The sequence below is a fragment of the Macaca nemestrina genome, chromosome 3 (genome assembly GCF_043159975.1).
Source record: "Macaca nemestrina isolate mMacNem1 chromosome 3, mMacNem.hap1, whole genome shotgun sequence".
Taxonomy (NCBI): domain Eukaryota; kingdom Metazoa; phylum Chordata; class Mammalia; order Primates; family Cercopithecidae; genus Macaca; species Macaca nemestrina.
Genome location: NC_092127.1, coordinates 136,483,725 through 136,555,813, shown reverse-complemented (window position 1 = coordinate 136,555,813; position 72,089 = coordinate 136,483,725). Strand labels below are relative to the sequence as shown.

Here is a 72,089-nt window from a genome sequence, read left to right as displayed (position 1 = left end):
CAAAAATACTACACTGACATCTTTGTGTTCAAAGCCTTTTAGGCAATTATTTAAGATTATCTGTTAGGATTATTTATAGAACTATAATTCCTATGCTATGAACATGATTTTATTTTAAAGCTTCAGCTTTTTTAAAATAAAAATTTATTTAGAATGTCCCATGGGACTTTATGTCTATTCTTTCTTCCTGTTGACACCTTATTTCCGCTTTTGTAGTTACTTTTACTCCCAAAAGGATCCCACATTTCTAATCCTTTAGAGGACTATTTAATTTCCAAACAGAGGCCAGCTGGAATTGGTTTAACAAGCCAATGTAGTGCTTCCAATTTCCACACTGTGTTTTCTCCCAAGTCAACCATTATATTCCTTAAGTGCAGGATTTGGATTCTTTAGTGCTTTCTGTATGCAGTTTAGACTGAGCTGCCACTTACCTTAGCCAGAAAGTCTGGCCTTTTGTGCATTCTTTCTGGCCTGCCTGTCTCTTCGAAGTTCTTGCATTTTCTCTGCCACATAATATTATTCAAATCTGGCCTCCACCTCCTGATTCATTCTAGATCTTTTGGTTTTGCTTGTTTGTTCGTTTGTTTTGGCTTCTCTGGTCACTGAAAAGCTTTTTTAAATTATTTTTTATTTTTTCTCCTGGCCCAAACAGACCCTGCATTTGAGTTTAGTCGTGTGTTCTTCCACATCACTTGACTCCCCAGTCCTTGCCTTCTTGGCTCTGGGCTCTGACTCTGAGGCCAGGCTTTTACTTGGAATCATTACGTAACACTTTACACCTAGACACAAGAGAGAGGGAACATCCTGCAACCTACAATATGTCTTTACTTGGAATCATTATGTAACACTTTACACCTAGACACAAGAGAGAGGGAACATCCTGCAACCCACAATATGTCTCACAGACATGACCTGAGAAGAATCTAAGATCCTAGGGATAAATGAGATTGTGATTCTTCTCAGCTCTACTATAACTCAACACTTAATTAGCTCATTGTGAAGATATCAATTCTACTATTCAACTGCTCACTTTGTGATAAATTCACATTGCAAAGAAAGATAGCATAACACAAAGATATTAATAGAACGTTAATAGCTGGCAAATAAATCTTACTTTTTAAGCAAAGACTAGGAAGAACTCAGTGAGTTGCAAAGAAGATGGCTATAGGAGCATGCAGAAACCCACTAAATACCAACTATATTGTTCATGACAGCTGCCCATCTAGGTGAGACAGTGGTTTAGTCAGATGCAAATGCAAAATGCTAAGACATTGGGGCCTTATGGAAATATGAATCGGGGGAATAAAATCTTGTATATCAAGCTCAGGACTAGAAGACAAACAAACAAACAAAAAAAGAAAACCTGGGATCTAATGCTAATCTTGACAATGACTTTATAAATTTGGACAAGTTACTTTTTCATTTCTCAACATCAAGTGCTAACTATGAGAAAAGTATCAAATTACAAAGCAATCTATCCAGGTTGAGTTCTTCATCTGGAGAAGAGGGGAAAATAGAAGTAAGTCACTGTTCAGCTTGCAGCCCGTGTCATTTTTTAAGAGAGTGTGTATGCTTTAATATTTACATCTACAAGATTTTTTTTTTTGGAAAAAATGCAAACAGTTTTTATATTCTATCATATAACAGCTGAAAACATTCTAAAATGTTGGCCAACTGGTAAAAATGTTTGCTGAGATCAAAGTCTTGTGAAATATTAATTGGTGACATTGCATCTCCCAGATTATTCACTTCCCACAAAAAGGAAAATGCAAACTCATTCTGTCAACCACATGTTGACAGATTTTTGGACTCATTGGAAAGGGAATACAGAGTTTTTGCAAAACACTTTAAAAAACTTATCTCTAATCATTAGTGAAATTTCTTCGCAAAGAAAGAAACCTGGCTGGGGCACAAGTGGTTAGGCAACACCATGGAAATGTGATTAGAGTCTATGGCTATACCACCCCTAATGTGACTGATCTTGTTTGATCTAGGAAGCTGAGCAGGGTCGGGACTGGATAGTACTTGGATGAAAGAGGTGATGGGGTATTCTAAAGACAGCCAAGAGCTGGAAAGACTTAAGAATTAGCTGAATCAAATGTGGTTTGATTGTCTATAACCAAAAACTTGACCTTTGAAAAGAAAGACAGGAATGTAAAATGAAGTAAAGTAAGAAATATATATTTACTTTAAAGCCAAATATAATGTAGCAAAATATATTATAAGCACTATTTTGTAGTGAGATACTGCAGCAGAAAGTTCTTTGGAAATTAACACATTATACAGCTTACCAAAGAAACATGTTATTATTGATAGAATCTTTTCACTTCTAGTTTAATTGTTATTCTAATGTGAAAGAGAAAAATAGATTTTAAAAGGCCTAATTAAATCAGTGCATGAAAAAAATACACTGGAAAAGAATCCCACACATTTTTGCTTCACAAAGAAATAAGGTAATAAAAAAACATCCCACTGCAGGTCCAGATTTTGCATTTTATAACACAGGTTTCTGACTTATAAGTGGGCTATATTCTAAAATTTTATTGCCAAGTTGGCATTTGGAATAATTTTCCCATAAAAATAATGTTCTAGATAATGGGATTACTTTATAAAATAAGACCTGTCCACACACACACACACACACACACACACACACACACACACACACACATATATACACAGACATAAAACAATCAAACAAAAAAAACCACACTCTTTCTAATTCCAAATGTGAGGCAACATGGTAGTACAGGCTTTGGTGATAGAATATGGTAATAACCAATCAGAAATGGTTAGGGGCTAAATTAGTAGCCTTAAGAAATTTGCTTAATTTCTTTTAACTTCATTTTACTCATTTGAAAATGGAAATAATAATAATTCCCTCATAGGGTGGTTATGAACATTAGGACAATGTAAGGAAAAGTTATCTTTATACTGCAACATGCTATATAAAAATGTTAGTTATTAGTGTGCTCTAGCACTCTGTGTTTCAGCTATTTTTGGATTAAATTGCCCTATGCAAACTAGGTGGGAAACTAAGTGTTACTTGTCAAGTCTCAATAGAGGAAGATGCATTGTGTAGCAAGAAGGGACTGCAGTTGATCAAGAAGAATAATGCCCCCATCTGTGGTGTTGCCAGCCAGCCATCTGGCCAACAGAAATACTTCTTTACTACCTCCCCTCCCTTTCCCAGCTGTAGTAATTGCTGTTTCCCAGAAAGCAATATGTCTAGTCTCATGCCTCTCATGGACCCACATATCATGTATACCATATTATCTTCCTTATTTTCGTAATTACCTGGGCTCTATTCTCTAGTTGTTTCATGCACGTTGCTAAAGAAAAAAATATATTTAGTGATGCCTGTTAAAGCACTGTATGGGTAACATTATTTAAGACCATCACAAAGGTTTGGTCATCATGGAGACCATGGCAATGTGATTTTTCAGAGGGGAAAGAGATTGAGCTCAACTTCAAATATAGCAGGAACAAGTGAGAATTTATAGCCAAGGTGCAAGGTGGGGGTCAGTGGATGGAAAATTACTAAGAGGAAGCATCAGGCATCAGGGGGATTCTGGCCTAGACTGACCTGATAGGATTCTTGCTGAAGACAGACCAGAGTGATCAGACATTACCTGAGGTCAGGAAAAGGATGGGGTAGTTCTTATTAACCTGATTTAGCAGGCTTCTTTGCTAATACTAGATTTTACAAGGTTATTCACAGATGGGCTTAGGAGATGGTAGAGGAGCTGACTAAAGTTTAGTCAAGCAAATAATCTTTGTTGAGATGAGATTTGTTTCTTTCATTAATTCTAACATGGGTGGAGGTGAGAGTTGTTATTTTGCCTCTGCAGTCTCAGACAACCCTGTTCATCTCTAGCCACGAAATCCAAGCTTAACAAATGCTAAACAGTGAACGAGAGAGCGCTTCCTTTAACTTAGGTAAAGAGAATGCTCTTATAGACAGAGGGTGAAACTGAGCTTTTCTTTTCCAGGGTTATTATTTGGATTAGAGTCAGAAGGGAAGGCAGTAAGATTCAAACCACATTGAGAAGAAGTAAGGGCTAGATAAAAGATCTATAAGCAATAGCCAAGCCTGAAGATACTTAAGAAGCAAGTCACTTGATAAAAGTTGTGAATAGGATAAGTTTCTCCAGAAACAGAAAAGTGTCATGTATCAGAAGCTGAGGAAAATAGAACTTTAAAAACTTGGGAAAAGACAATAAATTTAGTAGAAAAATTATTTTAAAGGAAGTAATTTTAGGTTAATTCTACACTGAATAAATCTAAGAAATGAGATCAGTCAAGCAGACTCATCTTACTTGCCTGACTCATCTTACTTGTCATCTGTACCATCTGTAATAGACAATTGCCTCGACTCTCCTTATTTTAAAGTGCGCTGACCAGTTAAAAACTTAAATCACAATTGTAATAGCTAATATCTTCAAATACTTAATATGTCCCGAGATTCTATTTCATCTACTTTGTATAGGTTATGATAATATTTAACCATTGCATTAGTGTAATGATTTGGGAACTATCAAGGAAAAGGTCGCTCAGAATTTTTTTTTTTTAGACAGAGTCTGGCTCTGTCGCCCAGGGGCTAGAGTGCAGTGGTGCAATCTCAGCTCACTGCAACCTCCAACTCCCAGGTTCCAACAATTATCCTGTCTCAGCCTCCCGAGTAGTTGGGAGTACAGGCACCTGCCATCATGCATGGCTAATTTTTGTATTTTTTGTATTTTTTAGTAGAGATGGGGTTTCACCATGTTGGCCAGGCTGATCTTGAAATCCTGACCTCAGGTGATCCACCTGCCTCAGCCTCCCAAAGTGCTGGGATTACAGGCATGAGCCACTGCGCCTAGCTGGAAATTTTAAATGACTTACCCAAGGCTATAACAGCTCACAAACGGTGGAGTCAGGGTTTGAACTCAGCAATCACTATTCTTAAACCAGCTTTCTTAACCACTATGTCATCAAGACTCCCATATATGAAGAAAGTTTGTTCACTTAGGTGGTCAAATTCTGTGTGTTTGATGTGAAAAAAGAAAATCCCTCTCTCCACATTAATGCATATCCTGTCCCCTGCCAAGCCTCCTATAATCATCCCTTGTATTTTCAACCCCCACTGCCTCTCTGTTGGATAGTCCTTCTCTCCTTAATTTTTCATGTTCTATCCAGTTGGAAACGTTGCCCAATGGCTCACACGCTCATCAGCGGTCTGTGGCTAATTTTGGTTAGCCATTAGTGGGGGTCAAACAGCAAGAGGTTTGGCAAGTGAAGGGGTTGGGTTAGTTTGGTTTTGTCCTTCTTGGCCTGAATCCACAACTCATGATTCAAAACAGTGCTTCTCTGTTTTGTAACTTTTTAATCTTTCAGAGCAGATGTGAGAGAGAGTTAGAGAAAAAAAAAAAGGAGGTGGGCATTCAACTTCTACTATGTGTTTATTGTGTGTCAGTCTAGGTACTTTATGCAAATTATTTCATGTAATCTTCACAACAACTTTTTAAGGTGGGAAGCATTGTAATTGTCTCAGGAGGAAACAAGTGCTCCTAAATTTTAGGAAAAAAATGCCCAAATTTACACTGCTTTAAAGTGACAGAATAAAAATTTATTTCAGTTTTACCTGATTATAATGTCTATGTTTTTTGTACTACATCAATTCTATGGTAAGGGACAAAACTAATTCAGAGATAAAAAATTATAGAATTTCAAGCTTTTAGAATAAATCCTTTTTTGATAATGAAAATTACCATCTTGTGAGTGATTGGTAGATGCTAGGCTCTTTGCTGAACACTTTGCATGTATTATGTAATTTAATTCCTCACAACTCTATAAAATAGGCACTGTTATTATTTCTAATTTACAGAGAAGAAAAAAGAGTTAGAACAATTAAGAAACAATTTATCTGCTATCGGACACCAGGTAATCTGTTTCCGGTTCCCTTGTTCCTGTGTCTACACTGCCCTTTTTAGCCTAGCTCAAAAGATGTTTCTGCTTTCTTAATTTGTTTCCATTTCTCTCCAAGGTATATATGTGTGTGTGCGTGTGTCTGTGTGTGCGCGCGCGCGTGCGTGTGTGTGTGTGTATGTTTATATATCCTATTAAATGTCAAGCATTATTTTAAACTCTTGACATGAATTACTTAATTTAATGCTCACAACAGTTCTATAAAGTAGCTATCATTATCATTCTTATTTAACGATGAGGAAGTTAAGGCACAGGGTGGGTAAACCAATTGCTCAACATCACACAGGCATCAGGGGCAAGGATCTACTCTGGAAACCATGCATCTATGCTTACAAGTTCAGATGCTGCTTAACTGTGTATGGTGCCTCCAGGGCTCTCTTTCTGAAACTCAGATCCAGTCACATCTATCCCCTCTTAAGGATCTGCACTAGTTTCCCATTATTTATTAAATAAATTCAAATACATGTTGCTTGACATTTGAGGCTCTTCAATATTTGTCTCTCTTTTAACATTTTATTTTCATTTCTCTTTCTATTGATTAGCTACTTCACTCACTCTTGACTATTTGCCACCCCTAAACTAGCCAATCACACTGAGCTATTTATGACTTTTCTCATAGACTGTGTATTAGTTCATGCTCATGCTGCTAATAAAGACATATCTGACACTGGATAATTCATAAAGGAAAGAGGTTTAATGAACTTACAGTACCACATGACTGTGGAGGCCTCACAATCATGGCAGAAGGCGAAGGAAGAGTGAGGCACATTTTACATGGCAGCAGTCAAGAGAGCCTGTGCAAGGGAACTCCCACTTATAATATCATCAGATCTCATGAGACTTATTCACTATCATGAGAACAGCACAGGAAAGATCCACCCCCATGATTCAATTACCTCTCATTGGGCCCCTCCCACAACACATAGGAATTATGGGAGCTACAATTCAAGATGAGATTTGGGTGGGGACACAGCCAAACCATATCAGACTGGAAGGCTCTTGTTTGTTTATAAAATCAGTATTCAAGTTATCTCAGCTGGCTCTGTTCCCACAATATTTCCCCATTCTCTCTGCACAGAACAGTCCCCACCTTCTTCTGCACTTATTTATATGTAGATAATATCCCATCTTTCTCTCTGTTTCACATTAAACTGTGATGTTTGCTCCCCTCCCATCCACAGCAGACTGTGAATCTCTTGAGATCAAAGGTTGTGTTTCATGAACATCCCCAAAGTGCCTGGAATTTAGTGCAGGTTGTGTATATTCGGTGAACATTGCTGAATGAATGAGAATACGAGTAAGTGAGTGGAAGTATTAACCATATTTTTATCTCTAAGGGGGAAAAAATTACAAGTTCTAAGTGTTTATTGAACTAAACTAACTTTTAGGATATATAAAATTTATATATATGAACATAATTTCAGTATTACCTACATGTTTCAGACAAGAATGCAGCAATACAAAATTCAGATCCTAGTGAATGATGACAACACCAAGGCAGGCTAGTTCAACAATGGCATGACTAAACACCCAGCTGACTTTCCTGGGTAAGTGTAACTTTCAAGTCTTCTGTTTAAATAAGTTCTTCCTAGTTGTCCATCTTCCTTTCCTTCCTGCTGGTTGGACATGGTGGTGATGGAGCAACTGTAGAAGCCACAGTGAAGAATGGCAGAGCCACCCTTGTAACCTGAGACTCTGGATTACTTTACCAAGCAAATTCTGACTACCTGCTCTGCACTGTTAAGGGAAAGATAAATAGACTTATGTCTTGTTTAGTCACTAAACTTTAGAGTCTATTTATTTACCATTACCCCAACTAATATACCCTGAAACACATTTCTACCAGTAGTAAATCTTGCTAGTACTGTATTTCAGGACTCAACTTAAACATTCCATCCTCATTGAGGTCTTTCCTAGCCTCTAGATCAGAACAATCTTCCTTAATACATCCTATCTTAGGACCCAGCTCTTTTCTCTTTTAAAGTTTAATCCTCACAACACTCTCTAGGGAGTGTCTCTCTCCCTCTCTAGATTGGAAGCTCCATGCACACATGGAGTGCGGCCACTTATCCACTAGCACTAACACATTGCCTGGTACATAGCTGACTCACCAAAAAAATTCCAGTGAGCACAGTTAATAATATTTTTAATTGTTTATTATAAATTATATTATTATACTATTAAGTATATTAATCATAACAATCATAATTGATATGATAATTATATTATTAATTGTGCCTACAGATTAGAAATATAATTGATATAATATTAAGTATATTAATTATAAATAATATAGTATATGTAGTATAGATATTATATTAATTATAAATAATTAATGTAATTAAAAACAGTTATTAGGGTAATAACTACCACCCCTAAATATATACAATGTTTCAGGAGTTATACTAATTGTTTCATGTGCATTATATCATTTAGTCCTCTCAATATGTAGAGAAGCCCCGAATAATATTGTTATCCTATTTCATGAGAAAAAAATAGGTTTAGAGAGGTTCTGTAATTCACACAGCATCACACAATTCAAAGTTTATATTTTCAAGTTGAAAGTTTCCTCCATGCTCTGTGCTTGGTTAGCAAGGGTAAGGTGCACAATAGCCAGATAGTTCTACAAAATGAAATCCAGGAATTTCAGCTAAGATTCAGATTCTAGTGAATGATGTCAACACCAAGTCAGGCCCGTACCGTGTTTGGACACTCAATCAATCTTTTTTTTTTTTTTTTTTTTTTTGTAACTGGAACACTTTTATTTTTCTCTGCGACAGAAACAAAGCCTAAAACATTGTTTATAATTTTAAAACAATTGCCTATAGTCTGTGTAGTTAATTCAAGATGAGGCATGAAGAAACACTCTCTTGAACTCTGTGTAATTCCCAGTGGGGCAACTACAATGGATTTTTCTTTTCTTGAGTCAAAGATTTTATCTGGAATTCATTCATATTTCAGAACTATGCATGATAATTCTCTTATTATGTATTTTGTGGTTAAACACCTCCCTTACACCCCATACAAACCAAGCCAAGAGCTTAATGTTTAGCAGAAGAAAAATGAGCTAACTATTAGCTTGTGTGCAATATTGGAAAAAATATTATATCAGGGGCCAGCATACTGAAGGTCTATGACCACACTGCCCAATATGCTAGCTACAACCCACAGTTGCTATTTAAATTTAAATTTCATAAAAGTAAAAGACTCAGATCTTCAGTCGCACTAGCCACTGCTCAACAGCTAAATGTATCTAGTGGTTTTGTATCAGACAGTGCAGATTTATAGGACATTTTCAACACTGTGACAAATTCTATTGGAAAGCATTGCTCTATACAGTGATTTTCAAACTTTTTGGTCTCAAGATACTTTGAAACTCTTAAAAAGTATTCAGGACCCAAAAATAGCTTTTTTAAAAAATAGAAATATGGATTATAACCATTGATATTTACTCTATTAGAAATTAAAACTAGCCAGGTGTGGTGGCCCATACCTGTAATCCCAACACTTTAGGAGGCCAAGGCAGGAGACTTGAGCCAGGAGTTTGAGACCAGCCTGGGCAATATTATTAAACCCTGTCTCTACAAAAATTACAAAAATTAGCCTGGCATAGTGTCATGAGCCTGTAGTACTAGCCACTAGGGAGGCTGAGGTGGGAGAATCGCTTGAGGCCAAGGCTGCAGTGAGCCATGATTGTCCCACTGTACTTTAGCCAGGGCGACAGAGCCAGACCCTGAATCAAACAATAATAATAATAATAATAATAATAAAGAATTCTTCCTATAATCTTTGTGTTCACCATGGTGTCAGCATATTACAAAGGACCTCTTAAAAGGTCATTTTACAGCACAAAAAATAAGTTTCCAAAATACTAAAGTAAGTCCTGAATCTAACGTAAACACCATCAAAATTATTTCAGAATGTTGGGTTTTGGACTAAGTAGAACAAGTCCTTCCAATTCACCCTAAAAATATGAACTATTTCACAGTGTTAAACCACATGTAAGACTCTCAGAGCAAATACTACTTGCTCTATTCCTAAAAAATAGCAATAATTGAATAAAATTGAGTTACCGAGAAAGTACATTGTAGTAGTTTAACCATAATAGACTTTGCTAAGATATGTTCAGTAAAAATGGCTTTTTTCCTGAGAATTTTACAATGTCCATTATGGTAATGATCTGGATTTGAATGAATGCAATGATAACTAAAGAAAGATTCCACAGATTTTATTAATATCCGTGATTCATATTACCTTTTTCTACAGTGCTTTTTAAGGTAGGCACATGCTGTTTGAGATACATAAGTGAATGAGCTAAGAAAGGCAGCATTTCTGCTGCACTGGTAAAGGTAGACCTCATTTGGTAAAGCACACAACCAAGGGAAGTTTTTGCCTCTTTTTTGAAGTTTCTCTGCTAGTCATTGGCAAGAGAAGTCACTCTCAAATAATCTCTTCACACTGTATGTGACCAAGCCCTGTTTTCTCCTCTTCTTTCTGGATGATATCAGTTCACCCTTCACACCTTTCAAATATTTTTTTTCCTACATGTGCCAAGGTGTATCAAGAAAAAAAAAGTGACCTTTGAGACCACCAAACAAGTTTCCTAAGTGGGGCTGTTTGCCTGGTTAGGAGACTGATCTGGATCCATTTTCAACTCTATCTCCTCTTAGTGCTTGAGCCAGGGCAATGACTTAAGCCAGTGGTCTTCCTCACTTGCGACCTTAGGAGAAATAAGTAACCTCTGGAGGTTCGTAACAGCCTGATTTCTTTTTAATTGTCCAGCCTCAGAAAGAACAAACAATGGTCAAAATTATTCTATTATTGATCTATATCTATGTAGTTTCTTCTCCAGCTTTGCTCTGGAAATGTGTTACTCATAAAACCTCACAAATGTATAATCTGTTATTGTGCTGGGAACACATTGTGGTTGACATCATCTGGTAGTTTTGTTACCGGCAGCAAATCCTTACCTGTATGAGTCTGCAGCCATCTCAATTCTTGCCTCCTCAGCAGAAAGAATTTGACTGAGGGGCATAAGGCAGAAGGAGAGACTGAGGCAAGTATTTGAGCAGGGGTGAAAGCTTATTTAAAAGCTTTAGGACAAGAGTGAAAGAAAGTAAAGTACACTTGGAAGAGGGCCAAGTGGGTGACTTGAGAGATTCAGCGTGAGGCTTGACCTTCTGACTAACGGTTTTATACACTGGCATACTTCCAGGGTCTTGCCTTACTTCTCCCAATTCTTCCCTTGGGTTGGGCTGTCTGCATGCACAGTGGCCTGCCAGCACTTGGGAGGTGAGCACGCTCAGTGTGTTCACTGGAGTTGTACACATGCTTACTTGAGGAGTTCTTCTTTTCCTGTCAAATATTCCTGGAAGGTCATTTGCTGGTTAAATTCCGCCATTTTAATGTGCATGCTTGAGCCTACTCGCCCAACTCCTGAGATCTTGTTGGGAAGCTGCTGATCACTAGTTTCAGGTGTTTTCTATCTATGGGGAGATTTCCCTTCGCTGGTGCTGGCTGTGACCAATTAACAACTGCCTGACCATCATCTGCTGGCCGCCTGATGTTCCTGCTGTGTATGTGTGAGGGGAGCCTTCTCTTGCCCTGCTCATGTTTAACTAGCTACCTACTATAACAGTTTAACCATCTTGATTTGAAAAGAAAGAGGAAAGCTTGGTAAAATAAGTTACCTCTATCGAACAATTGTATCACTACAAATTATCATGTCTATCTAGCACATTGTAATGGAATAAATGCCAAAAGTATTGTTAAGTCTTCTTAAGAACTCTAAAATAATATTTTTTAAATTATTGCACATAGAGTCAGCCTTGGACTAATATTAGCCTGGTATAATATAGATTCAGTGAGCACTGAGCATTGCTCTGATTCTTATCTGCATTCTCTCTTTCTAATTGGTGATTATAACATCTCTTTATGTTAGTTACATGAACATCTTTCCATTAGGACCAGTGATTTTTCTCTTGAAAAGATGTCAGAACAAGGTGTAGAACAAACTCGTTTGACCATCTCCCTCTACCTTGTTCTAAATTCAATAGCTCTAAATGTGATTCCCTCTTCTTGAGGAAGTCCATGCTTTATCATGCTGTCTCAGATCTTCTGAGATGGAACCTCTACAACTTCTTCCAGGTGCAGAGAATGATAATGCTCATTGTAGATGTGCCTCAGAATTATGTGTCCTAGGGGTAAAAGTGGGGAGAATTTATTTGACAGCTCCTATCCCATAATATCCATCAGTGGCACAAAGGAGGTCAACTGCCTGTCACTCCCGGGTGCTCCCATGTTAGAAAAGCTCCAGGGAATAAAACAAGGGTCATGGAGTATAGCCGTTGGGTTATACTCAGAGCAGTTTGTTTGCTGCAGGAATTGCTGAATAGCAGGAGGACTGAGAGGATGTGAGGCAGGGTGCAAAAAAAATAAAATAATTTTAAGTTATATTACATAAAATAAAAGTCAGTGCAGTGTATGGGAATGATTTCCCTAGGTGAAGAAAATAGAAGTAAGCATCCCAGCAGAATTTTTATGAAGAAAATGTAGTGTATGTTTTTCAATATAAAATGCATACAAGGAAATAGGATAAACATGGAACTGGGCAGAAGTCATTCTATCTTCAAACTTCACTTCTGGACATCTTTGCATAGCTGCTTTTGGTCTCAGTTTGTTGGTCTTTAAGAATGTGGCCAAGCAAAGTAGATTGTGTTTGCATTGGTAAAATTATTTATTCTAATGTGATGGCTTTCAGTGAGTCAACACATGGTCCTTATGGGATCTTTACATCATGCCACGCCTGCTCTAATAGAACATGGCTGCCTGCTCTTTGATTGGTTTGAATTAGTGCCTGGGTTGCTTCTCTGATGGCTGATGGCAGAACAAAGGCAGCCAAACCTCTCACAGGTTATACATAAAGCTTTGCACACATTTTTGTTAGGAGGAGGCTAAGAGAAGCCAAAGAAGAATGAGAAGAAAGAATAGGTCCCCCTGGTCAGATAAGAAATAACACACTCAGAAGTAGACTGGGGTTGTGATTATGACTGTGTCAGGCAGGATGAGAGAGGGATGATTACATGACAGATTGAACTTCACAATGCCACCTTTATGGATCATCTTATCATAGTTTTTCTGTTCTAGTACAGAGGACTTCCTGCTCATCAGAGCCAAGGGCATGGATGTATGCTAGTTGTTCTTCTAGGAAGCCTACAGGTAACACCATTTATCCCTTCTTAGATTATGACTTTTGATTCTATTGAGATAAAAAGAAAGTAATTTAGATAAGATACAAAAATATCCTGCTTACGAATAATGAAGCTGGTACTAGAGCCAGTGGTTTGTTTCTGTGGACAGGTGTACTTCCTAACACTGATTCCCAGAATTAGGCAGACATACCTATGTAGTCACAAGCTGGGTTGGAAAATCTTAGGTTTGCCCTATGGGATAAGCTACTTTTATTATCGGCAGAGAGCAGAACAGATCATTTACTTTACAGGAGGCTGAGTGGTTCTGTGAGAAAGGTAAGCAGGAGATGTTATGCTAAGTTGATTTTTTCAAACTCACCCATCTAACTAAGTCAATGTTTCCCTCAGAAGCAGAGAGACTAGATGAGTTAACTTTACAAAACACCACTTTTTCTCTGTAGGTAGATACATCATGAGGTGATAGATGCAAGATTATAGGTAAAAGACTTGCTTTTCCTCAGCAGTACAATCTACAGTTCAAGGCACAACTGCCTGAAAATAGAGTGTGGAAGATGTTAGGACACATGCTGTATTTCAGTGAGTCTAAAAGGCATATTTTATCACATTTTAACATCTCTGTAATTGTGACATGGCTTACCACTGATAGAGAATACAGATTATTTGGGCTGATTTTTCCCTTTCTTAATGTTATGTAAGGTAATGATTTGTATTATGATCCATGGTATCTTAGGTTAGATAAGTAGCAAATAATGAAATTAACATTTGTTACCTGGGTTATGACAATTTCTGAAATGATTCCAGACTATTTTCTAGCCAAAAATTTTTACCTCAACTATACAAGAAATTAAGGCAACACATACCTCATGTTCTATGCAAATGATTTCCTTCCCCACATTGTTTCATAAATTTGCCTGCAGTTTGGGATTTTGTGTCTCACTTGACCACATCTGTATAGAATTATGCTCCTTGGGAGTCACATTCCTTCTTCGCCTGTGAACTGAGGTCACTTAGGGAGTTCTGTGAAGTGACTGATGAAACATGTTTATTATCACAATTCAAACAAGTGTTGGTTGAATGTTCCATCAGCTGGACCATTTTAGAAGAAAAACAAATTGGGCCTATTCACATTATTTTATGTAAACTCAACTTAAGTGGAATGTGAGAGGAAGAGTCCTGGGAACTTTTTTATTGCTCAAGACTATTGCTTGTTGCAATTGAGAAATGTGGGAAATAGCTGAAGTGATATTTTGGTTAATAATTTCTCAACCAATATTTTTTTGAAATTTTTTTAATGCAATAAATCTTGAGTGACTGTTTTGTGCAAAGCATGAACTAGTTGCCTCAGGGAATAAATATGTTGCCTGGCATTAAGTGTCTAACATGATATATAAATGGAACCAGGCCAGGTGCCATGGCTCATGCCTGTAATCATAACACTTTGGGAGGCTGAAGCGGGCAGATCACCTGAGGTCTGGAGATTGAGACAAGCCTGGCCAACATGGTGAGACCCCATTTCTACTGAAAATACAAACATTAACCAGACATGGTAGTGTGTGCCTGTGGTCCCAATTACTTGGGAGGCTGAGGCAGGAGAATCTCTTGTACCCAGGAGGCAGAGGTTGCAGTGAGCCAAGATAGTCCCACCACACTCCAGCCTGGGCAACAGAACGAGACTCTGTCTCTAAATAGATAAATAAATAGGAAACCACTGAGTTTACTCATGACTGAAAAAATAAGTGATATGGTTTGGATGTGTTTCCACCCAAATCTTATCTTAAATTGTAGCTCCCGCAATTCCCACATGTTATGGGAGGGACCTGGTGGTAGATAATTGAATCATGGGGCAGGTCTTTTCTGTGCTGTTGTTGTGATAGTGAGTAAGTCTCAAAGGATCTGATGGTTTCATAAAGGGGAGTTCCTCTGCACACCCTCTCTTGCCTGCCACCATGAAGATGTGACTTTGCTCCTCATTTACCTTCTGCCATGTTTGTGAGGCCTTTCCAGTCATGTGGAACTGTTAGTCAACTAAACTTCTTTCCTTTATAAATTATCTAGTCTTGAGTATGTCTTTATTAGCAGTGTCTTTATTACAACAGACTAAGACAATAAGAGAAAGAGAGGTTATACGATGTCTTGAAGAAAGAAGAAATCACATATGTGTAAGGAAATCAAGAACAGAATCATGGCAGAGCTTCAAAAGATTGGGTCTAATTTTCTCAAGTGGAGATGGGATTGAGACTTCTGGTTTCCAATAATGGCAAACTAGGTTACTTGGAGTCACACTCCCATAGAATACAACTGAAGATGGTAGATAAAATATTTTCTGGAAATATTTTAAAAGTCAAAGAGCTGAATAAGTAAAAAAATTATTATACCAAGATTTGAAGAATATCAGGAACTCAGATAAATAAATGAAGTGTGGAAGTTCTCAAACTTTACTGTGCATAAGAAACATCTCAGGTCTTTGGATATAGTATAGATTATTGGCCCTTACACATACACACACACACACACACACACACACACACAATTAAGATTCTAATTAATTATATTTGGAGAGTAAGAAACCAAATTTGACATTTTGATAAATACCACAGAACACATTTTGAGAAACAGTGCACCATTCTATAAACTCTTTGAGGGCAAGTTTATGTTTCATTGACCACAAGATCTCCAATGCTAAAGTCAACGCCTGGTACATGGTTGGAACTTAATATGTATTTGCTATTGTTATCACAAAATTAGTTACATCTGAGCATGTATCTTCCTTGTAAGTGATATACCTATATCTATTTTCTATTCTTCTTGTATTACCTATAATTTTATATTTTCTTTTAAAATGTATCTTACTATCAAAATACATAATAAATTAGAGTTATCAGTTTTTTCCTACATTGTTTTGAGTAGAAGAGAGAAACAGAGGGTTCTGTCACATTCATTGGTTCTCACCTTACCATTTCCTCTTCATTTCTGAGTGTCTTTTGCTAAAAACTGTTATATATAATTTAATTAGAAATTTGCCCTAAGGAATATTGAAATGGAAAAGAAAATCACTTGAAATATGATGATTCATGACAGGGAAACCCTGAAGTAGCGTGAATGAGAGGAACCTAGTAGGAGATGAAGTCTTATTTTTAGTGGGGGTGTTATGGAATGAATGTTTGTGTCCTTCCTACTCAAAAATTTATGTGTTGAAACCCTAATTCCCAATATGACAGTATTTGGAAATAGGACCTTTGCGAAAAAACCTTAAGGTTAAATGATGTCATAAGGATAGGGCCTTGATCTGATAGGATTAATGCCATTGTAATAAGAGATACCAGAGAGCTTTTTTCTTTCTCTTTCTCTGCCATGTGAGGATATAACATGATGACAATCATTGGCAAGATATCAAGAAAACCCTCGTTAGAACCCAATCAATCTGGCACCCTGATCATGGACTTACAGCTTCCAGAGCTGTGGGAAAATAAATTTTTGTTGTTTAAATTTCTGTTTGGTATTTTGTTATGGTAGCTTGAGCAGACTAAGACAAGGAGTATGGTAGAGGAAATGGAGGAGGGAAGATAATATAAAGCCTTTTTGGCCATTGTATGAATTTTGGCTTTTCTCTGAATGAGATGGAGAATGATTTGAAAATTTTCAGTAAAAGATTAATGTTATTTGATTTATGCTTTAAAAGAACCACTATGGCTGATATGTTATAAATAGACTGTAGGGGTGAGAAATGTACATTTTGAAATAGGAGGCTACTTTGGAGACCATGGAATCTCCAGGTTAAAGATGATGCTAACTTAAGTCAGAGAGACAGTGGTTTAGGTGGTAAGAAGTAGTCAGATTCTTGGCATATTTTGAAGGTAAAGTCCACATGGTTTTCTGATGAAAAAAATATGTAATATGTAGCTAATAGAGAAGTCAAGGAAAACTGCAAGAGTTTTGGCCTGCACAATTGGAAGGATGAAGTTGCCATTAACTATGATAAAGAAGATTGCTGGTAGGTCAGATTGCTAGAAAATGATCAAGAGTTGAACTTGTTTACTTTGAGACAGCTACTAGATATTCAAGAGAATATGTTAGTAGGAAGCTGAGATATACACATTTAGAATTCAGTAGCGACTCTAAGGATGGAAATTTAAGTATAGGAACCATTGACACATAGATGACATTTAAGGTCATGATAGTGGATGAAATCACCAAGGTCTGTTTTCTTTCTCTTTCACTACTTTGAATTTCCTCTTCTCCTCTCCTTCTCATTCTGCTGTTTCTGTATTTTCTAGGGTCAAAACAAGGGTGAGGTATATAGAAGTAACTTTTTTTTTTTTTTTTTGCTTGTTTGGTATTGTTTGTAACTATTTATTGGCTAACAATGGTTGGTCATGCACTATTTCATAGCAGGCTACACATGTCAGATTTTTATGGGAATGTTGGTTAGTTTTCCAAATACTGACTTGATATGGTTTGGGTTTGTCCCCACCCAAATCTCATTTTCAAATGTAACTCCCATAATTGCCATGTGTTGTGGAGGGGATCTGGTGGGAAATAATTGAATCAGGGGGTTGGTTTTCCCATACTGTTCTCATGGTAGTGAATAAGTCTCATGAAATCTGATAGTTTTGTAAGGGGTATCCCTTTTCAATGGGCTCTTATTCTTTCTTTGTCTGCTGCCATGTGAGACGTGGCTTTGCTCTTCTTTGCCTTCCACCATGATTGTGAGGCCTCTCCAGCCATCTGGAACTGTGAGTCAAGAAAACCTCTTTCCTTTATAAATTACCCAGTCTCAGATATGTCTTTATCAGCAGTGTGAAAATGAATTAATACAGTAAATTAGTAACTGTAGCATGGGATGCTGCTGTAAAGATACCTGAAAATGTGGAAGTGGCTTTGGAACTGGGTAACAGGCAGATATTGGAACAGTTTGGAGGGTCTGGAAGACAAGAAAATGTGGGAAAGTTTGAAACTTCCTGGAGACTTGTTGAATGGCTTTGACCAAAATGCTGATAATAACATAAACCATGAAATTCAGACAGAAATTTGCATAAGTAATCATGAAGACAATGGGGATACTGTCTTCAGAGCATGTGAGAAACCTTCATGGCAGCCCCTCCCATCGCAGGCCCAGAAGCCTAGGTGGCAAAAATGGTTCGGTGGGCCAGGCCCAGGCACCCCTGCTGTGTGAAGCTTAGGGACTTGGTGTTCTGCATCCCAGCCACTCTAGCCATGGCTAAAAGTAGCCAAGGTACAGGTCAGGCCATGCCATCAGAGAGTGCAAATCCAAAGCCTTGGCAGCCTCCACATGGTGTTGAGCCTGCGGGTGCCCAGAAGTCAGGAATTGAGATTTGGAAAGCTCCACTTAGATTTCAGATGATATATAGAAATACCTGGATGTCCAGGCAGAAGTGTGCTGTAGGGGTGAGGCCCTCATGGAGAACCTCTGTTAGGGCAGTGTGGAAGGGAAATGTGGGGTTGAAGTCCCCAGACAGTGTCTCCACTGGGGCACTGCCTAGTGGAGCTGTGAGAAGATGGACACATCCTCCAGAGCCCAGAATGGTAGATCCACCAATAGCTTGCACCGCATGCCTAGAAAAGTCACAGACACTTAACCCTAGCCTATGAAAGCAGCTAGGAGGGACCTTGCAAAGCCACAGGGATGGAGCTGCCCAAGACCATGGGAACCCACCTCTTGCATGAGCATGACTTGGATGTGAGACAAAGAGTCAAAGAAGATAATTATGGGGCTTTATGATTTGACTGTACCACTGGGTTTTGGACTTGCATGGGGTCTCTAGCCCATTTGATTTGGCCAATTTCTCCAATTTGGAATGAGTGTATTTATCCAATACCTGTACCTTAACCCTATTGTATCTAGGAAGTAACTAATTTGGTTTTGATTTTACAGGCTCATGGGTGGAAGACACTTGTCCTGTCTCAGATGAGGCTTCAGACTGTGGACTTTTGAGTTAATGCTGAAATGAGTTAAGACTTTTGGGGACTATTGGGAAGGTGTGATTGACTGAAATGTGAGGACATGAGGTTTGGGAGGGGCCAGGGGCAGAATGATATGGTTTGGTTGTGTTTCCACCCAAATCTCATTTTAATTATAGCTCCCATAATTCCTACATGTTATGGGAGGGATCCAGTGGGAGATACCTGAATCATGGGGATGGTTTCCTCCATACTGTTCACATGGTAGTGAATAAGTCTCACAAGATTTGATGGTTTTATAAGGGATTCCCCTTTTCACTGGGCTCTCATTTTCTTTTTGCCTACTGCCATGTGAGACATGACTTTACTCCTTCTTGTTTTCTGCCATGATTGTGAGGTGTCATCAGCCATGTGGAACTGTGAGTCAATTAAATCTCTTTCCTTTATAAATTACCCAGTCTCAGGTATGTCTGTATTAGCAGCATGAAAACAGACTAATAAATCCCTACACAAAATACTCTACCTTGTTCCATTTTTGTTGAGGAAAAGGAGATGCTGCTCTGTGGACCCAGTTGCAGCCACTGACTCAGCTCCAGCCCCACTCAACTGTGATGCCAGAGTCAATCCCATCAGCCTGGGGACTCAATAAGTAAAGGTTGTTACCTGCCAATATCAGTTTGTAAATACTGAATGGGCATTTTTTCCCTTTAAATTCACTGACACCGATGCAAGACTACACAGATAAAGAATCCAGCAAACATAACACCAATAAAGGTAACTAATAAATCTCTAGTTACCAATGCAAATAAATGGAGATCTAGAAATTGCTTGACAAATGATTCAAAATAATCATCTTGTAGAAGCTCAATGAAAAACAAGAGAACACAGACAACTAAATGAAATCAGGGAAACATTTCAAGAACAAAACAAGAAGTTTAATGAAGAAATAGAAACCATAAAAAAGAACCAAACAGAATTCTGGAACTGAAGAATATAAGGACAAACTGAAAATGACAGTAGAGAGCTTCAACAGCTGACTTGATCATACAGAAGAACAAATAAATGAATTGAGGACAGGTCATTTGAAATTATCTAGTCAGAGAAATAAAAATAAAAAGGAATAAAAAAGAGTGAAGAAAGAAATATCTATTCAATAAATGATGTTGTAAAAATTGATATCCACATGCAAAAGAATAAAATTGGATCCTTATGCCATACACAGAACTAACACAAAAAAGATTAAAGACTTACATATAAGACCTGAAATCATGAAACACTTAAGAGAAAACATAGAGAAAAAACTCCTTGACATTGGTTTGGGCAATAATTTTTTTTATGTATAACATCAAAAGCATAGACAACAAAAGCAAAATAAAAAATGGGACCACATTAAATTAAAATGTTTCAGCCCAGTAAGGGAAACAGTCAACAAAATGAAAATTAAACCTGCAGAATGGAAGAAAATGTTTGCAAACCACATATCTGATGAGGAGTTAATACTGAATATATATAAGGAACTCATACAACTCCATAGCAAAAAGCCCTGAGTAACCCAATTTAAAAATGAAAAAAAGGACCTGAATAGACATTTTTTCCAAGGCAGACATACAAATTGCCAACAAATATATGAAAAGGCATTCAATATCACCAATCTTCAGAGAAATATAAATCAAAACCACAAACGTATATTGCCTTAATAATAAGCTATTGTTAGAATAGCTATTACCAAAATGGCAAAAGGTAACAAGTGTTGATGAGGTTGTAAAACAAAAAGAAACCTTGTACACTGTTAGTGGGAATGTAAATTGGTATAGCTATTATGAAAATCAGCATGGAGGTTCATAAAAAAATAAAAATAGAGCTGCCATATAATCGAACAATTCTACCTCGGGGCACATATCCAAAGGAAATGAAATCAGTATCTTGAAGAGATATCTGCACTCCCATGTTTATTGTAGCATTAGTCACAATAGCCAAGATGTAGAAACAACTTAAATGTCTGTTGACAGATGAATAATTCTAAAAATATTTTATATATATATATATATATATATATATATATATATATATATATATATAACGTATATGTAGGTCTCATACATGCACATGTACACACACACACACACACACACACACACACACAGGTATTTTATTCAGCCATATAAAAAGGAATTCCTGCCACTTGCAACAACATAAATGAACCTGGAAGACATTATGCTGAGTGAAATGTCAGACATAGAAATACAAATGTGGTGTAATCTCTCTTTTATGTGGAATCTAAAAGTCAAACTTATGGAAAGAAAGAGTGGATTAATGGCTGCCAGGAGAAAGAGGTGAAGGGTGGGGAATAGGGAGATATTGGTCAAAGGATACAAAATTTCAGTTATAAGATGAATGGGTTCTGGGAATAAAATGTATGTAACAGTGACTATAGTTAATAGTAATGTATTGCTTACTTGAAATCGCACACACAAACACACACACACAAAAGGTAACTGGGTAGGGATGAACAGGTTGATTAACTTAATTGTGGTAATGTATATAAAATTGTCATGTTTTACACCTCAAATATATACAAATTTTGGTAATTATTTCTCAATAAAACTGGGAGGAAAGGTGAACTTCTTTAAAGCATTTCCATATTGAAAAAATATTTTAAACATAGGTTCATTATTCTTAGATATGACATATATGATCCACTCATATATGGATTATAGTTAAGAAGCCTGTTTTCTAGCAATCCTAATTAAGAGTATACATTTTGGAGAAGGATGAATGGTGAGAGTCAGCATCCATTGGTTTTATTTCAATAAATTCCTACTGAGAAAAATTTTAAGGAAAGAGAATCTCAGAGAAATTTTAAAATGCTAAAAAGATGACTATGAGAAAATCTTTCCAAAAACTGAGGTGCAATTGAATTATCAGGTTTAATGTGGATCTCCTGGGAAAGGAAAACTCTACTTTCCAGCACAAACTTTCCAAACAATTATAAGGTGTTAATATTTAGGTTGTAAGGGCAATAATTATTATAGAAAACACAGTTTTGAAACTTGTTTAGGAAGTATTGTACCTTAGATGTGTAGAAAAAAATAAGTGTTATGTAGGTCTTAACTGAAAGGAGTAAAATAATGATAATTAAAAATAATATAACCTTTAAACAATAATTGCATTAATTATTATCATTTATTGAAAAAATAATTATTGTCACTTACTGAAAATTTGTTATATTCCAGGTTTCTGTGTTAGCACTTTACATGCATCTCTTACAGCAAACTTGATGGTGGTAGGGTGCTTTCTATCTTTCTTTTCCTTTTACAGACAAGGAAACTGAGGCTTACAGAGGTTAAGTAGTATTTCCAAAGTCATACAGCTAATATGTTCTAAAGCTGATGTTCATATATAGATTTATCCATCTCTAGCATCTATACTTTTAAACACCTCAACTTATTTTCAGAATTGTCACATTTGTATAACTCTTTAAAGCTATGTCTTCTTGCTCCCACTTTCAGGTCATCTCCTTATGATGCTGCATTAAAAATCATTTTAAATGCATATTTAATTTTTATGTTAGTCTTTGGAACATAAATCCATAAGGTTATGTTTAGTACATAAAAACATTAGGATATTAATCTGAATCTACTCTTTCATCAAATATCAATATTTAAAATTATGTATTCATATACATTTAGTTGGTAACATCTTCACCCTCCATGATGCTCTTATACACCCTGAAAACTATAACTTATATTTTCTATACAGAGATCTATGATATATTGATTGCTTTCTCAAGACATTTTCTGATTCTATATTTGGTGGTAATGGAAAATGTTTTTAACAGCTAAAACCTAAATAGGAACCACACCCCACTGATGTTCCTCACTGATAGCTTTAATTGACATGATTTAAAAAGGACTTACTTTTAATAATCATATCTGAAAATATACAGTAAGAATAGTAAACACTACTATTGCTTTTTATGATAATTCCATTTACTAATAAACATTTAAATATTTAATAATTTAATGCAAAATGATTTGTTAAGCCCCAAATTGGTGACTATTTGTGAAAAGAGTATCAAAACAAAAAAGAGAGAGAATTAAATTATCTCTAGTCAATGTTGCAAAAGTATTTGATAAGATACAACTTTCATTAGAAATTTCACAATTCCTGCTAAAAGTATGATTGGACACATACTCTATTATCCTGAAAAAAAAATAAGAGAAAAACAAAGGAAGGGCATATCTACACCACTGGATGTTTATTGCTTTTAAGAAACACCACAGAAGATATGGCTTGGTGAGAAAGCCAAATAGACTTGTGAATTTAACATCAGAACTAGACAATCATATCCAGCAAAGGTTTAATAATGCTGGACAAGAAGGTTCTGGTCCACATCAAGTAGGAAAGCTGGAAAGACACCCAGGTAAGAGTTTTGGCAAAGAGAAGAATTCATTCTCCCAGTATCTTGATCCTAAAAGGGAAGAAAACAGAGGTGTGTTGAACATGTCTGATTTATTCTTACTAAACAAAGTAAGTCCTTTGAGTAGAATAGAGGCAAGGGTGCACCCTACTTGGAGGTAGAGAAGTATTTTTCCTTTCACATGAGTTGTGATCTTATTTTGAAAATATTACCTTCAGCCCAAGCCAGCATCATGCCTAATAGCAGAACATTTAGTCTCATTAAAGGGATGGATAAGTTAAAGAATGCTTATAGCCATTTATATTAAGACTTTGTCCTAAGTACTACCAATTTATTCAGAGAAAGAAGGAAACAAAAGGATATAAAAACATAGGAGCAAAAAAATTGGTATGAGTTGCAGATGCCATGATTACACAAACAGAAACTCAATTAATCAACTTTAACTTAATGTGATGCAATTGAAAAGTTCAGCCTCTTGATTGTTATGGAGTTAATATACAGACATCAAGAGCTTTCCCATAAAAAAGCAACAGCATGTTTAAAACGTAATGGAATGAAAAGTCTCATTTTTAATCATAGCAAACACAGTTGCAACAAAAATTGTCTAGGAATAAACTAAACAGGAAATGGACAAGATTTAATGAGGAAAAGTGTAAAATGCCTTTAAGGTGCATATGTGTCCACACACAGGTACACATACACATCCTTGAATTAAGCAAAAGATGTGTTTGATTCTTAAGTAGACAATATTTGTAAAGATACCAGTTTTTCCTAGATTAATCCACAAATAGAGAATTCCAATGAAATACCAATAGGTTCATTTTCTTTGGAATTAGGCAAGTTGATTCTAAGGTTTACATGACAAAACAAACATTAGGGAAGAGCCATAAAATCTTTGAAAATGAAGAGCTACAAGAGAAGGATTAGCAACACAGATACTAATGCACATAAAGGCACAGTCGTTCTTTAATTTGTATTATTATTATTTTTTTATTTCAATAGGATTTGGGGGAATGGGTGATGTTTGGTTATATGGATAAGTTTCTTTAGTGATGATTTTTGAGATTTTGGTGCATCCATCACCTAAGCAATGTGCCCTGTACCCAGTGTGTAGTCTTTTATGTTACCCCTCTCTCTCTCTTTTCCCCTGAGTCCCCAGAATCCATTGTATATTCTTAAGGGCCTAGTAATCTTTAAATTCTGATGGTGGCTGACAAAGAAGCAGAGATATTAGTAGAATAGAATAGAGAGTTCGGAGCCAAATTCAAATGACATTAAACACATACTAGAGGAGGTATTTAAAACCATTGAGGGAAAGGGTTAAGCAAATAAATGAAGTTGAAACATATGGTAAACCATCTGAGGATAGATGCAAGCTAAATCGTGTATCTCTCCTTATACCAAAATAAATTCCAGATGGATCAAATATCTAAATTTGAAAAGAAAAAGAAATGAGTTTTGAAAGGGGGAAGTATTATGAAAGCAAAACACAAACTCCAGATGCCATAAAGAAAAAAATTAATAAATTAACTATACTAATAATATTTTTATAAGGAAAACTGAAATGAAATAAAAATTCAAATAGAAAGAACACAATGAATATTTACAATCTATTGAGCAGAAAATGCTTATTTTCTTGTTGTGTGAATATTTCTTACAAATACATGACAAAAAGGATCTGACTAATAGTCTTTCTTACTTTGTCATCTTTTCTTCCTTGGACTCCCTGGCCCATAGAGTTGGGCATAGTTGTGAGTAAATGTGTGTTTCAGTAGGGGTTGGTGATGGTGGTAGTGGTGGTCATGGTGAGAGGTGGGAGGACAATTCTTTTTAGCAGTGACAGACAATAATTAGGCTCAAGAAAGGAGAAAAATTTCCATTGAAAATGGTGAGTTGTAGAAGGAGATTTAGCTATATTAAAGTAACGTATTTCTGTTGGCACTAAAAATAAAATTCACAAGATGCATCTGTCCAGATCAAGATTACAGCACCTGATAATCCAGTGAAAGGGTAGCAGAGCTGGCAAGGAGCAGCAGTCAGGATGTCTTAGAAGGCCTGATGAATTAATTACTGTGTCATGGGGAATAAATGCACCTCACTGAGAAATACACAGAGGGTATCTTTCTAAAAATTTTATTTTTCAGCACCCCACAGAGCTTGGGATTAACCAGGGTGGGGCTAGCCCTGCTAACTGAAGCATAAGCAGCAGAGGTAATTTAAGATAAAAATGAGGATTCCTGGCTTCATGCCTTGGCTCTGTCACTTACTAGTTTTATAATCTTTGGCAAGTCATTTACATTTGATTTGACTCAAAAGCTTCCTCAATGAAATGAAGTTAAATGTGAAACAATTGAAAGTTTGGCAGCTTATGTAGATGAAGAGGAACAGATAACCCTAACTTAAGGGGTGTGGGAAGATGTCGTTGATGACACACAAACTAAAGTCACTCTTCAGACCTTAGATCCTTTAAATGTTAGGTCATGTGAAGGGTAAGGAGGCAGAGTAAAGGGAATTGATCTGTACAGAGGGCACAGTATGAACAAAAGCTTTAAGCCAAGAAATTGAACAGTATTTTCAGAAACACTATAAATAATTTGCTATGACTCGTAGGGCATAAATCAGTAGAAGACATTTGCTTTTTTAATATTCTCAACAAACCTCAAATAAAGTGATATTAATGTTAACATTTTACAGGAGAAAACAGATTCAGAACTGTTATTTGCCTGAAAACACATAACTTGTAAATGCTAGATCTAGGGTCTGTCTTCTCCAAACCCTGTTTTAACTTTTAATTTTTAGCACTTCTCCACATTGTCACATTAAGATGGATGGGTGGAGAGCAATAAAAATTATCCAGTTTTCTCAATGTGTCCAGCAGGTTATATTTTGGAAAAAACACTTTGATCCTGAAGAAAAAAGAAATCAAAGAAAAAATGTAAAATGTATGAATCATTAGATACATAAGATTCGAACCACAAACATACGGAAGCAAAAAATTACTAAGAAAATTAGTTGATAAATAAACACATCATTAATCCTGATGTTTTTACTAGTAGTTCATTGCATCTCTTAGAAACCATATGACATTTAGTCATAACTAACATAAGCCAAAGTTAGTGTCCTTTATGCTTCATCACGGAGTTGCATTAAAAAACCACAGCAATTTCATATTGTTTTACAACTAATTCATCCAAAGCAATTCCATTTTAGAGAAACTACATTATTTCCAGAGACTTGACTCAAGTTTGATATTTTCTTTAATTGTCCTTCTAGAACATGCTTATTCATTCTCAGGTCTTTATCTTTTGGATCTTGTACTTTCAATACATTGCAGCTGACCATGAACGTTTTATTTTTCTGCTCTGCTTAAAGTCTATTTGGCTTCTTGAACACGGGGGTTTCATCTATCCTACAAAATTCTCAATCATTATCCTTTCAAATATTACTTTTTACCTATTCTCCCTCTCCTTGTGGTCTGGAATTTCTTTCAGAAATAAGTTAGATATTCTCATACTATTTTTCAAGTTTCTTAACCTCCTATTATATAATATATTCTATATTTTTATCTCTGCTGCATAGTAATTTCCTCAGATCTTCCAAAATAATTTTCTCTTTAGATGAATCAACTATACTGCTTAAGCCACCCTATGAAATTTCACATTGTATCATTGTGTTCCTATTTCTAGAAGCTCCTTTGTTTTTTTCAAATTTGCTATTCTTTTTTTTTTTCTATTATCTGTTTGAGATTTCCCCCATACGCTTCTCAAATCTGTTTGATTTCCTAGTATCTTATTTTATTCTTATATTTCAAGTCCTTCTTTGATGTCTAACAATTTGAAACATCTCTATAATGGTCTCCTTTGTTGATTTTAACGCTTTCAGTTTAGGAGTGCTGTTTATTCCAAGTTTTAACCCCTGTTTAGGGTGGATGGTTTCTCTAGAGTTTTATGAATTTGGACTATTAACCCATTTTCAGTGTGGCTTTATCTTTCAGGCTTCTGTGTGGTGCCTATTGAAAATATGTCTGATTAGTGCAGTTTTAGTTTCATTTTTGCCAGGTATTGATCTGGGCCTCCTTCTATGGTACCAAGGAGTTCCAAGCTGAAACAGGTGTTATAACAGAATCCCAAACTATTTCTCAAGAAATCGTTTTTTATTCAACCTGTTGTTCATGTTAAGGGCAAACATGCCTACTTATTGTAAATCAGTGTTTTTGGTAGATTTATTTCTATTGAGGATTCTGATTTTATACAAAGACCTTTGTTACCACTCTCTGTCTTACAAGGATCCACAGCCATGTCTTCCGTTCTAATGTGAGATCAAAATGTCAACATCTAGGTTACTGATGGAGCAACCACCTTCTTACTCTACACAATCCATGGCACCAACCTGTTAAATTTCTTGCCCTATTTTCTGATTCCTCTTTTTTGAGGTCCTGGGGGTTTTTACTACTTTCTAGAGAGCTAAGCTATTCATTTAAAAGAATTGTTTCCATAGCCAGTATTTTAGTTGACTTGTAGTTCAAGGGTTTTCAGGTTATTTTATCACTCCCCCTGTACCCCTGAAAAAATATCCTCTGAAACCAAAAGTACCTACAATTATTTACTCTTCCCTCATATTTAAGAAGAATGCCCTCTGAGTGGTAGGGAGGTCCCACTGAGGTGTCTGTTAGTCTGGGAATCACCTGCCTCACCCTGGGAGGACCTCTGGCAGCCATGTCTCTATGGTGTGTTTCTAATTTCCTGCCCACAGAGGGGTAGACCATGAGTGGGTGCATGACTCAATCTGCGCTAACTAGATCCTTTTCCTTGGAAATTTGGAATTTTATATGCTAAAGTACTTAGTCTTGGACTTGTTGTCCGGAGAAGTTTCTTTGTCTGTTTTTTCACAGAGCTCAATCTCAGAGGTACTTGTTAGTATATAGCTATATAGCTTAAGAACTATTATCATTTTTGCTATGATCTATAGCAGTAAAACTTGGCACCTGCTTCAAATAATTTAGTGGCTTGGTGCATGTGTAGTTATGGATAGTGCAATGTGAACAGGCACCATAAAACTTGCTTTTCTAAATACTAATTAAGAAGTGATCTCATAGTTTTAATAAGAAGAACAACACACTGATTTTTCATGTTTATGTTCAAGGCATTTTCAATTTTATTATCTCCTCTTGACAGTTTTGTCAAGGAGGAGATGTTTTTGTTTCATTTTGCCATGTTTTCACATTTACAACTGAGTATAAAGAAGCTCAGATGCTTGCTCAGAATCGTAGAACCCAAACATCTGGACTTTTTGTCTAGTTCTCTTTCAGTATGTACATACCACCACTCTAAAGACCAATAGTTTGTTTCTTCTGAGATGTGTTTTCTTTTCTGTCTGCCCCTGTTTGTTTTTCTCTCTCCCATGTTCAGATACACATATGCAGGGATTGCATGCTTTGGAGGTACTTGCCCAATTAATATAAAAATCTTTTACTTCCCTGGGAACTATTTCTTCATTCTATAGTGATGTACCCCAAGTAGCTTTGTTTGTACCATGTAACCATCGTCTCCTGGCCACAGTTGATTGAACCTGTATGTACACCTGAATTAATATGGCCAATAAGATCTTCTCTCCCAGGAATTGGAAAGTGAACTGTAAAGAAAGCAAGTTCATTTTTGCAGATGAGTTTCCACGGAGACCAGGGAAGCAGTGAGAATGAGAGAGAAAGAAAGAAAGAAAACTCAGCCAGCAGAGAGAAGCAAAGACACAAGACAAGATAAGAGAAAGCCCTAAGGGTTCCGGTGCATATAAATATTCCCTTTATGAAGCATTGACTCCATGACAGAATACCACCCATCTGATAACACATTCTTCAGAAGTGGTTAAAAAGAGATGTTTATTCACTTAATATTCTATGGTATTACATATGCAGAAATTCTACCAGAAAGAAGCGAAATAATTAGGACTTCGCTTAGGTCTAGGTTCTCCACCTCATCCTTCTGAACTAGCATCCTTGTGATCTTCCCTGGGTCCAGATGGTCTTTACTTTTCCCACCTTCCTCCTCTCACATATGGCTTTACAGTTCCCTAGGTTGGGTCATTCCTTCTCTTGACTAATTTTATCTATTAGATTTGTTTTACCTGAAAGTAAATTCTTAAAATTTAAGACAATTCTATTATACAACTGCATTATGTCTCATAATCATCCTAAATGTATTTTTATTTGAGATGTCATAATGAATGAAATATTCTTCTTTAAAAAGGTGTTTTAGTTTTGGACACTGGAGATAAAGCAAATAAAGCAACCCAACTTGATAGTGAGATCCAAGTCCGTGGATGCCTACAATGGGGTGGAGGTTAAGGCCTTTGGAACATAAAAGGTTGAACCATCAAGAGATCAGAGTGTGTATTAGTTAACAGAAAAGCACACTGGTGTCATTAAGGATGATATTTTAAAAATTGAGTAGAGAAAAAAGAAACAGCAGTCAACTGCTATTGTCCACTAGGAAGTTAAAGGGACTAAAGAGTGGTAGGGGACAGAATTGAGGAGATGAAATCTAGTAAAATATATTAAGCCTATAGGGAAATCTCTCACCTACTATATGAGGTTTGGGGATTTTCTTTCCTATGTGGAAATTTCATCACATTGTCTATCATTATTCCTCTAACAAAGAGCCAAACACCTGCCTGAAAACAATGTTTTAGTCCTCAGAAAGAGTAAGGAAAACAGTTCATTCTAGTTCTATATTTTCATAAAAGTAGTGCCCCTTCAATGAAAATTCTGGAGGATGTCCATGCTCATGATGACACCATGGTCTCTTGTTACCCATAAGATGTGATGTTCCTTGTGTGGACATCAGTTAGGAGACCTACAATACAAGCAGAGTGACGTGTAACTACACAGACACACAGGATTAGCCGCATGTGGTGTGTTTCTAAGAAAGGCATCTGAAAAAAACAACAACAAAGAATAAAGAAATAAAGAAATAAGAATAAAGAAAAAAACCTATTCATTTAGTAGGTCAAAAATTAGTAGCCATAATTAAACACTCTACATGTGTTATCTCTACTTCTCTCACAATAGAACAAAATAAAAACAAATGAAAGCATGTAAATCCCCAGTGTTAAGGGAATTCTCCAGAATGATGTAACTTATAGTTGGTAGATCTGGAATGTTAAGCCACAGCTATGGGATTCAAAACCCAAACTCTTCCCAGCACATTACACCTCTCTACCACCAAGGTGACCCTCAGGTGAATCATAAGCTCCAAATACCCTTAATTTGCTTTTCTTTGTGTTTTTTAATTTAAAAAATACAGAATATGTTTTTGGTTTGTTTGCTTGTTTTTTGTTATGAGTGGACACACTTCTATGGCTTAAAAATTCAGAAAATATTCAAGTTTCTTATTTTTAGAAGTTAATCCAAACACACTCGTGTTATTATCTGCCTATCCTAATTATCCCTTCTCCATCCACTGATTTGCAGATTCTACCTGAAGCTTAATTTCTAAAAGTGCGGTGCCAGAAATACCTTTTTTCAAAGAAGAGCAATTTTGTCCCTTGAAACTTCTTTCATCAAATAGGTCTATTGCCCACTTAGCTGGTCTGTATAAAACAGATTATAGCAATTTTATGTAACTTTTGTGTTCCATGGGGTTATTTTAAACACAAGTCAACTTGGATACAATATTAAATAGAAGGTGTTAACTGGTAATAGTTCTAAAATTAGAGAGTGCATTGGACTCACCATGAGGGTGTTTTAAAAAGCAAACTTTTGGGCCCACCCACAGAAACTCTGATTGAGTAGGTCTGAAGTAAAACCTGAGAATTTTCATTTCTATGAAGTTCCCAGGTGGTCTGGGGACTAATCTTTTTGATTCTCTGGAATAGACATATTCTAATCTTATCATTATTTTATTTTAACCTAAAGCAAAGTTTGTATATATTTTAAGTCTATATTTAATTAGAAGAATAAAGAAAGTGAATATGAGAATCCTTGGCATTAATTACACTTGTCCATAATCTCTTGGATAATAGTCATCACCCATTCAGCCTCAGGATCCAAACAAATTATTTTCCCATCTTTCAGTGTGGCTTTGAAAAGAAAATAATGTTCTGGCTAAATAATAACTATGATTAATTTAACAACGCTTTAAATTTATTCATTAGAATTTTTGAAAGATAAAATGAATATGCTTAGAATGAACACTCAGATTTCTCAAACTAAATTTATCATATTATTAGAGTACAACTTTTAATCATTTCAGTGTGCACTACTAAATTTTTTGCCAACTAAATAATGACATCTTCTTTAGAATCTTTTGAGATATCAACCAGTCAGCACACATTATTTGACTTATGTACATAGTACATAAGTATACTGCTAAGACTCTGGAAAATCTACACAAATGTAATGTCTTCCAGGCTGACAATGGTCAGTCTCTTATCATATATTCTTTATTGTTATATCTCTGATAATGCTTTCAGCTTCATAAATGCTCATTGATCATTGGGCAGGGAGAGGTTCAATATTTTTATTTATATTAATTTTGTAGTTTTCAACTGCAGTTCACAAAACCACAAAGTTCCACCAGCATCTCTAGTACTGGATCATCTTACCACACCCTGAGCGAGAGGTATGTATTCCAGAGTTTAAGAAAATAACATAGCAATATTCCATGATAAAAATCAATAAAAATAATATAATAATGAATCCTTAGCAAATTACCAATAAAAGGATAGCCTAAAACATCATACACAATAGTGAAAACTTGAAAGTAACCCCTTTGAGTGCTGAAACAAGACAGTATACCTACTATCATTGCAGATATCTCAGTAAAGCTAGAAAGATAAACAAAAGGCATAGAGTTGCCAAAAGAGGAAACTAAACAGCCGTTTTTCCCAGATGCTATGACTACTCAAGTAAAAGGTTGGTGGTTACAAAACCAATATAAAATTGTGTGTCCAAACAGTAACAGCTGGAATGTTACATTTTATAAAGATACCCTTTACAATAGCATCAAACAATATAAAGTGGCAAGAAATATGTTTGTTATAATAAAAAGTATGGGAAACCTTTATGAAGAAAATTATGAAACTTTAAAGACATTAAAGAAGGCCTCAATAAAGTCCAAAAAGAGACAAGCCACTCTTGAACAAGATGGAAGAATTTCTCATCCCAGGTGTTAAAATTTATAAAATATTAATAATGAAGACTGTGTACAGTTGTAGCCAAACTGATGAATGGGAAAGAGAAGAGAGGTTTGAATCATCCCTCTGCTTTCAGGAGAGCTCAATGTATGGCAGAAATAGTACTGTGTATCAGTGAGGATATGATGTTTTATTAAACGGTGCTGAAATAATTGATGAATCATATGGAAAAATAAAATTGGATATGTTTCTCACATTATATACAAAATAAATTCCATATGGATTCAGGTCTTAACACAAAGAAAAAAATGTAACAATTCTAGAAGATAATATAGAAGAATATTTTTGTAAACCCTGTAAAAGTAAGATTTTTTTTGAAAATAAGACACTAAAAGTGCTGACCAGAAAACACATACTGCACATTCCTAGGAATGTGAATATAATGAGATATTATACCCATAGTTGTGTTATCTCACATGGCAAAAGATATTTTTGCACATGTAATTAAGATTACTATGAGTTTATTAAATTAATACAAACTGGTTGATTCAAGTGAGCCTAATGTATGTCTTGAGCCCTAAAAGTGGAGAGTTTTCTCTGACAGGTAGCAGAAGAAGTAAGAGAGATTTGAGGGGTGAGACCAACTCAATGCAAGGCAGATTGTTCGTTGCTTATATGAAAGAACTGGAGAGCAGCCTATAGGCACTGTGAATGACCCCAAGCCAACAGCCAGGAAGAATATGAAGAGCTCAGTCCTATACTTCAAAGAACTGAATTCTACCAACAACCTGGATTGGCAGTGGATTCATCCCTAGTGTCTTCAAATGAGACTTTAGCTGACACCTTGATTTTGACTTTATGAAACTCCGAGCAGAGAACCTGGTCAAGCCACCTAGATTGCTAAGCTACAAAACTGTGAAAATCAAAAAGTCGGCTAATTTTAAGCCACTAAATTGTGGTAATTCATTACCTAGCAATGAACAGCTGAAGCAATCTATATAACATAGTTTACAGTAAAAATAATAATAATAATAATAAAATGCAGAATTGTTTTCCAGAGTCTCTAAGCTGTTTATTTGTAGGCTTATGCCTCAGTTGTCTCCATGGCCATGTGGCCATATGGAGTTTATCATAACTAAGTTTGTAATAGATTTCCCAATGATCAACTAATTATCCATGTATCCTTACTGAGGAATGTGTATCTTTGCTTATGGTACATCTTCACTGACTATAAGGTTAACTCCACTCAGATGAATTCATACCCTGTATTCAAATTTGAGAACCCTTTTTATTGGGGAAAGTACATAATGTTTTCAGGAATGGAAGCATAAAGACTGGGCAGTTATCTTCCCACATTGTGTGGGAATAACACCTAGAGGTTAGGTCTTCTATACTTTCAACCTAGAATACTTTGTAAGGAAATGCCAGCTTTGAAAACTGCTATCCTAGAGGCTTCCATACTCCACCACATCTTCACTACTTACATGACTTCTTTTCTTCTGCAGAAAGGACCCTCATGTATCAACTGAACATTTTTAATGAATTGGTGAAGAATAAAGTCAGAATGTGTCTGAATACACTGACATCACAACTCTTGATTCTCAGAGGAATCAATTGTGTAAGAAAAATTTAGAAAAATCCTTATTGAGAACAAACATAGCCATGATGCTTACTTCTTTACTTGAAAGTAGAAATCAATACAGCAGGACACACAACTATATTCACAAATTCAGTACTGATAGAAATATTTATGAAGACAGTTACACAAACCTAATTATATACTATTATCCTGATCAACAAACAGTTATTGAGCATCTATTACAAGTATGTATGGTCAGTAAGATAACTTTTCCAATGGCAAAAATCAACTTGATCCTCTCTACCAAAAGTTGTAAACATAAAGATTATATGTGAATTTTATTAATTGAAAGTAGCATTTTCTCTCTGCTTACCATCATTGAAATGAATACTGTAAACCAATTTTCGGTAACGTTCCTGCTATCATCTATAATAAGAAAAGCACAGACTCTTACAGTCAGATATTTCTAGGAAGTTAAACACACATTTGTATTTGACTCAACAAGAAATTCTTTGATGCTCCACAGTCTAAATACTGTATATATCAGCTTAAGTTTCAGTTTCACAGTTTCTACATTTTCCTTAATGTCAAATACAATCTCATTACATCTGGAATCTTTTCTGAGATTTTCTAGTGCCTAGAAGGAAAAGATCAAAGCCACAGTTGGCTTACCAAATGTATCCAGGACAATAACAGCCAGCAGGAGGAGTGCTGGAGGAGTTCTGAGTACCCATGTCTGTCCTTGATCTTGATCCTGGTCTGGATGGTGGAATCAATACTGCAGCCCACTTTTATGTGCTCTCTGCAACCCTGAGAACTTTTTTATTACTCTCCTTGCACTATCCTGGTTAAAGAATAAAAGGTACAGTTTACTGAGTCTCATGTTGTCACTCACAAGCCAGCAAGGAAACAGTTTGTTTTTCAAGTTTTGTTTTAATTGGGGCTTTGGGGGCATGCTAAGATGAACTTGTTAAATAGAGAAGTGAATGTATTATTTTCTGGGGGTGAAACTGCATAATTGTGAATGGATCGATGTTGGTTGCGGTTAATGGTGACTGGTAGAATGGAGTCATGAGAATGTCTAGGCATGTTTGCAAAGAACATGTTTGTACAAAGTAGGGAATTAAGATGCATTTCCTCAGGAAGTATTTGCTGTTGGCTTTTGTATTTGCATAATCCCGTTTAAGGTCTTAATAAAGTCTGTCAAACCTGACCTACACATACAACTTAATATGTTGCAGAAAAACGGAGTTCAGATTACAACCAAGTTCCTGTCAAGAAATGCAAACTGGCAACATGATCCTATATCTAGATAATGACATAGTCGCAGTCCAATAGCTTCTTAAGTGGATAAACAACTTCTGCAAAGTCTCAGTACAAAATCAATGTGCAAAAATCACTAGCATTCCCATACAACAACATCAGTCAAGCTGAGAACCAAATCAGGAACAAACTCCCATTCACAGTGGCCACAAAAAGAATAAAATACGTGGGAATACAGCTAACTAGGCAGGTGAAAAATTTCTGCAAGGATAACTACTAAACATGGCTCAGAGAAATCGAATATGACACAAACAAATGGACGAACATTCTATGGTCATGTATAGGAACAATCAATAACATTAAAATGTTCATACTGCCCAAAGCAATTTATAGATTCAATGTTATTGCTATTGAACTACCATTGGCATTCTTCACAGAAGGAAAAAAAAACTATTTTAAAATTTATATGGAACCAAAAAAGAGCCTGAATTGCCAAGGCAATCCTAAGCCAAAAGATTAAAACTGGAGACATCACACTATCCAACTTGTTATCCATGTTACAAGGCTGCAGAAACCCAAACATTATGGTACTGGTACAAAAACAGACATATAGACCAATGGAACAGAATAGAGAACCCACAAATAAGACCACACACCTACAACTATCTGATTTTTCAGCCAACCTGACAAGAACAAGCAACGGGAAAAGGATTTCGTATTTAATAAATGGTGCTGGGATTACTTGGTAGTCATATGCAGAAGATTAACACTGGACCCCTTCTTTAAACCATATATAAAAATTAACTCAAGATAGATTAAAGACTTAAATGTAAAACCCCAAAATATAAACACCATGATGAAGACAACCTAGGCAATACCATTCAGGACGTAGACACTGGCAAAGATGTCATGACCAAGATGCTGAAAGCAATTGCACCCAAAGAAAAAATTGACAAATTGGAAAGAATTAAACTTAAGAGCTTCTGCACAGTGAAAGAAGCTATCAACAGAGTAAACAGCCTATGGAATGGAAGAATTTTTTTTCAAACTATGCATCCAACAAAACTCTAATATCCACCATCTATAAGGAACTTAGACTAATTTACAAGAAGGAAAAAATCCCATTAAAAATGGGCAAAGGAGATGAACAGACGCTTTTCAAAAGAAGACATATATGCAGCCAGCAATCATGAAAAAAGCTCAGCATCACTGATCATTAGAGAAAAGCAAATCAAAACCACAATGAGATACCATCTCACACCAATCAGAATGACTATTATTGAAAAGTAAAAAAGAAACAGATGCTGGCAATGTTATGGAGAAAAAGGAATGCTTAAGCACTGTTGATGGGAGTTTAAATTTGTTCAACCATTGTGGAAGACAGTGCAGCAATTCCTCAAAGCCCTAAAGACCCAGCAATCTCATTACAGGGTATATACCAGAAAGAATATAAATCATTCTATTATAAAGGCAGCCACATGTGTATTTGCTGCAGCACTATTTACAATAGCAAAGACATGGAATCAACCTAAATGCCCATCAAAGATAGACTGGATAAAGAAAATGTGGTATATAAACACCATGGAATACTAGGCAGCCATGAAAAAGAATGAGATCATGTCCTTTGCAGGGACGTCGATGGAGCTGGAGGCCATTATCCTCAGCAAACTAACACTGAAACCGAAAATCAAATACTGCATGTTCTCACTTAAAAGTGGAGTTAAATGATAAGAACTTACGGATACACAGAGGGGAACAACACACACTGGGTGCTATTGGAGGGTGGAGGGTGGGAGGAGGGAGAGGATCAGGAAAATTAACTAATAGGTACTAGACTTAATACCTGGGTGATAAAATAATCTGTATGCCAAAGCCCCGTGACAAAAGTTTAGCTGTGTACCCTTGAACTTAAAGTAAAAATTAAAAAAAAAAATCATTCAAAGCAAAACAAAACGAATGACAACAAAGAACTCTGAACTTTGCCTTTCAATGATCATTTCTGGAAATGCTCTCTACATGGTACTCTGGGGTCATCGAAGGGCTTGCCTCTGTTTTTTTTTTTCTTCTCACAGAGATTACTGTCCCATTATTCCTATTGTCAAATGTCCATCGCTTCATGTATTTTGTGTTTTAATTATTCAAAGTAGAAAGATAATCTGGTCTGTTATTTTTTTCATGGCATTAAAGAAAAAGAATAAATTATAATTTTAAAAAGAACTGCAAACAACACTTTACGTATTGTTTGAAGGTAGCAGTTTCCATTGGCTTCAAGGTTAATTAACTAATAGTGAACTATGAGATTTAATTTTATTTCTTAAGCAGTTTTATAAGTGACTTTGATTATATCATAGTGACCACATATTTTTGCATTAACAAATCAAAGAGCAAAACATTTGTATTAGTTTCCTAGGGCTATCATAACAAAGTACCACAAACTGGGTTGCTTAAACAACAGAAATGTTTTCATATTTCAATTCTGGACTCTGGAATTCCAAAATACAGGTTTAATGGGGTTTTTTCTTTCTCAGGACTGTGAGAGAAGGAGTTATTCCAGGCACTTTACATGCTCAGTGGGTGTTCATCTTTATGTTTACATGGTGTTCTCTTTGTATGCATGTCTATCTCAAAATTTCTCCTTTTTATTAGGGCACCAGTCACGCTGAATTAAGGGTTCACTCCAATTACCTCACTTTAACTGGATTACCTCACTTTAACTGGATTACCTCTTTAAGAACCCTACTTCCAAATAAGGTCACATTCTGAAGTACTGGGGATTAGGACATCAATATAGAAATTTGAGGGGGACATAACTCAACCTATAACAACATTTAACTGAAGAACTAGTGGTTACTGAAATGTTGATACAGTTTAAAGCTAAAACTAGCCTAAATAGTAAGTTATTTTCTTTTACTAATTATAATTGAGCATTTATTATTTGCCAGGGCCTTTGCTTGATGCTAGGCATTTGAAGATAATAAAAGTTGAATTTCTGCTCTTGAGTGGTTCACAGTCTGTTTTGAGAGACAGACGAGCAAACAGATTAAACTAGAAGGTAGTCTGTGTTGTCGGTTGTATATCTGAGCCATGGTGGAAGCAGAGGGGAGGGAGGACTTCCCCAGGGCAGTCAGGAAAGACTTTACAGGGAAGGTAACATTGAGCTGGTGAAAAGACAAAAAGAAAATCATCTTTTTTTTTTTTTTTTTTTTTTTTGAAGGCTGATATGCATTTGAGACAGAGAAATACTCAAAGAGGCACAAACAAGATATGGGCATGTGAAGGAAGGAGAAAAAAACTATTTCAGTCTTTAAATGAGATGTTTCAACAACCTGACAACATTCTATTGGCTGATCACATCTTGTCCTTTGTACAAATGAAAAGCTGTAAGTAACTTCAAACTGTTATTCAGAAACAACCTTGATTTCTTCAAGTCTCATTTTCCTTCTGTACCAATTAAAGGTAATAAAATGTGCTATCAATCTGTACAGGTGTTATGGTGCTAATAAGAAGCGCATACAGATAAGATAACCAAATATTGAAAGATTCAAAGTAATTTAGTTTTTCATAAAATTTCAAAGACAGGCTTAAGACATCACAATAATTTACTAAGGAGTTTGTTAAAGAGGTGGTAATTTTTCTTATCAAAGATGGTTCTCTCATTCTGCAGCTACTAAAATTTGTGCCAGATCCGCAGCAGAATTTATTACAATTAGACTTATAGTGCTGAGATTGACAACTTGACAACTTCCCTGATTTTATAGACAGTTATTTTGTTAGTTGAATTTTCACTTAGGCCTGAGGCTTATACCAATACACAAGTTACCAAAACATCCAATTTTAACTGTAATCTTATGTTTTATTTTTTAAAATATTTATCTACACTGAAATGCAATGAAATATAATAATAATAATTGTTTATTGTACTCAAATAAACATTTGTGTTAGCATTCCTCTATGAATTTTCATAAGTTATCTGGAAACTTTACAAGGGGTATCTCTATGTCATAAACAGGAAAATCAAATATCAGAACGTAATACAACAGTGAAAGATTAAAAATAGCCTTACATTCTTAGCAGTTCCTCACTTTAAGAGGTAGAATCTGTTTCCCAATCCCTTTGACTCTATGCTCACCGTATGACTTGCTTTGGCCAACAGGATGTGGTAAAAGTGACGCTGGAGATGTTCCAGGCCAACAAAGTAAGAAGTCTAGGAGCTTCTACTCCTGCTCTGTTAAAATGCAGTTCCCACCATCTGAGGATAGCCAAGCTCATGAGGCCCAGGAAATGACAAGTGCAAACAACCAGACATGTGAGTGAGGCAGCTTCACTCAAGTCACCAAGTGTCACTGGTGACTCCAGGAGACACTATCAGAAGAATCACCTGAGCCAAGCTCAGGTTTTTGCATTGCCTAGCCCAAATTGATGGCCATGTGTCAAAATAAAATGGTGACTGTTTAAACCCACTGCATTTTGGGGTGACAATAGATGACTAATGGAGTAATTAAGCCAGTACCATAAATTGACTGAACTCATTTTACACTTTGAATTATTTGGCTACAATATGCACAAATGTTTTCTTTAAACTATCTTAAAGTGGCACATGGCATGAACGGCTATTAGCTATTAATTAGTACCCTGAGAATGGTTCTACAAATTTTAGAAAGCCAACCCTACAGCCAAAATTTAGACTAATTATCTTCTTGAGCAGTCATGAAAATAATCTAGTTTAATAAAAATCACTGTATGTTAGTCATCAGAAAACCAAACTCTGGCCCACTTTTTAAATAAAATAATTCCATGGCATATGGTAACTTCTTGGTGGTTTCTGAGCCTTCACAGTTCCATCTATAAAATGAGAAGGCTGATTTTCTTTTTCTTGTGACTTTCAAGTTTTGAACCAAACTCCTGTCTGGCTGCCAAGGGATCAGTCCCTAATCTTAACATTTTATTTATTTGTTTGTCTTCATAAATGATCTGGCTTCTTTTTTAGGACATTCTTGAAAGCAACAGGAATATTTCTAACTACTTTTCACTTAAAAAAGGAAAGATTTATTATTTTTAACATAGAGAACAAAAATGTCATTTGGAGTACTAACCTCTTCAAAGGTGAAAATGAGGTCCTGGCTATGGTCTGGTAGACTCTTTCCCCCTCCTTCAGGACCTTATGGATCCAGATTCTACATTTTTATTTTAAGCATAGCCAAGGAATAGAAATCAGAGGTCAATGCCCTGCTGTTAGGATGATTTATGACTCTGCTATAAACATGAGAACTACAATTTGTTGGTTTGAGAAGATCTCACATGTCTGCAGAACAGGAAAGCAAACACTCACAACAGCCCCTTTGTGAGGTCAAGAACTCAGTTGTGTGCAGCAATGGCCAGTGTGGTTATGCTCTCTCCTATCATGAGCTTTCGCTTTTTTCTGCCTCACTTCCCATTTTTCTTCCTCCTGGTTCTCTGGCATTATACTCATCAGTGAAATAGTAGTCATAAGCCTCTGCTGTGAGGTCTAATTTCTGGGGGGCCCAATTGTCTAAGTTTGGGCTCTCCCGAAACAGAGTCTGATACAAAGACTTATGTGCAGTAGTTTATCTTAGAGATGATCATAGAAAGAACAAGTGAGGGAGTGGGGGAATGTGGGATAGGGAAGAGAGAAAATCTAATAAAGGTATGTAATGAATGAGATATCACTTGGGCAATCAGGGTTCGTCTTGCCATGGAGTCTCAAGAAACCTTGTAAAATGTTCCTCAGAATTGTCCCAATAAGATTTCAATTTCCAGTCATGTTGAAGTAAAACAAAAGTCATAACTTCCTGTCTTAAGCAACTAGAAAGTGCAACACAATATATGAAGCAATTGTTATCAGACATTAGACAACAAGCAGCAAAAGATTAGAATTCCTCAGAAAAGGAAACAAACAAGGTGAGGTGTATGGTCATCCTGGTTTTTTTCTGGAGCAACTCTGGACCTCTGTGCAGGGGGAGAGATCCCAATTAGACCATGGTAGTCTTAGTGAGTTGAGGGGGCACAGGTTTGAATTCAGTGGAGCTGGGATGGCTAGAAGTTTAGGAAAAGAGAACTGCGGAAAGGAGAGACCTATGCAAGAAACCAAAACTCCATCAATCTGCATTGAGGTCCCAGTGGGTCTCTTTGATCAATACTAAGTCGCACATGCATGAGGCGAAACTCCATAAGTCAAGCAAAATCCATAAGTCAAGCAAACTCCATAAGTCAAACTAGAGATTTGTAAGCTGAGAAAACCTTAGACCTAGCATGGAATGAAGAGATATTTAACGTCTACCCTGTCGGAGTAGAGAGAACCTGTGAGCTCCGGGCATTCACTAATGGCACAAGAAAGACACGACTTAGTAGTGCAGCTAAACAAACCCTAGAGTGAAGAACATTCCTAGACCACCCTAACAAAGCTCAACAACAAGCCCCAAAGAGACGAAGCTGATGCCCTAGAACTTAACTGCTTGTCAAAACGAAGCCCAAGACTCTAAAGAAAGAAAACAAATCTTGACACTCAGCAACATAAGATTCAAAATTTCCTGCAGTCAAATGAAAATGATTATCCATGCTAAGAAGTAGAACAGCATGAGTTAATAAGAGAAAAAAATCAAGTAAATATAGATTCAGAAGTGACAGAATGATAGATTTAGCACAGCAAGATTTTTAAATAACTACCTTAATTATGCTCAGGTGTTTAAATAAGGTGTAAACATAATGAAGAGAGAAGTGGAACATTTCATCTATTCATATATTTGTATTTTTAATATTTATTTTATTTTAATACACTATAAAATGTAAACACACACATATACATGGAGAGAGAGAGAAACTTCTAGAATTATCTAACAAGAGACTGGGAAAATTGAATATTCATTCGTTAACTCCTGTTTCTCCTCTCAGGGCATCAAATTACGGGCCATCCTAGCTGTGGACTGAGAAATCTCTCTCTGCCAAGCCCCCTCTCTACACCTCAATAGAGAAAGCCCCCAGGAAGAGATGCAGAAGAATAGGTGCCTTAAATTGGGAAGCTGTTGTACATTGCAGTTGTCATACTCATTGTGAGTGGAGTGGGACATCACTGGTGGAAACAGGACAAGTCCTTTTTTAAATTATGTGATTGGGTAGCCAGAAAAGACAAACAATATGATCTGTTTTTCTGGACTTCCCTCACTGTGATATTGTGGGTCTGCCACCTCCACCATCCCTTAATGTCTCTCTAGTTTCTTCTGGAACACCTGAGAGGGTGTCTCAGGAAGACTCACAATGACAGAATAGTGTTAGCCACATCTCCTTCCTTCCTTCTCTAGACCCCATGGTAACATTGCTCAAGAAACCTCAGTCACTGTGATCATTGCTGTCTTCTGCTGATGGCTTCTCAATACTGTGATGTGTTATGTAATACCCTTTCCTACTTCCTTCACCCTGTGACTACCACACCAAACAGGCTGTATCCTACCTCCTGCTATAACACTCCCAACAGGAGACTGCCTTGTACTTGCAAGTTTTCAAAGCAATTTGGTGTGAAAACCACAATTTACATATCTGCTTGATCTAAGACTGAGACTGAGACAATGTTCATGGAGTTGGCCTGAGGACCAATGGCAAGAACCAGGTTTCCAGAGTCTGCATAACATTTAATTCCTGCAACACTTCAGAAGCCTCATTTTGTTATTATCCTCATCCTGTAGAAAGGAAATTGAGGTTGAGTGAAGTAAAGAAACTTGCCCAAGATCATAGTGACAGAGCTGGAATTTACACCAAAGTCAATCTGATCCTTTGAAGTCTGTTTTTAACCACCATGTGAATAAAAGCATCTCTTTTGTCCTTTTTTGTCCTTTTTATGTTCCCTGTTCCATGTTAGCCAGAGCTAAGTAGCCAGTACAGCAAGCTCCAATGTTTGAGGGTAAGGACTTGTCTTAGGTGTAAGGAGTGGTTCTATTGAACCCTTGGGAGCTGCTTGTAAACATTTTCTAGTGTCCTCTAACTTGGGGTTAGGGAGTGAATCCTACCATTTATAGAGTTTCTCAAATGGTTTGCATTTATTTGCTTATGTATAGTTTATAAATATTATTTCTTATCTCATTCATAACTAACTAATAATGTCGGAATTATGAAGAGATTCTTATTTTTAACTTTTTTAGTTGTGAGGAAAGTTCCCAGAGTTTGTTTCTTGCTACTTATGACCTTTATTTGCCCAGATTCTTGGGACAATCCAGAACTTGATTTCAAATATTGAGGCTGCCAGCCTCACCTTCTTGCCTCTGTTAGAGGCAGTTACCCAGGACTCAGGATTTCCTGAATGAGTCCTGAATCAGAAGCAAGTACACACTTCATGCATGCACGAACATCCTTCCTTTTCAGGTTTGGAGTGTGCTTTCTTTTATATTATTGGGGTCTTTCTTACTTAGACATGCCAATTGTGCTTCTGTCCTAAAACCTGTAGTGCTGCTGCCGTCCTGGGACAGCAATGAATACAGAGTTCCCCAGAGGACAACCGCTCTGAGGTCCCATCAAAATTCCACTAGAAAGGATGCGAATGAATGCAGTCCAATCTTAAAACCATTGTATTTGGCATATTGCTATAAAGGATTGAAACACTGCTGATCTTAGTAGTAATTACTTATATGTGAAGGTTAGAAAGCTGAGCCCAAATTTCAATAAGATCTTTTCACAGGTGAAGCATTCAGCCACTCACTTCTGCTTCTATTGACAACACAAATGATTTGAGTTTTGAAAAAAGAAATATTTTAGTCACCATTTCACTGCCACCTTTATTAAACTGTCAACAATTATAAGAAATGTTGTTTAACAAAAGCAATGAAATGAGGGCCCTTATTAAGATAATATAAATGTTTTTAAGGAGGTAAATTTGAGTAGCAAGACAGAAAGAAACTTCTTATAAAAAGGGCAATTTATATCAGTGACTCTCCCATTAGGGGCCAGCCCATAGTTTGGTAAAGCACATTCTTCACTAGGTGAGAGCCAAGGGTATTGGCAGCAATCACCACATGAAATGAAGCATAACTCGTAGTTTGATTTATCTGTATAGCAAATTGAACACCCAGAAAATAACAAAATAAAAATATTGAGAAATATTGATATAAATCACCAGATTTTAAAGTAAAGATAGCCCTTGTTTCCCCCAAAAAATCAAACGAGTATTTTCTATTTTTAAGTACTTTATTTTTATATTATGTATGAAAACACCAATAATTAAACCCCTTTGTTCTAAGACAGAATCACTGTGAAACTAACATTAAACAAGGCAGTATGCCTTACAAGAAAGACATAAAATGTCCAAGGGATATTTAGAACATTTTAGTTCTTAAAGTTTCAACATGAGAAATGTTGACCATACACTACGAAATCGTTTCAATAAATAACAACTGACATTCATCTAAACAGTTACAAAACAAATGCGCACATACATTCCCCTGCCCTCACAATGATTTCATTGGCCATTTGCTTGGATCCCCCAGCCTCTATCACAGTGGCTGGCATGTTGCAGGCTCCTCAGAAATATTAACATAATGGCTGGAGAACATTTGAAAACATTCTACCTTCAAATTAAATACGAATCCAGATGGAACTAACTTGGGGTTGACATTTTAAAAAGAATGATACAATGGGAGAGTGTGCAAGTAGACTTAATCATACCCTTAATTATTTTATACCTAAAATATTAACATAGAATCTTCAAAACAAACTAATAAATAAATAAATAGAAGACTTCTCCTAAGTGATGCTCAAACACATTAGGCTCAATCCAGGTGGCCTCTGCAGCTGTGTCTCTCTTTTCTCTTCTGTTCATATAAGGGCAGCGCCTCCTTCAGGAGCAGCCACCAATGAGCTTCTTCCTTCCTTCTGGTCAGTTGGATTTGTCACTGTAATGAGAAATGGGTGCCCTGAGTAGGTGCTTGGGAAAGCTGACTGCACAACACTCTGCTCCTGTCCTGCTCTTCCAGCCTCTAGAGTTTTCTGAATGCAGCTTCCCCAGCCTGGCAACCAAGTGGCTACTGCCTGTGACAGCTGTACTGTGTGGCAAGGACCTCTAGGCTTGGGATGCTCTTTTAGGAATGGGGGTGGAGTGGGGTGGTGGTCTCCACTGTACTATTGGATTAAAAACAGCCAGAACCTATTGCTCTTTGTCCTACTGGGCCTCAAATGAAGGCAGTTATAACCTACGTTCGTTGGAACGAAAGAAGAAACTGGGTGGGGACGCCAGGCATTGGGAATATCCTCTGGCACCAGAGCAGTAATTATCGTAAAGGAAACTTTAATTGTGAAAACAATAATCACAATTTCTAGTCCTTCAACTAACCCCTGGGTTTCCCTAATTTTATTTTTAGGGGGCAGATGCCAGTATTTCTGACCAACGGCTCCAGTCACCTGTGTACATAGAAACCATAACTCACCAGTTCAGCATCTTTTTGATGATTTTCTGAACCATGGGGGATGCGGGGTTGAGACAAGCTTTCTGCCCATTCTTGAGTGTGGCTCTGCAGAGAGAAGGGAATTCCATGAGGCAGGAGGTCGGACTGGGCACAGGGTTTGGGGCAGCGGGAGAGTCGGGGACCCCGGCGGTGACAGCAGCAGAGCGGGACGGGACTTACATGACTTCGGTTTCGGCGCAGTGGGGTCCTGGGGCCTTCACGTTCACACTTTGGATATTCTTGGGGTGAATTCCCTGCAGGGTCTGCAAGCACTGGCAGCGCAATTCAGTGACCACGGACGCTCCTAGGGAAGAAGAGACTCACTGATTGAGCGAGGCTGTCGGCGCCGGGCGCCCACCCCAGCAGCGTCCGACCCGGGGACCCCAAGGCGCCAGGACCCACCTGCTGCGCGCCGGCCGGTGGCCACCAGGAGCAGGAGCAGCAGCGCCACCTGCAGGAACCGGGGATTGCTAGGGGCTGCGGAGAGCGCGGCGCGGGCCATGGGGCTCAGCAGGCGGGTCTGGCGGCTGTGCGAGGAGCTGGAGAGCTGGCGAGGAGGTGCCTGCGACCCGGGCTCTGTGGGTCTCTGAGATCCGCGAACCCCTTTTATGCATGGTTGGGGCTGGAAAGCCCGAAGCTCCCAGGCCAGGGAAATTCCCGGAGCTCCAGATCCATGCTGAGTCCGGAAGGAAGGCGACGGCCACGCCCCCAGGGTGGAGCACTTGGTGTGCGGGTGGGGTGGGGGGGTCCACTGATGCAGCCCGCGCCTCGCCCTCCAGAGTAACTCCGGTGGACTCTGAGACTCTGGGATATTCGCCTTCTGCCCCGGATCCCTGGAGGGGGGCTGAGTGGCAGCCAGCGCTGAAGATACCACCTGAGAGGTGGGATCTTGGGTACCTAGTGATCCCAGTGTGTAGGGCTGGGAGCGGAGAGGGAGCTGGGGTGGATCCCTGAGAACCACCACAGGGTAGGCACGACCTCTTTGGAGGAAGAGAGTTACGTCTCGGATTTGTGTCTGGAGGTTGAGAGAAATTAACAAGGTGCTGGGAGATAGCCTGGAACTATATTATCCTCTCTGCCTCAGCGTTTCTTATTTTCGGATTAGCCTATTTCATGTACATCTAACATCAGCGCTCTCTGTGAAAGGAGAGTCCATCATTTCAGATTCCAGAGAAGAATGTTCTGCTTGTTCCTTGTGTTGCATATTCTCTAATCACACTTAGAACATCTTCTTTACGTCCTCCATTGGCAACAGATTATCAGCGTCAAAAGTTGAATCCAGTGTTAGTGTCAGTGGAAGCCAGTGCTGTATAGCATGACCTCTTCTTTCCTATCCTGCGTAACTTCCTTCTTCCCTGTAAAATGTTGGAACTTCCAAAATCCCCTGGAAATCTTTTCCCTGTAGGATGGGGTTCAGATTCGATCTAGAAATACAGTACTGGTTGTCACTCCGGACCTCGGAGGGGCTGGGTCCAGCAGGTTCATGGGCTTACCATTCCTCATTCTGTCTTTGGACAGCATAGCACATGACACCGGGGAGTGGGTACCTGGTGTGCAAGCGCCATTCCCACTGAAGCAGCAGACATGCATCCGGATGAAATAGGAACGCCAGATCCCACATAAAGTCACATTCCATTTACTATAGGACTTCCTGGTATTCAATATTGGGCCCCCTTTCTAGAGGAACACATACATGTTGTTTTCTCTCAGGAATTTCAGTCATTTAACCTGGTAGCTTTTTTACTTTTTTCTCCAGAAGTTCTAGAGAACTTATTTTTATTCATCATTAGGTTTTTAGAGGGTTTAAGTGTGATTTTCCAATTGGGATTCAGAGCTCTCTGAGACGTGGAGTAACCATGGGAGGAGAGGGAAAAAGCAGAGGCCCCAGACCCAGAGGCAAATGTCTCCACAACAGAGTTCTACACAGCCCAGCTCAATAGGTAAGACCTGTGTTCCTAGCCAAGCAGAGAACACAGGCCAGGCTGCCACCTGCATATAGTAGTGAAGCATCGCCTGCAGGTTGTTTAGCCTCTCTGCTTCTACCCCAAGGCACTTATGAGAAATGAGTCAACATTTGTAAGAGCCAGCATGGATTTAAGTGCCTTGTAATGTTTGTTAAATAAACAAAATGGAAATAGGTTTTCCAACATTGCCTAAACAGAAACTCATCCTGATGTGAATTCACATATATATATATATATATGATATATACATGATATATGTGTGTGTGTGTGTGTGTGTGTATTCTAATGGAAAGGTTCACTCCCCAGTGTTTTTTACATTTAAAATTTTCTGTATCAGTTACTGCTTCCCAACTAACTCTGAATGTATACAACACCATATACAGCAGTATGAGTCTTGAAGAAATAAAGGCAGGTCCTGGAAGACAGAATGTTCATATAAACACCAAAAGCTCAGTTTCCAAAATGCCCTTTTGGTTACTGGTGCTCAGGAGTACTGGTGCTCTCATTACAGTAATCTTAGTCAAGGGTAGAAAGGTGTGCTAGAATGCTGTTTCTTTAAAATGGACACTGTATATAGTATATGTACTCCAGTCTTTTCAATCATTTCCCTTTTCACATCTTCCTGATTACTTATATTTCTTAATATAAAGAATAAATGAAAAAGCATTGACCCAATGGAGACCAAAATACAGTGTCCCAAATATCTTCATCAGTTTCAAGCTGTAATCAATGCTGCAAACTTCTAAATTTAAAAAAAAAAAAAAGAAACTCAGTTGAGAATTTACAAAAATTGAAATAAAATTTTCTGTATCAGGTTTTCAGAAAGGAAGACAAATATGTACTCTACCAGGAGGTACACTTAGATAAAGTTTTATTTGTTACCATTCAGACAGATCATTGGTTTATTTTGTAGTCCACCTTACAATCACTTCATGTATATAAAAAGGGACTTTGAATGTGACAGTCTCCATCTCATTTATTGAAAAGATGTACTAAAGGAATGACTATTTTTAGAAAATATTCTAGTGTTTATCAATATGATTCTAAGAAAGAAATCAAGAAAATTAGAGGAAGGTTCTAATTGGTATTGAGGAATAGGAAATGACATATAATCTAAAGTTTATTAAGTGTGTGACTAGCTCATGAATAATTGAAAGTTTGTGTGATTACACCTCTTATTATCACTCTTTTTCTGGGATTTGATGGGAAATTGAAATTTCCAGAAACATGGAAATTATTCTTTAAAACTTGAAAAATGTATTGTTCTGTTTTGTTTTCTAATTGTATTTGTAATACGTGATCATTTTATAAAGTTCATACAAGCCAAAAAGGCAAGAAGATCTTTTTTTCCCTGTAATATCTCTTCACTTTGTCTATGAAACAAACATTCACAGGTCACTGAAAATTTGCTTTTTTTTTTCTTCAGCAAAGGAGCTAAATTATAAGAGCTTACAGAATTCTGGTAAATAAAAAATATGCTGCTTCCTTGATTATGCTGCTGCATACCAAGGGCAAATTGCTACACCTCTTCACCCGAGGCAAAGGGCAGAGCATTTATTTTCTGTTCTTCTAAGCAGTTTACAAATATTAACTCATTCAGTCTTCCAAACAAGCCTGTACTTGTACTGATAACTATAGTATCAGTAGATATTGGTATGTCTATGAGACTTTAAGTTACGAATAAAGGAACTGTGGTGCAGAGAGCTTAAGTCACTTGCCTAAGGCCATACATCCTTGAGCCTGGAAATCAAACCCAGATAAAATGACATTTAACCATTATACTATGATAAAAAACACTCTGTGATATATAATTAATACTTTCAAGAGTAGAATGGTTTTTAAAAATCTGTTATTGCCCTAGTTGAATAGTTCAAATTTACATATTCTTAAATGAAAGCACAGCAAAATGGTCATACATCTCCATAGTTCTGTTTCACTAACCGCATATCTCTCCTGTGGCATTGAAATAGCTTGTTATATTTTCCTGAAGTGACCAATTCTGAAAAATAAAATAGTAACTTTGCCATGAGGAAACCTGGTAAACTCACCCTATATCAAATGAGAAAGATTTACATCATCAGTGTGATGTCATGTGCATATCATGTACCCCCTTGATATGGTGTCACAAGAACAACATACCTCTTTGGTGCTCTTTCAAAAATTAATAGCCCAAGTCTAATCATGAGAAAGGCATGCTTCAAACCTAAATCGAAGAAACTTAAATGGCTGAGTGGTACTCTTCAAAACTGTCAATGTCATGAAAAATAAGGGCAGATTGAGGAACCATCACAGTCCAGAGGAAATTATGGAGACATGACAATTGGCTGCAGTGTGGTACTTTGGTTTGCATTCTGAAACAGAAAGAGGATGTTAATGGAAAAACTGGCAAAATCCAAATAAAATCCGGAGTTCAGTTAAAAGTAATGTGTCAGTGGTGGTTTCTTAGCTTTGACGAATATACCATGGTATTGTAAAATGTTCACTTTAAAGGAAAGTGGGTGAAAGATACACAGATACTGTATTAACTTTGCAACTTTTATAAACTTAAAATTATTTCAAAATAAAATGTTTATTTTTTAAAAAGTTTCTCTTTCTGAATTCATTTAGAATACCTCCAAAATTAAATGGTAATGCATGTTTCATCTGCTAGCTTTTAGAAAGGAAATTGAATTTTTGTTAGTGACTGTTTGCTCAAATATGAAAATCCAAAATATCTACTGCCAAGTTTGGACACTTCATCATGTTTCATAGGATTAAATAGTTTGCCTTCATCATTAATCATGCTGCCCAAATCTCTCATCTAGTTCTGGTAACTGGAGAAAAACACAAGTGTTTCTGCTATAATCATCTCAGGACCCAACCCAAAACTGACGCAATGAGAGCACTCAGGGGGATCAGAGCTCCACAGGAGCTGCCAAGAGAATGAAGTGAATGAAGCATGTCAAGAAGTAGTGGGCATCTGCAGATTAGACAGAACTTGACTCTTACGAAAATTTTCATCAGAATCACTTGTTTTTTGTACATGAATTGGAAAGGAAAGAATTTTTTGTTATTTCCTCCTTATTATGCCACTTGTATCAGTGAAATCTGCATAAACTAAAAGTCAAAATGTATAAGCACAGGAATGCTGTAGTCTGGAAAAATAAACAAATTCATTGTCTTGTTGAGACAAGTGTTCCTCCAAGCCAATTTTTTTCAAGAGTTGAATGCCATGATTTTACGCAGTCTTTAAACGTATGCAAGCAACAATTCTTGAAGAAATGGAGGAATCTTTAAAAATGGAAGCTTTGGTGGCTAAATTCCATTTTCCCTGAGATCACTATGGAAACTTTCATAATTAGCAGTCAAATCTGCATGCTCATGTTTCCTAGATCTGTTTATCTGTCATTGCTGTAGCACTCTGCTGCCTGCAGATGTCACCTGGCAGCTCCCTGCCTCAGCTGCATCAAGTATTTTTCACTCACTAGCCCAATGTTTCTCTGTTGCTGCCATGGAACATCCCTTTCTCAGGAGAAACAAGAGGCAATAGATACATGTTTTCCCATTTTTCATGGTTTGGGCAGACATTCTACATCATTTCTCAGAGGATACCCAGTAGGATTGAGCCCCAATTGCCCATGTCCTCTCTTCCTATTTTACTCTTTCCAGTTCTTGAGTCCTCTGTGCTGGGAACATTTCCCCAAATAAATTACATGCATGACAAGCCCATGACTCAAGCTCTGTATTTTAGGGGAGCCTAAATAGAGGCAGTGCTCCATCCTGAGAAGTGACCGTGCTCAAGGCAGGCAGGAACAGGCGGGGCAGCTCTCCTCTGCCCCTACTTACCTTAGGAACTTGTCCCTCACACCTGCTGTCCCTATTTCTCTATACTCATCTCTTCCAGTGTAATGACTCTGACTCTGAGCAGAGAAGAATAAGGATGTGTGAATGTGATGTCAGATTTCTGGATCAGTTCACCCCCAAAGTACAAGGGCAGAGTGGGTTCTAGAGTCAGGTTCAGCCTCTCTAATCAGTCTTCCAAAGACTGCTTGTCTGGCACTCTCTTCTCAGAACACACCCTGGATTACCTGCTCTTAGCCTATAGGGTTCAGATAGGATAACCCATCTCTCAGTTCCTTCCTGTATGCCACCCCCGGCCCTAACCTTGCTGATTGATTCAGATGTGGACAAGTGACCAAAGCCTGGCTATATTAGAAATAGTTCCTAGAATTTTTGCTGGAACAAATGAAAAGGATGTTCTGAATTCTCACTGCGGTTGCAAAACTGGTAAAATGAGGGCCTGGAATTTTGTAATGCTTGGGGAGAACATGCCTGAGAGTGAATTTGGCCCAGAGAAAAGCACAGGTAAGACATGAAGGGGACCATCTTAAGTATATTGTATGGACACCTAGGTCCTCCAGCTGGCTCTGATTCATTTATGAACTTTTCAGTCATGTAGGCCGGCAGATTTTCTTTCTTTTCTTTTTTCTAAGATGGTATAAATTAGATGTCTGTCTCTTGCCAGTGAAATAGTCTTGCCTAACATCACTCATCTTCCACATTTCTGCTATAGACAACTTTCCTACACAGTTGCTCTAGTTACTTTATTGTTAATGCATCTGTCCATTCATCCATTCAAAATTTATCTACCACTCATGATCTGGGAACTAAATTGGGCTCTAAATTGGATTACAAAGAGGGAAAAGACAGACTCTGCTTCAACTGAATTCACATCTACAGAGTGTCACAGAAAGATATGACATGTGTCGAGGTCCAAGACACTCAGCAATGTGCAGAGTTTCATGGGCACTCACAGGAGGGGAGCACCTGACCCTGTTTTGTGGAAGGGTGGGAGCTTCCAGAGAAAACTTTCTGGTAGAGGGTGCTACCTAAGGTGACTTGGGAAGGGACCCACTTCAGAAGAGGCAGACCAAACAAGCAAAGGAATGGAAACTGGAAACAGTGTGGTATGACCTGAAAGCAAAAATCAGCATTTTATTTTTTTAACATGGAATTTAACATTTAGATTGATCCAGCAGAAGCATAGGCAGGGCCCAGTCACTGAAGGCTCCTGTTTATCAATCAAGGACCATTTCAAATATCACTTCCATTAAAATCCCATCTTTCCTTCCAAAGGGTTATCTTAGCCCTTGGATGCAAATCGTATTGTGGGGAGCATAGATTTACATACTCCCATACTGGATTATGTATTCTGAAAGGAAAACTATCATATCTCATTCCTGTTTGCATCTACCAGACTCTAAAATTCTCTCACACCAGTGACTTCCTAAGTACCCATCAAAAACTATGAATATCTGGTCCTGAAAGTTCACGAGAAGCTTTGTGCTAGGACTCTGGATGATAGGCAATTCTGTCAGGGAAAGGAAGATGTAAACATGAAGAGAAGTTTTCAAACAGGGAATTATAAGGAGCTAGGAGTAAAAGTATCTAAAATGAGTCTGGTTCATACTAACCACTCAACAAACGTTTGTTGAAATAATGCATGAATCAGTGGTTTCAGGCCACTGTTTTAAAATTAAAACATCCTGAAGTCAGGACATGTGGAAGCTTCCCTTGATGGACTGTGGAATTTCCTTAGTTTCTTTTGCCTATTTTGACCTCGCTGGACCAGAACAAAAGATGCCAATGGACATTTAATGAATCCAGATATGACAGCTGAATCAGAGCCAGAGTTTGAATTCTATAGTAAGAGCTAGGGAAGGGGATCCCCTACCTGGGAAAGCCAGAGTAATGAGTCTGAACCAAAATCCTTAGAAAGCTCTGATGCCTAGGTCTGCCAACACATTTAAAGAGACAGATGGGACCTGCATCCAAAGCCAGAGGGCTCGAGCTCTCCCAGGTGTGGAACAGAAGGGGAACAATGTCAGGAATAAAGCCAGGGAGGTCTTGGTCACAGACGGAGCTGGAATATCTGTGTTTGGTTTATAGATCATCTACCTCAGCGCCGATAGAATGATCTGGGTCATTACAGGATCATGATCTAGGCAGTAAGTGAGTAGCTAATAACTATTCTTCCCACACATTTTAAAATTCATCTACGTGTACAAGGCACAGTGATAGGTTTTGTAGAAGAGGTAAAGTTTGATAAAATATGAATTTGAATGTAAAATTATTTATTTAGCCTGTCTACTTTCTCTTACAATGCTATATTATTTGTTTTTCTGTTCCTAGCATGATAATCTGATGATATGATTAGTCTACAAATACTTAAAATCATTCAGGTAACACTGAGAATCATTTGATATATTAGCTTTGCCAGATTTTTTTTTTTTTGAAGGGGTGGTTATTTTTTGTTTGTTTGTTTTTTGTTTGTTTTGTTTTTTTGAGACAGAGTTTCACTCTTGTTGCCCAGGCTGGAGTTCAATGACACAATCTTGGCTCACCGCAACCTCCGCCTCCTGGATTCAAGCGATTCTCCTACCTCAGCCTCCCGCGTAGCTGGGATTATAGGCATGCACCACCACACTTGGATAACTTTTTGTATTTTTAGTAGAGAAGGAATTTCTCCATGGTGGTCAAGCTGTTCTCGAACTCCTGAACTCAGGTGATCCACCTGCCTCGGCCTCCCAAAGTTCTGGGATTACAGGTGTGAGCCACCGTGCCGGCCGGTTATTGTTTTTTAAAAAGGTTTTTAAAAATCTTTTTGCATCTCCTTTTTCTTTAAAATTGTTTTCTGACCTATCTGGAAGTGGTATTCACCAAGTAATGACATCGTGAGCATACATTTAAAAAAAAAAAAAAAAGAATTACAGGATTGCAAAGAATAAGGAAATGAAAAGTTTCTCTTGGAAATAATTATGCAAGAAATTTGTTTTGGAGATGAAAACGTTATTATGACTTTGTCATTCTGAAAACAAAATTTAGGAAATTGAAGGATGAATGTATAAACCACAAATGAAATAGCATACATAGCATAAAAACACAGATTTCAGCAAAGAAAAGTTTGAATCATCATAATAACTTGATGTTAACTATCTTGTTCATAGTATTTTCCAACATTCATTATCCTTCAATTTTTTGGTAAGAAATATTTGTGTTTTCCTTTTTATCTTCTTGATCAGTCCATTTACTTAGGTAGTCTTTGAAGCAGATTCTCCTGAACAACACTGATTTCAAAGGGGTTGCTCTACTGGTGTGCGACTGAGCTAGTTCATTGATTGACATTTCTAGTTAATTAAGTAAGTAGTTAAGGACAATAAAGAAATACAAGATATGGTGGGAATTATAGTGAAAGAGGAGGAACAAGGGCTTGGTTGTGTGTAATTTACTATCCATATCTTGTACATTGAAGCAAACATCTATAATAAAATAAAGTTTAATATGTCTATACCATAGCGTCTGTGTGTGATTAGAGCATGTGGATAGAGAGATGAGGGGCACTCTTAACAAAATCCCTAATAGTTACAAATGCAACTCTAATTAAAACATCAAACACATCACTGATGAGGCCGATAGTATTGGTGTGTTATAATATCTATGAATAACTTGGTGAGATCTGTGAGCCTAACAAGATTGAGAGTTGGGAAAACGGTGTCTTTCTTTGATTTTCAGCTAATTTTCTGTTGGCCGAGTAGCTTATCCTTAGCACGTAACTGCACCATTACTTCACAGCACTAACTGCAGATTTATTCTTCTCCATGTGGTTAATATTTGACACACATTTACTTAACACCTACTCTATCAGCATTTTTCTGAAATCCAGAATGAAGAGATGGAATAGGTTTAATCCTTATTCTCTGATTTAAAGTAGGAAAATAGATAAAGGAATAATTACAGTGAAGCATAATAGTTATCCTGATGGAGGCATGTGTAAATTGCTTTATTGCTTATTTCCTAATAGTCCCTATAGCTATCCCTAGAATTACTGAGAGAAGAAGACTGATTCTCCAACACAGCTGATAAGTAAGAGCTGGCTGTTCCAACTCTGCTTTAACTGCTCTGTTTCAAGTTGCATTGCCTCTCACCACAAATGCTGGATAGTGACGTAATCCTCATGTTGGGTCTGCTTCAATGAAGAAGTAAATACTTGGCAAATTTAAGTCTAAAGTTTATTTTTTCTTGTTTTCTTTCCTGGAAAAATAGCTAAGCCAGCCTCCTGCATAAAATATACAAGACATCTAGTGTCCTGTATATTTTGTAATCTTATGGACATGATGGCTGACAAACATTGTGGTTTTGTTATTTAATTTTCTTTTAGTTGTTATCAGGAAAATACTACTTGTGTCTGTCATGCTAAATTTTTTCTTAACTAGCTGTCTGCACCCAAGCTTTGGGTTGTGGTTCTGAGGAAGGGAAGAACTGGCTTGTTGGCTGTATTTTTAAGGAGTTGGTTGCTAGCTCAGGTATTGCGGCTTCTGTTGGAAATGTTATGTGCCCTGAGAGTAGAACTCCAAGGAAAGGAAAGTAGACATTTATTTACTAGATTTCAATTCTGAGTCAGAACCCATACTGGATCCTATTATAAGTATGATTTAATCCTTTTCAGTACTCTGTGTGGTGGGCTTTATTGTCCTTGTTTTGGAATAAGGGAACTGAGGAGACCCAGGGTCACACATAGTCAAAGCTGAGATATAACACAAACTGTCTTACTCAAAAACCCACTGGGCTAATACCAGCATCTACAGGAATAATGAGGAAAACCCCATATGAGAAGAAGAATTTTGTATAACAGCTAGTTTAGTTCACTGAGTATGAATATGCTGCTTTTATTCAAGCTCTCCTAGAAAACAATGTGCTTTCTGTTCTTAACTATTTGGGACCAAGCTAGGAGGTACACTGCTGAAGCAGATGGGCAGTGAATATAAATGGTAGTCCTAGCTGAAAAGGACCTAGAATCTCAACAATCCAGACAATATCCTATTTGGTGTGACATCTTTACCACAGAAGCTGTTTTCATGGGTTTCCTTGAGACTCCAACCCCAGATCTGGGATGGAGATTGAGATTAAAGGAACACTGTAGACCAGGAGATTTAACTTTCCAGCTGGGCCTCAGTATCGTGCCCCTATTGGCTCTCCAAGCATTTTATCTGGAGTGTGGAATCTAATATAGACCGTCAGAGCTTAACTCTTTAATCAAATAACTGGAAAAGTGTTTTTAAACTACACATCACGATACATCAGTAAGTTATGAAATCACTTTATAGTGGTGTGACCAACATCTTTTAAAAAAATGGAGTGTGGTAGGATAAAGTAAAAGAGAACACAAAATATGTGGACACACAGTACAAAGCAAATATAAGTATCATATTATGAATTTGTTTTAAGTTTGTGTGTGTATATATCTGTATGTGCGGAAATATATACATACATTCATACATACACACACACTGAATGTAACAATCACAGGATTTACAAATATGTATAAGTGAATGCTAGATCACATAGGTTAGCTATTCATTCTCTGGCCAACGAAAACTAATTATATTACCCTAGACTTGGTTTTCTATTTGTAAAATTGGGACGAGAATGCTCCCTAGCTGCTTGCAATGCACTTAAAATAATTACTAAGTGTTTTCTTTATGATTGCATACTTTATTGATATTTTATTGAAAATTAGCACTTCAACTTATAGCCATGTCAAATGATATCTCCAAAAAGAATAAAAACATTGAGTGGCAAAATTACAAGTTTTAAAAATTAGTTTCTATTCTTTTGCCTCTGTTTGTTGTTACTTAGAGTGAACATGCATTGTCTTTTACAATGAGAAAAATATGAATATGTATTTAAAAACAACTCTTCAATATCCTATGCATTACAGAGGAAATTATTTTACCACAAAGTTCTTAGAAGGAAAAAAAAAGCAATAATAACAAAAATGTAAAACAACTTGCAAGGTCCAAATGTCCTTTGATGGTTTTGTTTCATTGATAGATGCCACGACTATGTGGTAAGTCCCTAATTTGTGGACATTTTATGCTGACTACCTCCATCTAGAGGGGAGTTTAAATGCACTGAATCTTTATTACTCCACGAATGTTGAAACAATAACAGGGAGTTGCTGTGTCATTTGGGATTTTCCAAGGAGCAAACCCTCTCTCCCCATGCCCATTTTGATAAAGGCAGTAATTTAATATAGTTTGGACGTGTGTCCCCTCCAGATCTGATGTTGAAACGTGTCCCCCAGTGTTGGAAGTGGAGCCTAGTGGTAGGTGTTTGGGTCATGGGAGCAGATTTCTTATGCATGACTTGGTGCCCTCCCCATGGTAATGAATGAGTTCTCACTCTGTTAGTTCACAAAACTGGCTATTTAAAGGAATCTGGCACCTCCTTCTTCTCTCTCCCTTTTTCTCACTATGTGACACACTGTATTAGTCAGGGTTCTCTAGAGGGATAGAACTAATGAAATGGATGTGTGTGTGTGTGTATGTGTGTGTGTGTGTATTCCATATATATTCAACAATCCAGACAACATTCGATTTGGTGTGGCATTTTACACAGAAGCTGTTTTTCATGATTTTCCTCGAGACTCCAACCCCAGGTCAGGGATGGAGACTGAGATTAAAGGAACGTTATAGTCCAGAAGATTTAACTTTCCAGCTGGGCTGGAAAAAAAGTATATATGTAATTATGGGAGTTTATTAAATATTAACTCACACAATCACAAAGTCCCACAACAGGCTGTCTGTCTGCAAGCTGAGGAGCAAGGAGAGGCAGTCGGAGTCCCAAAACTGAAGAACTCGGGGTCTAATATTTGAGGGCAGGAGGCATCCAGCATGGGAGGAAGATGTAGGCTGGGAGACTAGGCCAGTTTCTCTTTTCACGTTTCTTTCTTTTTTTTTTTTTGCCTGCTTATATTCTAGTCGCACTGGCAGCTGATTAGATTGTGCCCACCAAGATTCAGAGTGGGTCTGCCTTTCCCAGCCCACTGACTTGAATGTAAATCTTCTTTGGCAACACCCTCACAGACACGTGCAGAATCAACACTTTGCATCCTTCAATCCAATCAAGTTGACACTCAGTATTAACCATCACAAATGCCTGCTCCCCCTTTGCCTTCCACCATGAGTAAAAGCTTCCTGAGGCCTCACCAGAAGCTGAGCAGTGTTGTTGCCATGCTTGTACAGCCTACAGAACTGTGAGCCAAATAAGCTGCTGCTTCTCCTTTTTTTTTTTTTTTTATTTTAATAAATTACCTCAGGTATTCCATTACAGCAATGCAAAACAGATTAACATATGACTCAAAAGTGTTCTCAGGACAGTTAGACCAAAGTCATTCTGAAGCAAGGATAAATGAGGCACCAACATTCCAGCATCGTTTGACTTTGCAAAATTCGTTTTGCTCTTTTGACCCTTTAAAAGTCACGTCAACAAACTGTTAAATAAAGCTAAGTATGCTGTCTGAGACAGGCAACAAAAGGGAAATCAGCAAAAACAAAATCACGCCACACACATCTCATTTCCACTATTTTCTCCTTCAAAGTTCATTTGTTTTGAACAATTTCATTGCTATTGCAATATTTTGCTCCTTTTTTTTTTAAAGAAAAATCTTTAATTTTGCCACTCAAAACATTCTGGTTTGTTGTTTTTTATACTTTTTATGTATATACACATTTTAAAAAGTAGAATCACAATATATAGTCTTTTGTCACTTACTATGTTTTGGGCATATTTCTCTTTTATTATATATACTTTAAGTTCTAGGGTACATGTGCACAACGTGTAGGTTTGTTACATATGTATACATGTGCCATGTTGGTGTGCTGCACTCATTAACTCGTCATTTATATTAGGTATATCTCCTAATGCTATCCCTCTCCCCTACCTCCCCCCCACAATAGGACCTGGTGTGTGATGTTCCCCTTCCTGTGTCCAAGTGATCTCATTGTTCAATTCCCACGTATGAGTGAGAACATGCAGTATTTGGTTTTCTGTTCCTGTGATAGTTTGCTGAGAATGATGGTTTCCAGCTGCATCCAGGTCCCTACAAAGGACACGAACTCATCCTTTTTTATGGCTGCATAGTATTCCATGGTGTATATGTGCTACATTTTCTTAATCCAGTCTGTCACTGATGGACAACTGGGTTGATTCCAAGTCTTTGCTATTGTGAATAGTGCCACAATAAACATACATGTGCATGTGTCTTTATAGCATCATGACTTATAATCCTTTGGGTGTATGCCCAGTAATGGGATGGCTGGGTCAAATGGTATTTCTAGTTCTAGATCCTTGAGGAATCGCCACACTGTTTTCCACATTGGTTGAACTAGTTTACAGTCCCACCAACAGTGTAAAAGTGTTCCTGTTTCTCTACATCCTCTCCAGCACCTGTTGTTTCCTGATTTTTTAATGATTGCCATTCTAACTGGTGTGAGATGGTATTTCATTGTGGTTTTGATTTGCATTTCTCTGATGTCGAGTGATGATGAGAATGTTTTCATGTGTCTGTTGGCTGTATGAATGTCTTCTTTTGAGAAGTGTCTGTTCATATCCTTTGCCCACTTTTTGATGGGGTTGTTTGTTTTTTTCTTGTAAATTTGATTGAGTTCTTTATAGGTTCTGGATATTAGCCGTTTGTCAGATGAGTAGATTGCAAAAATTTTCTCCCATTCTGTAGGTTGCCTGTTCACTCTGATGGTAGTTTCTTTTGCTGTGCAGAAGCTCTTTAGTTTAATTAGATCCCATTTGTCAATTTTGGCTTTTGTTGCCATTGCTTTTGGTGTTTTTGACATGAAGTCCTTGCCCATGCCTATGTCCTGAATGGTATTGCCTAGGTTTTCTTCTAGGGTGTTTATGGTTTTAGGTCTAACATTTAAGTCTCTAACCCATCTTGAATTAATTTTCATATAAGGAGTAAGGAAAGGATCCAGTTTCAGCTTTCTACTTACGGCCAGCCAATTTTCCCAGCACCATTTATTAAATAGGGAATCATTTCCCCATGTCTTGTTTTTGTCAGGTTTGTCAAAGATCAGATGGCTGTAGATGTGTGGTATTATTTCTGAGGACTCTGTTCTGTTCCATTGGTCTATATCTCTGTTTTGGTACCAGTACCATGCTGTTTTGGTTACTGTAGCCTTGTAGTATAGTTTGAAGTCAAGTAGCATGATGCCTCCAGCTTTGTTCTTTTGACTTAGGATTGTCTTGGCAATGTGGGGTCTTTTTTGGTTCCATATGAACTTTAAAGCAGTTTTTTCTAATTCTGTGAAGAAAGTCATTGGTAGCTTAATGGGGATGGCATTGAATCTATAAATTACCTTGGGTAGTATGGCCATTTTCACAATATTGATTCTTCCTATCCATGAGCATGGTATGTTCTTCCATTTGTTTGTGTCCTCTTTTATTTCACTGAGCAGTGGTTTATAGTTCTCCTTGAAGAGGTCCTTTACATCCCTTGTAAGTTGCATTCCAAGGTATTTTATTCTCTTTGAAGCAATTGTGAATGGGAGTTCATTCATGATTTGGCTCTCTGTTTGTCTGTTACTGGTGTATAAGAATGCTTGTGATGTTTGCACATTGATTTTGTATCCTGAGACTTTGCTGAAGTTGCTTATCAACTTAAGGAGATTTTGGGCTGAGACGATGGGGTTTTCTAAATGTACAATCATGTCATCTGCAAACAGTGACAATATGACTTCTTCTTTTCCTAACTGAATACCCTTTATTTCTTTCTCTTGCCTGATTGCCCTAGCCAGAATTTCTTACCAAAAAAAAAAAAAAAAGAAAGAAAGAAAGAAAAAAGAAAACTTATTTCCAAAACAACAACAATAACAAAAAAACCCTCTGTTAAATTGCTTACTCAGGCCGGGTGCAGTGGCTCATGCTTGTAATCCTAGCACTTTGGGAGGCTGAGGCGGGTGGATCACTTGAGGCAAGGTGTTTGAGACCAGGCTGGCCAACAAGATGAGGCCAGTCTCTACCAAAATCACAAAAATTAGCTGGGAGTGGTGGCACTTGCCTGTAATCCCAGCTATTCAGGAGGCTGAGGCATGAGAATCACTTGAACCTGGGTGGCGGAGTTGCTGGGTGACAGAGTGAGACTGTCTTACAAAAAAAAAAAATTCTTACTCAACACTCCAAAGTAACTGGAATGGTGCATTAAGAGAAATATTGATACCAGTAATGTAATACTATAATAGAATTAATAGTCCTTCATTTTTAAGTTCAGACTGTGTATAAGGAACTGTGCCAAATGTTTTGCGTATATCCTCTATCTAGTTCTTAAGATAATCAATCCATAAAGTTAGACACTCATAATGTCAGCATTTCACATATATGAAAACTAAGGCACAGAGGAAAAGTGAGTGTGGCACAGCCTGGGATGCCAGGCTAAGGACTTTGGACCTTGAATATTTTATTCAGGGAAATGAAATATTTGGGTTTTGGAAATATTATTTGGGTGGTAGTGCATAAGTTGTACTGAAGATAAAAAACACTAAGTGGGCAAAAACTGGTTGGGAGACCTTTTTTCATTCACTCTCCCCATAGATACTCCAACCCTGCAGAGCTATGAACTGTTGTTCAAACATGCAAATGACTTAAAATGATCTTGTGTTTTTCTACTTGTTATTTATCTTGAGGCAGTTCCAGTCTTCCCATTGCCCGCCCCACCCATCCCCCCAACAAATTTGTACTCCACCTTTAACAGCTAGTTCATGGATTTTGCTAACATGCCACTTTCCTGTGTGAAAGACAGCACAACATGAAAGCAAGAGCAGGGAGTCAGGAGTCAGAATGATCTGCTCAGCCTCTGACAAGCTGTGTCCTTCCCAAGACTGTCACCTCATCTCTATAACGGGAATAATACTAGTTTGCAATGTGGATGTGGAAATTTTAGATGAGATTCGTAAGTATCTATTAATTTTGTTTATTTTAGTTTGTCATCCTAGGTATCTCCCTCCTTTCCAGCCCACCACAGAGGTTGAATTGTACCATCTGTATTTTATCATAGATCTTAATCCTATCTGTACACCTTGTCACATTAGGTCAAAATTGCACTAGCTCATGAGCAAGGGTTTGTAGCTTTCTCCTGCCTCAAGTAGGTTCTGCCTTCTGGTCCTTGGTGGTAGGCTGAATAATGCCCCCCACCCCTGAGATCCTTGTGTTCTAATCTCTGAACACTATAAATATGTTGCTTAACATGGCAAATATACATGTATCTATAGATAGATAGATAGAGATATATAGATATATAGATGTATTAGAGAACTTGAGTTGGAAAGCGTTTCTGAATTATCCAAGTGAACCCAATGTATTCACAAGCCTCCTATGATAGTTAAGAGGGATATAAAAGGTAGAAGAGTCAGCGGAGACAAAGGAGAAGTAGAGGCTGGAGTGAGGCAGGTTGAAGACTGGGGAAAGGGTTATGAGGCAAGAAATGCAGGTGAAAAAGGAGAGGAAGTAGATTCTCTTCTAGAGCCTTCAGAAGGAATACAGCTCTGGGGACAGCTTGAGTTTAACCTTTAAGACTTACTTTGGACTTGAGACCTCCAGAATTACAAGACAATAAATTTGTATTGGTTAAGCCACTGAGTTTGTGGTAATTTGTTACAGAAGCAACAGGAAACTAATATGCCCACGTTACAACTCCTTCATTTCTCCCCAGTATAGAGCAATGTCTTCCCAAAGGATGAATGAAAATATTACCTCACACTTCTCCTAGTTTCCAGAATCTTAATATCTCCAATGTTAAGGAATTTGTGGGGATAAAAGCAGAGTGTTGCTTATTTACTTCATTTAAAAAAAAAAAAAAAGCTGTCGAGTAATGCTTAAGAGCTACTAATATTTATTGGCAAGCTAATTTTAACATTCAAGGTAAATATGTAGCTATAAAGTACTGCAATCATATAAATGAACAAATATGTATCAGCTAACATATAACACTGAACAAAATCAGTCTTTATTAAGCCAAGTTTTCCTTCATAATGCTTTTTGCTTAAAATTCTGGAAAGTTTAAAATATGAAATTGTGATGTGTCAGCATTATTTTTGCAGTATTGTTAAGAAATAGATTTACTATACCACAACTTGATTTATTTTCTTAATATAAGAAGGATAATACAAACATCAGAAGATTCTTTCACAGTTAGATTGAAAGCGCACACTCGGGCAGCTAGTAGCTAACGCTCCAAATGTTTCTTAATTATTTTCTTGTACAGCGGGGCTTGCAGGTCCAAGCAAATTTTCCTTCCATTCCGCAGCGTGGCTCTGGCAGGGAAAAGAGAAGAGGTGTGCCTTTCAGTCCTTGGGTTTGCAAATGGCATTAGAAGGGGGAGGAATGGGCAAAGGAGGCACGGAGTGGGGGCACTGACTGAGGTAGTGCGAGGACTCACATCAGTTGGGCAGTGGGGCAGTGGGGTCCGGCCTTGATCACCTCCAGGCTGGTGATGTGCCTGGGACGGACCTGGGAGGTGGTCTTCACACACACGCACTGCAGGTCCCGGTCGTCTTCAGCTTCAGCTGAGGGGGAAAGGGAAGGTGTAAGAGAGGAGGAGGGGACGGAATGGTGACTCCATGAGTAGCCAGAGGTACTTTAGGCACTTTTTCCACTACCTTCAGCCTTCTTTTCCTTAGCCATAAATCATACCTCTCTCAGAAGTTGTGCTGATCAGGTGGCGAGGTGCCCGTGCAGTGCCTGCCACTGTACCCGCACACTCAGCACGCTCGCGGTAAGTGTAGCTGCGATCATGATCCTAGAGGATTCCTCCCCAGCCCCAGAGCTTCCCGCATTCCCCCCTCGCCGCTGCTGGCCCTTCCAGTCTGGTTTCTGCTCTCACCGCTGGCGAAGGCGACCACAACTGGCAGGAGCAGCAACGCCAGGAACAGCATCTCCGGGTAGATGGCGCGGGACCTGGCTGCGGAGCTCATGTTGCAGCAGAGGTTCCAGCAGGATCCCAGTGCGCAGGGAAAGTCGGGCTGGGGTTCTGCAGGCAGTGACTCCTGGCCTCACCAGTCTTCTTTTATCCTCCGTCCCTGTTCTTCCAGTCCGGAAGCCGGGGGTGGACAGCGAGGAACTGTAGTGCAGGAGCTAAGATACTGCTGTGAAGACTCGGACTCTGGCCAGCCAAGATTACAAAACAAAAGGCTGGGGGCAGCTGCCTTGACTGGGAGCTGGTACAAAGATGCTTACCTTCAATCCCAGTTTATATATACTTACATTTGTGGAGTTAGAAGCACTACTTGCATCTTAGAAGAGAAATGTTTTCTGTATCGTATCATAGTAGAGCTCTCTGTAGTCACCATGCAACTTACACAGCAGGTGGCTTCAGGACCCAGACAGTTCTTGTTTCCTTCTCAAGAACTGCTCCTGTGCTCCTGACTTCAGTCTTGATTACTACTGAGTTTGGCGGCTGTGTGTTTGAAGAGTGTGTTGTTTGCAATTGTTTTCTGATATTAATAAGTTTAATTTGGTCTCTAGGCGTTGACTCTTCTGAAATTCACCTGCATGTGGAAAACTTCCCTAGTCTCTGGATGGGATTCACCAGGCTCCACCGACAATCACCCAGTATACTCTAGGACGCAAGGTCTATTTTCCGTAACTCTTAGAAAAATTGCAGAAGTAATATTTGAATGCATTATTTTTATAAAAACTTAGCTTCTGGATGTTTCTTCATTGTTCCCATCCTGAATAATAGTCCAGAAGAGAGGACAAAGACAGTTTGCCAGGCCACGTCTTCTGGTACCTGCTGTCTTCAGTCTGTGCCAGTGACAGAGTGAGATGGGCTGCACTGTTGGTGGGGAGCCGTGATGCTCTCTGCGGGAGGATTCAGGGCATCTGGGAGTTGAGTGTGAGAATGATGGGAGGTGACAGTGGAGGGGATGCAACAGAATCCCACATGGGAAAGGGGAAGAGATCCATATCGACTGTCTTCCCTTCTCTAAAAAAGAATGACTTTGGCTCTTGATCAGGGCAAGGTACACCCTTAACCCAAAGCCCAAGGTTCCCTGTCACACTGACTAACAGTGGTGAAGGGTGTCAGGACCCACTGGATGGAACTAGCTGATATTCTAATGCTCAGAAAGCCTGCATTTTTGTAGGAATATGCAATTCTTTCTCCTACTCTCCCAACACCTGCCTATTCAGCTGGCTAGGACCTATTCATATTTCTGGTGTCAGCTTAAATATCACTTCCTTAGGTGGACCTTCCCTGACAGCTATATGTAATCGTGTTCCCTTATTGTTCTATCTTGCAGAACTCTGTTTTTCCTATTTCTCACAGAATACACAAACATACACACACATATATTGTAGATATATGTGTGTGTGTGTGTGTATCGTTGTATTTATAAGTGTTTAAAATTGTTTTGTTTCTTAAATGGAAAACACTGTGACATTAGATATCATAACGTTTATCACTATTTCAATGTACTGGTAGGGACTCAATGCAAAGCAGCTACAGTAGTGAAGATAATGTATTGAAAATGATGATCATGAGGTTTTGACATGTTCATATGTCTACTCAATTGGAGCAATTAGAGCATACATCTATATTGACACGTGTCACATATGGTCGCTATTATTTGTCTACTAGTCTGCCTCTCCCACCAGATAGTGATCTCTTCAATAGCAATTCTCTGTGGCTTATGTACAGTCATGCACCACATAACAATGTTTTGGGCAGTAATAAACTGTGTATATGATGATGATCCCATAAGACTATAGTGGAGCTAAAAATTTCCTATTGCCTTTTGACACCATTGCTGTTGTAAAATCATAGCAAGCCAATGTATTATTCATGTGTTTGTGGTAATGCTGGTGTAAACAAACCTACTGTGCTTCTAGTTTCATAAAAGTATATCACATACAATTATGTACAGTACATAAAAATTAATAATTATAATAAACAATGCTGTATCTGGTTTGTGTATTTACTATATTGTACTCTTTAATCATTATTTTAGAGTGAACTCCTTCTACTACTAATGGAAGAAGAGTTAACTATGAATCAGCCTCTGGAAGGCCCTTCAGAAAATATTCCAGAAAAAGACATTGTTATTTTAGAAGATGACCACTCCATGTGTCTTATTGCCCATGATACAAGAAATGAATGTGGAGGACAATGATTGATGATTCTGATCTTATATAGGCAAATTTGTATGTCTGAGTCTTAGTTTTCAACAGAAAAGTTTAAAAGGTGAAAAAAATTAAAAATTAAAAAGTTTATAGAATGAGGATAGAAAAGTAAAAATATAATTATAGCTGTACAATGTGTTTGTGTTCTATGTGAAGTATTACTATAAAAGAGTCAAAAAATTAAGATAATTAACACATTTATAAAATAAAAATGTTACAGTAAGCTAAGGTTAATTTATCTTTGAATAAGAAATATTTTTTAGAAACTTAATGTAGCCTAAGTGTATAGTGTTTATACAGCCTGCGGGATTGGACAGTAATGTCCTGGGACTTCACATTTACTCATCACTCACTCACTGACTCACCCAGAGCAACTTCCAGTCCTACAAGCTCCATTCATGGCAAGTGCTCTCTACAGGTTTACCATTTTCTATTTGACCATACTTCTACCATACCTTTTCTATGTTTAAATATGTTTAGGCACACACATACTTATCATTGGATTACATTTGCCTACACTATTCAGTACAGTAACATACTGTACAGGTTTGTGGCTTAGGAGCAATAGGGCATAACATATGGCCTAGGTGTGTAGTAGGCTATACCAGGTTTGTGTAAGTACACTCTATGATGTTTACACAATGAAAACAATTGCCTCATGATGCATATCCCAGAGCGTATCTCTATCGTTAAGCAACATTTGACTGTATTTTTAAACATCCGGTATACAACTCAACGGCTGTTGCAGAACACATTGTAATTCCTACATTTCCATGGAACTGAAAATTAACAGTGCAGAGAATAAATAGAAGGGATGGTTTTACATTTCAATGGACAACATAGAAGGTCTGTACAACCTTATCCCCAGATTTCAACATTGGCAGCATACAGGAATTCAGGCAGCAGCGAGTGGCAATTAAACTACCCTTTCTCTGCAACTAGATAGAATAACTCAATAACTGCACACAAAAGTAAGAGACACTTGCATCTCATGAAGAATAAATGTAGTGCCAACACTGTGCTATGTCTCAGTAGCTGGCCTTGACAAGTTTCAGTGGTAAAACACAAGAGATACGAGTGAGCTGCTTGAGCTGCTTTGAATAATTAGGAAAAAAGCTAAAGAGAAGAATTGCAATTTGCATTTACTGCTTTATTACGTGTTTATGTATAGTTTTGGTTAACTGTTATTTAATATATACATTTATTTTATAGACAAAACACTTTAAGGTATTGAACCTATGATGGTGAGGAGATAAAGAAAGCATTCCTTAATAGCACAAAAGTTGTAAACTACATGCTTAGTACATGAGTACTTCCCCAAAGTCCATGTACAAGTTGGAGTAGGTAAACTTATTTCTTCTCCTATAATCATTATAGTATATACAATATGCTATCTATTTATTAAGTCCTATTTTGTATGCCAATAATACCATGTTATATGTAATGTAATCTCCTCATTCGAGGAAGAAGAGTTGAGAAAAGTGGCATGGTGCAGTATTGAGAGCACAGTTTCAAATCCCCACTCTGTCACCTGCTAAGTAATCTAATATTGGGGCAAGGTTTTAAATTTCTTTCAACTTTCTTTTTTTTGTTGTTCCAGAAAATACCATAGTTTTCTTTATAGAATATCTGGATATGTTTTCACTATATATTTTTACTCTACTCGTGGCAAATATATTCACTTTAAAGTAAATAATCAGAACTTACAAAACTTACATTCAACAATTTTATTATTTTCAGCACTGGAAGGCTAAAATAAACATTAGAAAAAATTTTCAGAGGATGTTGTAAACAAGACATCCTAGCACATTGGAAAACTCTATTACATTCCTAAATAGTTTAACAAAAATTTATTGAGCAAATATTCTACACTGGGCTCTGTGTGAGTTCTTATATCATTGACCTTTATAAAGTCTGTTAATTATCATGGGCATGTCTAGCCTAACAGTAAAATAGAGCAAGAAAAATCAACAAAAATGTGTTTGGAAGGAGATTCTCAAATAAAGAGAGTAAAGCACTGTGCAATGGTTAGCCAGGAATTAGGGAGTAAACCATATACTATGTTGAAACTAGGCTTGCTTATTTTCATCTTTCTGTCATCTTTTAACCAGCCTTCTCAGAATAAAATATGATTTTTGAGACAGAATGGAAAAATACCTGAATTTTATCACAGTAAGAGTAGGTATCTTGGATAAAATAGGAATTCTAGAAAGTCTTTAAAATCTTGCCCTTCCTGGGAAGTAAACAGGTTTGGCAGAAAGTGAACAGATTAAGCAGCTGACCTATCACCTTCCAACATTTTCTGGACTATCTTCTTGATTCTGGGAGCTTCTGGGTCCAGGCACATTTTCCTCTCATCTTTCAGCATGACTCTGCAAGAGACAACAGAATTATCTGTTGAGAAACAGAAAAGAATACAGATGGGGATGGAGGTGAAGGTGGAGGGCTTTCCTCATGAAGCAATGACACAGAAGCAGGGACTTACAGCGCTTAGACTTCGTTGCAATGGACTCCTGACCTGACCACTTCCAAATAATGAATGTTGGTGGATCCATCCTAGGTTAGCCCTAATTCCTGGCTAACCATTGCACGGTGTTTTGTCCTCTTTATTTGAGAATCTCCTTCAAAATACATTTTTATTGATTTTTCTTGCTCTACTCTACCGTTAGACTAGACATGCCCAAGATAATTAACAGCAAATAAATGTGGATGTTTGAGATGACATTGCTGGGATGAATTCCAGAGGCTGCCTTCACACACACGCAGTGCAGTTCAATGTACAAGACACTGTCTACACATCGAGCTGGAGTAGAAAATGCGATTAGTGGTCATGAATACTTCGCTTAGTTCCTTATTTGTAAATTGACAGTAATTGTACCCCTCTCATAAGGCCATTGTGAATATGATCTGTAAAGCTTTAGTAAAGTGCCCAGCAGAATGCTCAGCACATGTGAAGTGCCCCCTCTGTGTGCCTCCTCCAATTGGAGTTGTTAGTATAATGGCACTCTCCAGACCCAGGGCACCAGCTAGTCTTTCTCTTAGACACAGGTATAGCAGAAGCAGCAACAGTTGCAAGCAGCAGGTCTCTCCCTTTGCTTTTCCCTAAGTTTCTCTCACTTTGCCCATTGGTGCAGGAAGGCAGAGCAGTCAGCAGCAGCGACAGAAGCAGCAACACCTGCAGGGCACGAAATGGTCTGGTACTGTTACAGGAAGGGGTGGCATTGAGTCTGAGGCTCATGATGGAGAAGGCTGAGCTAGAGTTGTTTCCAGAGCCAGAAGACTTGCACATGAGGGTGAGCTGCTGCCTACAAGTCTGAAGATAAGTGGCTTCTCATGCTTTGAAGATGTCATTTATATCCTATCCCTCAAAACTAGAAAGGAGGAAGTGGTAGGGAAGGGAGAGGTGAGGGTATGTGGTGATCCACACATAAGCCTGTCAAGCTGTGCCCAACCCAGAGAAAGACCAGACAGGTTAAAATTCCTACTAAGTTGCCTGTTACGCATCACCTCACATTCCCACTCTCCCTTTCTCAGTACCTATCTCCCTTACACATATGTAAGAACTCTACTTAGGAAGGTAAGAACTACGCTGAAATACCACATGCATTTTCTTTGTATGATTAGGTAACAATATGTCCTGACTTTCCTATAATGCAGTGTACAGGCTTAATGGACTTTAGGAATACCCAAAAGCACAAACTTGTGGCCCTTGAAAGACAGAGTTATCTTTCCTTTCTAGTAGCTATGGGAAGTAGATATTCTTTTCCTGGTTGTTGATAAATATTTGGATTAGTTTGGAGTATGTGAGTAAAACAAGAGCCAACTACCATAAAAGATGTACTTTTGATTTTAGCTTATGGGCTTCTTTCTGTCTTCCAAATGCATTATCTTTTGTAACTTCATCCAGAATCTATAAACAAAAAGCATCCTCCTTTGTATTATAAAATAAGCTACTTGTTTCTGCCACCTCAGTACACTTTAAAAAGCAAGACCCATCATATTAACTTTTTCCTTTCCTTTCAATCTAATAGAAAAATAGATATCTTTTGTGGTAAACAATTCATACACTACAGATATATTTGAAATAAAACATTCAAGTTCCTCATCATCATTACTCCACATTACTGCTCTTCAGCGGTAACCATTGGTAAGAATTTGGGATTAGTTTTCTATTCTATGTAGATTTATATGCACACATTTATACATATACAGAGAGAAACACGTTTAGTACATAAAGATACATGTATACCATTCACAGAGGTATACGAAGGTCTTTTCTATATAAATGGGATCCCTCTATATAGATTATTATACAACTTACTTTTATCTTTCAAAATATCAGTTCAATCGTGCCATCGCACTCCAGCCTGGGCAACAAGAGTGAAACTCTGTCTCAAAATAAATAAATAAATATATAAATAAATAAACAAAATATGGGTTCAGCATCCTTTTATGCTACTTCGATGTAGTTTTGCCCCATTCTTTTTAATGGCTACATGACATTCTATGGTAGGAACAATAGTTACTCAACCTCTGCCTTGTTTATAACCCTAAGGATGTTTTGAACTACTAGAAGCTGCAATCACGCCGGGTGCGGTGGCTCACACCTGTAATCCCAGCACTTTGGGAGGCCAAGGCGGGCAGATCACGAGGTCAGGAGATCGAGACCATCCTGGCTAACACAGGGAAGCCCCGTCTCTACTAAAAATATAAAACATTAGCTGCGCGTGGTGGCATGCGTCTGTAATCCTGGCTACCCTGGAGGCTGAGGCAGGAGAATCGCTTGAATCTGGGAGGCGGAGGTTGCAGTGAGCTGAGATCGCACCATTGCACTCCAGCACTGATGACAGAGTGAGACTCCATCTCAAACAAAACAAAACAAAACAAAAAACCAACAACAACAACAAAAAGAAGCTGCAATCGAATCTTTGTTTCTGAATTCTCAGGTCCTGATTAAAAAGCTTGGTAGGAAATATTGGACATAAACTAAGCCCCACAGAGATACAAAAGTATACCTATACATCACATGTTGGATTGTATATTATTGTCTGGATCACTGTCGCATTTATAAGATTTGCTTGTTCAATTGAATTAGACATTTTAAAGGCAGAGGCATGTCCTAGGTTTCTCTGAATGTCTCCTGTATCCTATTGCATGTAGGGTAATGCAGGATAGAGTAGGTCCTAA

General features: G+C 37.6%; 2 protein-coding genes and 1 long non-coding RNA gene across 3 annotated transcripts; all 3 read right to left on the bottom strand.

Annotated features, from left to right (window-relative positions):
* Positions 1-29,417: 29,417 nt before the first annotated feature.
* Positions 29,418-41,115, bottom strand: LOC105477290 (uncharacterized). Its single transcript, XR_984598.3, has 3 exons — positions 40,582-41,115; positions 34,898-35,069; positions 29,418-30,365 (listed from the first exon to the last, which is right to left on the bottom strand). It is a non-coding gene; the product is annotated as an uncharacterized lncRNA (long non-coding RNA).
* Positions 41,116-44,313: 3,198 nt separating this feature from the next.
* LOC105477297 (C-X-C motif chemokine ligand 1) lies at positions 44,314-46,572 on the bottom strand. The gene is made up of 4 exons (XM_011733756.3): positions 46,333-46,572; positions 46,111-46,234; positions 45,913-45,996; positions 44,314-45,381 (listed from the first exon to the last, which is right to left on the bottom strand). The coding sequence occupies exons 1-4, from the start codon at positions 46,430-46,432 to the stop codon at positions 45,366-45,368; spliced, it is 324 nt and encodes a 107-aa protein (XP_011732058.1). The 5' UTR covers positions 46,433-46,572; the 3' UTR covers positions 44,314-45,365.
* Positions 46,573-63,592: 17,020 nt separating this feature from the next.
* Positions 63,593-65,056, bottom strand: LOC105477298 (platelet factor 4 variant 1). The gene is made up of 4 exons (XM_011733757.3): positions 64,986-65,056; positions 64,606-64,884; positions 64,162-64,288; positions 63,593-64,036 (listed from the first exon to the last, which is right to left on the bottom strand). The coding sequence occupies exons 2-4, from the start codon at positions 64,694-64,696 to the stop codon at positions 63,949-63,951; spliced, it is 306 nt and encodes a 101-aa protein (XP_011732059.1). The 5' UTR covers positions 64,697-64,884; positions 64,986-65,056; the 3' UTR covers positions 63,593-63,948.
* Between the last annotated feature and the right edge of the window lie 7,033 nt (positions 65,057-72,089).

Bases quoted from the DNA above. Each gene is read 5' to 3' on its own strand.
- LOC105477297 (XM_011733756.3), bottom strand. From the start codon at position 46,432: ATGGCCCGCGCCGCGCTCTCCGCAGCCCCTAGCAATCCCCGGTTCCTG. The intron at 46,235-46,332 runs GTGGGTCCTGGC...CTTCTTCCCTAG, and splicing joins CACCGGCCGGCGCGCAGCAG to GAGCGTCCGTGGTCACTGAA. The intron at 45,997-46,110 runs GTAAGTCCCGTC...TTCTCTCTGCAG, and splicing joins TGCGCCGAAACCGAAGTCAT to AGCCACACTCAAGAATGGGC.
- LOC105477298 (XM_011733757.3), bottom strand. From the start codon at position 64,696: ATGAGCTCCGCAGCCAGGTCCCGCGCCATCTACCCGGAGATGCTGTTC. The intron at 64,289-64,605 runs GTGAGAGCAGAA...TTTCCCCCTCAG, and splicing joins TGTGGTCGCCTTCGCCAGCG to CTGAAGCTGAAGACGACCGG. The intron at 64,037-64,161 runs GTGAGTCCTCGC...TTTCCCTGCCAG, and splicing joins TGCCCCACTGCCCAACTGAT to AGCCACGCTGCGGAATGGAA.